Here is a 69,766-nt window from a genome sequence, read left to right on the forward strand (position 1 = left end):
GACTGCGATAATACAAACTCACAAATATTTATATTTGCTTGAAGCTAGAAATGTGGCAGGGTCCGCCACATGTAAACAAAGTAAAAGTAAAGATAAGTAAGAAAAAGTAAGAGTAAAGATATACATTTCGTCCCCTGAACTACACAGTGCATCTTTAAGTAAAAGTACTTATACTACGCTGTAAAAATACTCCATTACAAGTAGAAGTCCTGCATTGAAAGTGTTACTGTAGTAGAAGTATGTAAGTATAATCAGAGTATTGATTTAAGTACATTCACTCAAGTACTGTACTTGTAAAAGTACAATATTTGACACCAAAATGAAGTAGAGGGAAATACTCAAGTAAAGTACAAGTACCTCAAAATTATACTTGAGTAAATGTATTAGTATTAATTAGTTACTTCCCATCACTGCTCTGACATTAAATGCAGGACTTCTACTCGTAGTGGAGTATTTCCACAGTGTGGTATAAGTACTTTTACTCGAGTAAAGTATCTGAATACTTCCTGCTCCAGCTTTTATTTTGAAAGAGAGAAAAAAATAAACTAACCGGAAGTGGAGCCGGAAGTGGAGACGTCAGACTGTAGTTCCGCATTGAAGCAGCGTTAGCTTAGCTTCAGACAGCAGCAGCACCGACTCAGAGCGGGTCGGAACCGAACCCGCACGTCCAAAACACGTTAGTTCGTAGCGATGACGACTTAAGAACCCGCCGACAGACGGAACAAGTGTCGGAACACTCGGCGACGCCATCTTGACTGGACCCCGCAGGTCTGTGACGAGTTGTTTGGGCTGTTTTAAAGTTTCGGTTTCAGCTGAAGAGGATTGTTGTTTTCTGGGTTTAAACTTAAAGAAACGTCAGTAAAAGTGTTGTCTTCTCGTGTTTGAGGGTTTTTTGTTGATCCGGACGGTTGTTTGCTGCCGAACAGTCACTGACAGTGAAGCTGTGATGAGCCTGGACTTTACTAAAGTCATTACTTTACATTATTTTACACTTTAAACCAGTATTATAATGTGTGTGTCTGATAAATCTGTCATAAAACCCACTTTTGTAGACTTGCTTTCATGTAAAACTACTTTTTTAAGCTTAACTTTCTATTTCTTGTGTTTTTGTGACGTCCTTATTTCTTATTTCTGACATTTACTGGTGTTATTTGTCATCTTTAATCTATTTATTGACCTTTTATTCCTTTTACTGCTCATAATCTTTATCTGTACTTCATTCCTTTGCTGTGATGTGATTTATTTTTTAAATTATTTTTCTCTCTTTCTGTGTTTTTGCCTGTTTTATTGCTTTTATTCCTTTAACTTGTCAGGTGTCACGTTGGCTTTTTGTGTTTTTTACATTTTCTGCTCTGACTTCAGACCTCAGACGAGGTTTCTTTGTGTTTGTTGAGTGTTTATTCTGTAATATTGTCGTCCTGAGTTTCCTGCTTTTGCTTGATTATCACTTAAAACTCAGTTTTTTAAAGGTTTAAAGTTTATTTATATCTCTCTTCTTACCTCATGTGACTGATCAATGATAACCACCTGTGGAAAGAGGATAATTGAGCTTCCCAGCAGCAAATACATTTTAAATTAACCTATTTGTTATTTTTTCTGATGATTAATTTTGTTAGAAAACAGTGAAAAATATTTAAATTGTATGTTTTTGCCAACCAGAAATCTAAAACCTAAAGATTTCAATGATATAAAACATGTGAGAGTGACAGTGGTGCAGTGAGTTCAGCTATTAATTCATAATCAATACTGTCGACTCTTCCCTCTCTGACAGCGATGAGCGGCGGCCCCCCGTCGGTCCAGATGGACGAGGTGAGGAGGAGATGTCAGTCCCTCCTCACCGTCTCGGGCTCGGCCCAGGACGTGAAGGCCGACGTCCAGACGATGGCCAACATCCCGCTGCCTCTGTCGGAGAAGTACCGGCACTTTGGGGTGGAGGCCATGTTGAGGGAGAACACGGCCGGCCGCAACAAGCAGGAGGTAACGTTTGTTTTCTTCGTCTGAACCCGTTCTGGTGCTGCTCAGATAGATTTTACTGTTACTATCATCTTTTATTTTTATGTTTTAATTAATTGAAATGAACATAAAAAGATGTGAAAAGGAGAAACTTTCTTTTCTTTCCTTCCCTGTGACAGGAAACTGAATATATTTGGGTCGTGGATGAAACGAGACTTTTGAGGAAACATTAAAAGATTTTATATTTTAATCATTTTCTGACATTTTATTGATGAAACAACTAATAGATTAATCGAGAACATAATCATTAGTTGCAGCCTGTTATTCTGTGGACACATCTTTATTTAAAGCTGATATTTGACCACCAGGGGGCAGAAAAACTATATAAACACAACAAACATACAAACACACAAAGTAACTAGTAACTACAGTTATCAAGTAAACGTGGTGGATACAAAAGTATACAAAAATACCTCAAAATTGTACTTGTACCAGATAAATATTCCTTTATTTCTTCTTACTTCATATGAATTCCCTCTTTTGTTTCCCATAGAAACTATTTTCACTCACCCAAGAAGATTTTTTTGCTTTTTGTATTTATTGTTTCTTGTTTTTTAGATGTCTGCATGGAAAGTACTTGAGTAAATATACTTATTTACATTCCATCATTGAAAACAAGTGACAAAAAATATGTATATTGTTGTAAAATAAGATGTAAGAATGAAAAAATATCAAACCAGTGTTTGTTTTATTAAAAAAGCACTTTTCTTTTACACATAAACGTGTTTTTAGAAACTTAAATAAACGTAAATATCAGCTCATGAATGACAGACACTGACTCGGCGGTGGATCTTCATTTTATTGCTAATGATTTTAGTTTAACAACCCAAATGTCACAACTACTCGCAGGTTCTGGAGTCCTTGAGTAGACTGGTCAAGGCCTTGAGTATCCTGGAGAAGTACGGCTGTAACCTGACGAGTCCTGCGAGGCCTCGATACTGGAGGAGCGTCAAGCACAACAACCCCGTGTTCAGAACGACAGTGGACGCCATCAAGGTGAACAAAAACCTGACAAACTAACTCTGCAACTCTTTTTACATGTTTTTTAAATGTAAATTTGCCTTTACGTTGAATTTAATGAGGCCCTTGTCTTTTTTTTATATTTTACAAATGTAATGATTAACCTGCTGGATCATTTATCGCTAAGAGAAAGTCTGAAGGTCGTCATGGTCTTATATAACGATACAGCCTTCATTTTCATCCACAGGGAGGCCGGAGAGTCCTCTTTCTGTACGGTTACACCAACCAGCAGGTAGATGGCCTCAGTTTCCCCGACGAAGTCTCTGAACCAGACACTGAGAAAGTTGCTGCAGTGACGCTGGAGGTCATGACTTTACGCACGGAGGTGGACATGCTCGTCAAGGTTGGTATTTGTCTGTAAGAATAATGGTTGTTCAGCTGCATTTTGTGTGGGAGATTCACTGTAATCCATCTTTTCTGTTTGTTTAGGGAACACATCCTCACCCAGAACATTACAAAGATATCATCCCATCTGTCATCCAGCAGGTCGGTGCAGTCGTTTACACTGTCTGGTTACTCACGCGTCATCAAATCAAAAAATGTGGATACAAAACTCAAGAACAGGATGTGCAGTGTCAGCATCACGCTACAACTTTTTTACTGTTTGATACAAAGCAAAACTCTAAAAAAATTCAAACAAAGGAAGGTGTTTACTTTGGCTGTTTGATACACTGATGTGTGAAAAGTACCAGAAGTTAATCAATTTAAATTGTGTGTTTGTGTCTTCTAGGAAACATAAAAATGAAAATGAGTTAATAAAGAACAGTAGAAAAACTACATTAAACACATCTTTAAATACAATGATCTTGTCTTCATGCAGTTATTATTCCTGCATGTTTTAAAGTGTTGACTGTGATGCTGCTGGTTTCTTCAGGACAAACTGGTGAGTGACGCTGTGGTCATCCCGCCCGGAGAGGAGCAGCAGGGAGACAAACTCAAGGCTCCGACGCCTCCACCTAAACCAACTCAGAGCACCGTAGGACCCCTGAAACCATCGACAGGTGAGCTGCCTCCACACATCACTACCTGTCTGTTGTACACATCATATATTAAGTTTTTTTGAAGTTTACTCTTTTCCCTCTTTGTGTGCAGGCTCTCCTGCAGCAGGTGACTGTAATCTGTGCGGCGGCCCTTCGTCTGTTGTTTGTCCGTCTTGTAACAATCAGCCGTTCTGTGACGCGTGCGATGACCTCTATCACCGCCACCCCTCCAGAGCCAATCACAAGAGGGATAAAATACAGAAAACCAAAGAGGGTACGTCGGCTTTAAAACAGGAAACGGCAAAAAACCATGTGCGTTTTTGTCTCTTTAACTTGTGTCTTTGTGTTTGTTTCTGCAGAGACCTGCAGCATCTGTGGGATCTCCCCTGTTCACGCTCAGTGCTCCACATGTGTCCAGAGGTTGTGTCTGAAGTGTGACACGCTTTTCCACTCTCACCCCGACCGCAAAGGCCACAAGAGGACCATCATCACACCAGCGAAAACATCCAGGTGAGGAGAAAAAAAGGAGCTTTAAACCAAATCATGCTCAGCTTCACTTCTTCATTTGGCTGCGGTGTGGTCTGACGATCAGAGCTGCGGTGAGAGCACGACCTTTTGTCCTCTCTGAACCCTTCCTCTGCTCGTTCACTGGAAGTTGTGGGTGAGAAGTTCTGCAAATTTGACCAAAACGTGAACTTAAAATGTTACAAGAATTTAAATGATCTTCTCACTGAGTTTGATCAAATCTAAGATAAAAAGCTGCGTTCAGAGGCCTTTAAATGTTTAACTGCACTCAAACCCAGAGCAGGATTAAAGCTAAAACATCTGATTTCTTTACATTTTAAATGCTTAGATGTGAGTGAGAAGAAGATCTTTAAGCTTAACGTGTCGTTAGTGACATATTGTCGTGTTTCAGATTTTATTAGATGCTGGTTTGTAGCTCTTTTTTTGCCCTTTTATCAGTTTTATCCTAGATCAGCCGGTATAAATATAGGTTAAAGATACAAAATGGAAGAATTCTGCAGTGAAATGTCTAAAAACAATCCAACAATGTTAACCTGTGAAGGGTCGATGATTAAAAATGTTTTTTAAGACCTAAGGTGTCGTTTGAAAACACCTCTGAGGGTTTCCTGAAAAACTTTCACTGAAACCTTTATTTTTCCGACTCTGGAGCAGATAGAAACTTACAAACAAAACATTTAGGAGCTTGAGAGAGTTGATAGAGAGACCAAGAACAATCAGTGCTGTTAAAAAGAAAGTAAAGGGGCTTATAGACTGTGTTGTAAACGTAACTCTGTTGCTTTCTGTCGTCTTCCAGTCCCTCTCTGTCACCATGGGAGTGTGCTCACTGCACTACAGTGAACGAGATGCGAGCCGTCCTCTGCACGACCTGCGAACGACCTCGACTCGCTACGGCTGCATCCACTGCTCAGGAAAGCCCGATGTCAGTGCCGACATCCCCCAACACAGGTGAGACTAAGACACAGAAAAACAATAAATATATAATTGTTTCTACGGCAATATTAAAAAAAGGCAAATAAAAGTACAATAAAGGAACATACGACTGATAAAAATGGTGTTGCCACGAGGAAACGGTCTGAATGTGTGTGCTCGATCCCTCAGAGTGGCAGTGTAAGAGCTGTACAGTTGTGAATCAAGGCAGCAGCATCCTCTGTGAGGTGTGTGAGCGCCCTCGTCTGGCCACTCGCCCGCCTGTCGCACCGGTGCTGTCCAGCCCAGGATCTCTGCCTGACTGCGGAACAAAGGTTTGTCTCAGGGAGCCTAATGTTCTGATTTATAATCGGTTTCTGCACATGCCCAACGTCTTGACAAACATGCGTAGTGATGTACGTTTTAATGAATCTTCAGAGCTGCTGTTGAGGGATTTCTGCTCCCTTTCTTCCTCTGCTGTAGACTGTAATTAAGTATCTGTATGAAGCAATCTGCTGCAGATACGTGGATGATTTTTGTATTCATGCCGTCCCTCTTCTTTCTCTTTCTCAGTGGATGTGCCAGTTCTGCACCTTCGTAAACACCAAGCCTTCTCCGGTGTGTGAGATGTGCAACCTGTCAGGTAAAGACTCCTCTGGAGTTTCTCTGCCGCAGTCGCTCCAGCAGACTCCGTCCAGCGCTAAAGATCAACCTCAGCCGGGCGTGAAGCCCCAACCGAGGCCCAGAGTCAACCTGGAGCTGAAGAGACAGAAGACGATGCGAGAGGACGGCCTCAATCTCATCCACCAGATCAGAGTAGGTCAACGCTGAAGAATCTCTAGTTTTCTTTTCAAAGAAATAAGCAGGAAAATAAATCAGATGTGATGACGGTGGAGGATGCATCTGTTGCAGAGCTCGTTTGTCTGCTTCCCAAAGAAAAACAAAGAATTCTGCAGATTATTTTCTCAAATAATTGAAAAAATCAGCAACCAACAATCCACAGATATTTAGTTTATTCTATAATAGGACAGGGAAAGCAGAAAATACTCACACTTGAGAAGCTTTAAAAGCCAAAAAGCCAGAGGTGAAGTCTCCAAATGTCTTTCTTTGTCCCACCAACAATCCAAAACCTAAATATATTCAGTTAACTACATTATAAGATCCTCACGACTGTAAAGTAAAAGGAGGAAATGTTTGGGTTTTTTTGCCTAAAAACTTCTTCTTTGTTCTTCACAGGAAGCAGAAAAGTGTGGCGTCAGTCCTGAGGAGGTGTACGCGGCCATCTTGTGCAGCGGCAGCAACACCAAACCCTGTGATTGGCTGACGTCAGAGCTGCCTCACCTGCTGGATGAGATCTGCGCCATGGCGGCTTCGGTCCAGCTGAACTACAGAGCGGGGGATTCTGGGATACAAGCCGTGGTGGAGAGAGACGGAGGGGAGCCGGAGCAGAGCGTTGCTAATGACACGGGTGAAGGTGTGAAGCTGTCCAGAGCTGAAGCCAAGCGGGCCTGGTTATCAGCAGGAGGAGACACAGACAGAGCAGTGAGACAGCTGCTGAGAGACAGACAGTTCAAGGTAGGAAACACAAAGTCAATACGAAACACAGTTCATTCAACATTCATGCATAAAACCAATGAATGTTTTATTTTCAGAAAAATGTTTTCAGTCGGTTTCATACGTGAAAAAAATTATTTTATTCTCCTGAAAAAAAAAATCAGGTTTTTTTCTCCTTTCAAAAGTTCCTTCTTTATTTTTCCATCTTAGAAAAAACACCTGGAAAACAAAAATAATGTATTTCTTTTCAGGAGGGAAAAATGTTTTCACTCATTTTTCATGTTTTCATAGAAATTAAGGAAAAAACATTTTTTCACTCGGCTTCAGACACAAAAAAAATTCATCTGGAAAAAAAAAATTCTCCTGAATTTCTTTTTTTTTTACTCGGTTTCATACATGAAAAAAAAATTATTCTCCTGGAAAAAAAAGATCCCTCTGCATCACAGATGCAATTTTTTTTTCTAATCTTTCAAAGTTCCTTATTTATTTTTGCCATCTGTGAAAAATGTTTTCACTCATGTTCACACATGGAAAGGAAAAATAATCTCCTGAAATGTATTTTTTTCACAGGTGGAAGAAACAACTAAGAAACTGAGAAAGAGTATCCTCCAATGGGAAAAAAATCTTCTGAAATTTTTACTTCTTTTTTTGGTTTGTGGTTTTTTTTCCAGAAAAAAAAAATTCACTTGTTTTCACACATGAAAAAAACAAAAAAAGGAAATTCACCTTTTTTCACTCATGAGGAAAAAATCTCCTGGGAAAAAAAATATTGTGTTTTCATAGATGGAAGAAAAAATGAAGGAACGTCAGGAAAGATTATCCTCCAATGGATAAAAAAAATAATTTCTGCTGAATTGTTTTTCAGTTTTTTTCAGAAAAACAATCCTCCCAAAATAAGTTTTCACTTGGTTTCAGACATGAAAAAATCAATTCTCCGCTTCACACATGTAAATTTTCTTTAGGGGGGTCTCGGTTTCACACATTTATTTTTTTTCCATCTGTTAAAACACATGAAAAAAAAAATTCATGAATAAAACTGAGTGAACATTTTTTTTTAAATTTCTTTTCAGGAGGGAAACTTGTTTTCACTCAGTTTCATACATGAAAAAAAAAAGTAAAAAAGGTTTTGTTTTTTTTTTTTAAAAAAAAGTTTATTCTGCAATAGGAAGATTTTCTTGAGAAATTTTCTTTTCACGTGTTTTCACTGATGGAAAAAAAATCTTGAAATTTTATTTTTACTTCACACATGGAAAAGACATTCCTCTTAAATAAAAAATTTTGATGAGTTTTCACACATGGAAAAAAAAAATTAATCATAAAATAATAATAATCAAAAAAAAAGTGTGCACCTGCCCCTCAGGGCTTCTGTGTGAAGCTGATCAGATGTTACAAAATACTGGATCCATCCCAGTTTCCAGGTGTCTTATTACATTTTGTCAGTCCTTTAATACTTTGGTAGTTTATTTTTTCAGTACCGCCATTTTCCCTGAATTAGTTCATGGGGATACAAGCACTTAATGTGTTGTTGGGTCTTTATTCATGCGTGAACGGTGCAGAAGAGGGAGTGGAGCCTCAGCTGTGGCGAGGTTGATAAGCAGCTCTCCACAGATGAAACAGAGGTGTCGGGACATCTTTGGAGTATTTCCTGTCTTTGTGACCTTGACAGATAACTCAGAAGAAAGACAGTCTGTGGTGTGTTGGGAGTGACATGTAGGAGTGTTGTACCACCCTGCCGACCCGGTTAATGAGTATAATGTAGAAACTGCTCTGAGGAACACAAAGGAAACTTTAAAACTGAGGCTGGGAGATTAACAGTATGCCAGGCACACACATTCCTGTCTTACAGGCTTATAAAGAGTTACACTTAACTCCTAAAAGACCAAAATCAAGTTTAAATGTCAACTGGCCTCCGAGTTAACTTTTATGCTCGTTTTTTTTGAGTGTTTGGCTACAGCTGCTGGCATCACAGGTGGATATATCCCTCTTATTCAATGTCGCTCCCTGTTGTGTGCAGATGAAGGAGCTTCACTCTCTCGGCTTCAGAGATGCGTCTCAGTGTGAGGAGGCCCTGCGGCTCAGTGGAGGAGAGGTGAAGGGGGCTTTGTCTCTGCTGCAGCGCCCTCTCCTGGAGCCCTTCCACCAGCGTATCTGGACCGACCAACCCGAGCCGCCGATCGACCCCAAAAACCCGGACAAACAGGTCAGACTGCACGGAAAATCACCTGAGGGCTTATTGTGTGCACACCTGGCACCTGTGCCGACATGGGAATATGTTTTTTTATATAATTAAAAGACAACGCCCTGTGTGGTTACATCTTTGCTGCTACATTAACTCCTTGTTCGCCTCGTGTGCTCTCTGCAGAGGATGTGCAGGCGTCTGCTGGCGCTGTACGACCTGCCCAGCTGGGGGCGCTGCGAGCTCGTCATCGCGTTGCTTCAAGAGCCGGACGTCACCTACTCTCTGGACGACGTAGTGAACGCTGTAAAAATGTCGCCCGACAAAGATTTCATCCGCCGTCTCCTCAACAACGAGTGCCCCTGCTGTTATGGCGTCTTCCCTCACAGCAAGGTGGGTCGCCGACACATTTATACACAGATAAAAACTGACCCTCATTATTTGCTCTATTTGCAAGAGAAGCTTCAGAGTTCAGCATTCGTGACACAACTGTTCATTTCTTCTTCTTCTTCTCTCCGTGTTTCAGATGCAGTCTCTGACTTCCTGCCAGTGCTCCGTGTGTCACGAGTGCTTCAAGATGCACTTCACCATCGCCGTGAGGGACAAACACATCAGAGACATGGTGTGTCCCGGGTGCAGCGAGCCGGACATCAACGACCCCGAACAACTGGACAGCTACTTCTCCACGCTGGACATACAGGTACAGAGAAACATGGTGAAACACGAGTGTGAAATCCACAAGTTTACTGGTGTTTACTGGTCTTCGGGGAGTTTCTTACATACTTCACCAGCTCCCTCTGACCTTACCCTCGCGTCATGAAGCGCCTCTCTTCCTCCCCTAGCAGGCTTGATAGTATTGGGGTAAATAATTGTATCATTAGCTATTCGAGTGTCTTGAAAGCCCGTACTTACCTTACATACCCAAATAAAAGTGTATTCAGCTGCTATTTCGCTCCGTGTTTCCACATAGTTGTCTATTAAAAGGAGCCTTCGAAATGGGAAGGAGTTGTTGCGCCGCTGTGACGCATTCGCCAATCAAATGCAGCCTTTTGGAGGATGCAGCCCCCGAATTGTGACACAGCTTGTGTGTTTGAATTCAGGTCAACCTCTGACTAAACTCAGCAGAGACTCTGGCTCTGGTTCTGGTTCTCTCTCTCCTCTCTGTAACGTTACGTTCATGAAGTAAAGTACATTTCCCCTCCGGCTCCAGTCAGCAGTCGACATTACAGAACAGAACCACCTCCGGATCACTGCTGCAGTCAGGTTGATAAACAGGAGTGAAGACGAATCCACTTTTTAATCCCAGAAGTTACAAAGTAATCTCTGAGCTCTCCTCCCGTCCTCCAGAGCATCTGAAGATTATTTTTTATTTTGTGTCGATTAAGTGATCCCCAAGCGACATAAATTACACGTTGTGCGTCTAAAAGATGCAATAATAAGAATAATATGCTGGATTTTTCCCTTTATTTGTTTGCTTTTAGCAATAAACTTCTCCGTGTTTTGTTTTTCCAGCTGAGGAATTGTCTGGAGAAGGAAGTGTACGAGCTGTTTCATAAGAAACTGACGGAGCACGCTCTGATGAAAGACCCAAAGTTCCTGTGGTGTTGTCACGTGAGTTCATCTGCTGCTTTCTGTTGCTTTATCAGCATTCACAATCTGGTTTCCTTGTTCACCTGCAGTTTGCATACGCTGCTTTTCATACTCACTTCCCTGTAATTAGTTTTTGGTTATTTTTAGCTCTGCTGGGCCGCCTGGGTTCACTGTATTTTTTCCACACTGGGAGTAAACATGGAAGTGATGGAAAAACAAGATGCATGAAGTGACAATGAAACAGTTATTTACTGTTTAATGTTTGCTTCTTCCACTTTCAAAAAATATGAAAAATATATATCACTGTTTTTCAGGGCTCAACCTGACTTCCAACCAACATGAACCCAAAGATTTTACAGTAATATAAAACAGAAAAACTGCACACTAGCTCTTAAAAAAATGACTGGAATCATTTTTTAAAATAGTTGATGATATATTTCAGTTAATACCAGCTACGTTTATCGTTGTCCTGTTGACACGTTTCCTCTTTTTATTGACTTTTAAAGAGAATAAACAAATAAAATCAACAACACAGACACATCAAACCTGTTTAAACAGGAGGAGAAAAAATCCAAGGGGAAATGATAAAAAAAATCAGTAAAATGACATAAAACAACACTAAAATAGATGCATATTTACATGAAGTCTGGTCTAAAGGATGAACATGTCTTCCTCAGTGCACCTCCGGCTTTATCAACGATGGAGACCAGCTGAAGGTCACATGTCCGTCATGTCACAAGAGTTTCTGTGCTCAGTGTAAGAAACCTGTGAGTACGAGTACCCTGTGTTCCCATCAATCATCACAGTTGATAAGAATAATGAGATGCTTCATTCGGTTTAGAAATTCAGCCTTGAGATTTTGGCCGCTCACTCGTTCGTTAACTCCCTCTGTGGTCTTTCAGTGGGAGGCTCAGCACCAGGATCTGTCCTGCGAGCAGTTCCAGCAGTGGAAGAGGGAGAACGATCCCGAGTACCAGCGGCAGGGCCTGGCCGGCTACCTGAGGGACAACGGCATCAGTGAGGCCCCAAACTTTCACCACACACACGACTTTCATTTCGCTTTTTGTTGATTATTCTTTATTATCAGGCCGCCTCACACACCACAGTGTTTATTTATGTCCTTTTGTTGTCACAGCGGCTGAAAAGTTCAACCTTAAACTTCCTTTTTGAAGTTACATGATTTTAAAAAAGTTTTAAAACAATGATGTTATTCCGAGCTGTACTTCAAATACTTTCTCAGTTATGTATTTTTGAAGTTTTGCCCCTCGGCGCTAAAAGCCTCACCTCCAATATATGACCGACTAATTTCAAGTTTATGATGCACCGGCTGTCTTTTTCAAAAATATGTTTCCTCGTGCAGCTTTAAATCTGATCGAAGCACGCCACATACACATGACTCTTTCAGTTTAAATGTTCTGTACGAGTAGTTTACCTGTATGTGTTGTCCTCTCGCAGCCTGTCCTCACTGCAGGTTCCAGTACGCTCTCACAAAAGGCGGCTGCATGCACTTCAGCTGCTCCCAGTGCAGGTACCAGTTCTGCAGCGGCTGCAACAACCCCTACCACAAGGTGAGACCAAGCTGCATCATCAGGACTGAAGTCATCAAGTGTGAGCATCGATAAAAGCAACAGTTTTGTAAGTTCTTCCTCCTGTGATTCTTTGTTTTTGTTCTCTCTGGCAGACGGGATGTAAGACGCCTCAGTGCACTTACCCCGGTCTACATGCTCATCACCCCCGAGACTGTCTCTTCTATCTCAGAGACTGGGAGCCGCCCAGACTACAGGAGCTGCTGAAGGTACAGATGCTGCTGGTTTTATGTTTGCTGGTGGCAAAAATGTAAATTGTAGGAATGTAAATTTAATACTGAATTTTCCCTTTTCTCCTGTCAGAACAGCAATGTGGAGTTCAACACAGATCCTTCTACTGGAACGCAATCTGGTAAAACACTTTGTTTCCGTCTCGTCTAACACTTAGTGATCTCAAATTTAAGTCCAGGTTGTCTTGAGCCACTTTACTGGAATACTTTGATACTCAGTCTCAATAATTAATTTGTTTCGTCCTCTGTGAGACAGACGCTTGTTGTGTGATGGAGCAGAAAGATGAAGGAGGGCAGCAGATCGATTCACCGTGTGGCGTCAAAACACAGCCGGGACAAGCCGGACTCTGCGAGTGAGTTTCTGACCGCGTCATTCATTCATTCAGCCTGAACACAGATAGAAAAATAATAAATAATAATAATAAATCAGCTTGTTTCTGCTGCCCCCAAGTGGCCAACAAATCTGTTGTCTCTGAATGTCTCTCCCCACTGATAAAGATGTTTTCTGAGGTTGAAGCCCCGTCTCGTCCAGTTTATCCCGTCCTGTTAACAGAGCTCTGTGTTCCTGCAGGAAGCACTACAGGGAATACCTGGTGAGTCTGATCAACGGTCACTCTCTGGACCCGGCGCTGCTCTACGACGCCCAGGAGCTGACTCGGGCCTGCGAGCGATACCAGGTGGACAAGCAGAGAGCGGAGAACGAGGACGATAACGCTTACCACGCCCGGCTGCTCAAGGTGAGATACATGTGTTTAGCTTGAGCCAAAGACTGGAAGGTTTGACTCGTCATCATTTTTAAAGTTTCCTTGATGATTAAATGTGTTTCTTGTTTGTTTGTTTGTTTGTTTTTGTTGGTGAACATGAAAAATCCTGACCTGTTTGTTTTCCCGCTCACAGAAACTGATGGAGGTTCCTCTCGGAGAAAAAGTTCCTCGAAACAAATAAAAGTTCCTCATCAGAACGTCACCAGCTTCCAGAAGTCGTGTCTCGTCTTGTTTCTGTTCTCACAGCTGAAGTTAATCTTTTCTTTCCTTGTCGGTCGTCATGATGAACTGGTTATGAAGGAATGAATCTTCCTGCTTCTCTGAGATTCTCATCTCGGTTTTTTCAAATGTCAGAAATATATTTTAGTTTGTACGTAAAAGCTTTTAAAGGAACTTATTTGAGTTGGATCTTGTAAGAATGAAAGTTTAAAGATTTATATTTTGCACTGTTTGTTAAAACAACGTAGCAAAACTGAGAAATTATATACAAAGAAATGAATCATATTCACTGTCTGGAGGGTAAATGTTCACATTTTGTCAAAGACTGTTTAGATTTTCTGCCGTCGGGGCTTTTCTGTTTTCTTTCTTTGTAAATGATGATGAATCAAATTCAATAAATCAGTAATATGATTATTTTGAATGTGGATTTATTGATGTATATGAACAATAAATTAGAAGGTTTTGTGATCCTCACACCTAAAGGTTTAAAGAGAAACTTAAAATGCTCGTGGCAGGTGATACTCAAGTAAATAAAGTATTTGAGGACTTTTTAATTACACAAAACCACCACAATGTGATTATTTACTACACAGCCGACTAACATCCCAGAAAAAAAAGAGCTGAAACAAAAAAGTATTTCAGGAGGTTTTTATTACACAAAAATAGCCGACTAACATCCCAGAAAAAAAGAAAAAAAAAAAAAACTTGAGCAAAAAAAGTATTTCAAGACGTTTTTATTACACAAAAACAGCCGACTAACATCCTAGAAAAAAAAAAACTTAAGCAAAAAAAGTATTTCAGGAGGTTTTTATTACACGAAAACAGCCGACTAACATCCCAGAAAAAAAAAAAAAAAAAACTTAAGCAAAAAAGTATTTTTACACGAAAACAGCCGACTAACATCCTAGAAAAAAAAAAAAAAACTTAAGCAAAAAAGTATTATTACACAAAAACAGCCGACTAACATCGTAGAAAAAAGAAAAAAAAACAAAAACTTTTAAGGAAAAAAAGTATTTCAGGAGGTTTTTATTACACAAAAACAGCCGACTAACATCCCAGGAAAAAAAAAACTTAAACAAATGAAGTATTTCAGGAGGTTTTTTTTACAGGAAAACAGCCGCCGACTAACATCCTAGAAAAAAAGAAAAAAAAACTTAAGCAAAAAAGTATTTCAGGATGTTTTTATTACACGAAAACAGCCGACTAACATCTTAGAAAAAAAGAAGAAAAAACTTAAGCAAAAAAGTATTTCAGGATGTTTTTATTACACGAAAACAGCCGACTAACATCCTAGAAAAAAAGAAAAAAAAACTTAAGCAAAAAAGTATTTCAGGAGGTTTTTATTACACGAAAACAGCCGACTAACATCCTAGAAAAAAAAAAAAAAAAAAAAACTTAAGCAAAAAAGTATTTCAGGTGGTTTTTATTACACGAAAACAGCCGACTAACATCCTAGAAAAAAAATAAATTCTAAACAAACTTAAGCAAAAAAAGTTTCAGGATGTTTTTATTACACGAAAACAGCCGACTAACATCCTAAAAAATGTTTTTGTTTTTTTTTTAAACTTAAGCAAAAAAGTATTTCAGGATGTTTTTATTACACGAAAACAGCTGACTAACATCCTAAAAAAATTTTTTTTTTTTTTTTTAAACTTAAGCAAAAAGGTATTTCAAGACGTTTTTATTACACGAAAACAGCCGACTAACATCCTAGAAAAAAAAAAAAAACTTAAGCAAAAAAGTATTTCAGGAGGTTTTATTACACAAAAACAGCCGACTAACATCGTAGAAAAAAGAAAAAAAAACAAAAACTTTTAAGGAAAAAAAGTATTTCAGGAGGTTTTTATTACACAAAAACAGCCGACTAACATCCCAGGAAAAAAAAAACTTAAACAAATGAAGTATTTCAGGAGGTTTTTTTTACAGGAAAACAGCCGCCGACTAACATCCTAGAAAAAAAGAAAAAAAAACTTAAGCAAAAAAGTATTTCAGGATGTTTTTATTACACGAAAACAGCCGACTAACATCCTAGAAAAAAAGAAGAAAAAACTTAAGCAAAAAAGTATTTCAGGATGTTTTTATTACACGAAAACAGCCGACTAACATCCTAGAAAAAAAGAAAAAAAAACTTAAGCAAAAAAGTATTTCAGGAGGTTTTTATTACACGAAAACAGCCGACTAACATCCTAGAAAAAAAAAAAAAAAAAAAAACTTAAGCAAAAAAAGTATTTCAGGAAGTTTTTATTACACGAAAACAGCCGACTAACATCCTAGAAAAAAAATAAATTCTAAACAAACTTAAGCAAAAAAAGTTTCAGGATGTTTTTATTACACGAAAACAGCCGACTAACATCCTAAAAAATGTTTTTTTTTTTTTTTTAAACTTAAGCAAAAAAGTATTTCAGGATGTTTTTATTACACGAAAACAGCCGACTAACATCCTAAAAATTTTTTTTTTTTTTTTTTAAACTTAAGCAAAAAGGTATTTCAAGACGTTTTTATTACACGAAAACAGCCGACTAACATCCTAGAAAAAAAAAAAAAAAAAACTTAAGCAAAAAAGTATTTCAGGAGGTTTTATTACACGAAAACAGCCGACTAACATCCTAGAAAAAAAAAAAAGACTGAAGCAAAAAAGTATTTCAGGAAGTTTTTATTACACGAAAACAGCCGACTAACATCCTAGAAATTTTTTCTTTTTTTAAAAAAAAAATTTAAGCAAAAAAGTATTTCAGGAGGTTTTTATACACGAAAACAGCCGACTAACATCCTAGAAATTTTTTCTTTTTTTAAAAAAAAACTTAAGCAAAAAAGTATTTCAGGAGGTTTTTATACACGAAAACAGCCGACTAACATCCTAGGAAAAAAAAAACTTAAGCAAAAAAAGTATTTCAGGAGGTTTTTATTACACGAAAACAGCCGACTAACATCCTAGAAAAAAAGAAAAAAAACAAAAAAACTTTTAAGCAAAAAAAGTATTTCAGGAGGTTTTTATTACACGAAAACAGCCGACTAACATCCTAAAAAAAAAATTTTTTTTTTTTTTAAACTTAAGCAAAAAAGTATTTCAAGACGTTTTTATTACACGAAAACAGCCGACTAACATCCTAGAATAAAAGAAAAAAACCAAAAACTTTTAAGCAAAAAAAGTATTCCAGGAGGTTTTTATTACACGAAAACAGCCGACTAACATCCTAAAAAAAAAATTTTTTTTTTTTTTAAACTTAAGCAAAAAAGTATTTCAAGACGTTTTTATTACACGAAAACAGCCGACTAACATCCCAGAAAAAAAAAAAGACTGAAGCAAAAAAGTATTTCAGGAGGGTTTTATTACATGAAAACAGCCGACTAACATCCCAGAAAAAAAGAAAAAAAAAAACAAACTTTTAAGCAAAAAAAGTATTCCAGGAGGTTTTTATTACACGAAAACAGCCGACTAACATCCCAGAAAAAAAGAAAAAAAAAATTTAAGCAAAAAAAGTATTTCAGGAGGTTTTTATTACACGAAAACAGCCGACTAACATCCTAGAATAAAAGAAAAAAACCAAAAACTTTTAAGCAAAAAAAGTATTCCAGGAGGTTTTTATTACACGAAAACAGCCGACTAACATCCCAGGAAAAAAAAAACTTAAGCAAATGAAGTATTTCAGGAGGTTTTTATTACAGGAAAACAGCCGCCGACTAACATCCTAGAAAAAGAAAACTTAAGCAAATGAAGTATTTCAGGAGGTTTTTATTACACGAAAACAGCCGACTAACATCCTAGAAAAAAAAAAAAAACTTTTAAGCAAAAAAAGTATTTCAAGACGTTTTTATTACACAAAAACAGCCGACTAACATCCTAGAAAAAAAAGAGAGACTGAAGCAAAAAAGTATTTCAAGACATTTTTATTACACAAAAACAGCCGATTAACATCCCAGAAAAAAAGAAAAAAAAACAAAACTTTTAAGCAAAAAAAGTATTCCAGGAGGTTTTTATTACACGAAAACAGCCGACTAACATCCTAGAATAAAAGAAAAAAACCAAAAACTTTTAAGCAAAAAAAGTATTCCAGGAGGTTTTTATTACACGAAAACAGCCGACTAACATCCTAGAAATTTTTTCTTTTTTAAAAAAAAAACTTAAGCAAAAAAGTATTTCAGGAGGTTTTTATACACGAAAACAGCCGACTAACATCCTAGAAAAAAAAACAAAAAAAAAAAAACTTTTAAACAAAAAAAGTATTTCAGGAGGTTTTTATACACGAAAACAGCCGACTAACATCCTAGAAAAAAAAAAAAAAAACAAGCAAAAAAAGTATTTCAGGAGGTTTTTATTACACAAAAACAGCCGACTACCATCCCAGAAGAAAAGAAAAACCTTTAAGAGAAACTTTAAATGCTCGTGGCAGTTGATACTAAAGCAAAAAAGTATTTCAGGAGGTTTCAGCCGACTGACATCCTAGAAAAAAACAAAAAACTTGAGCAAAAAAAGTATTTCAGGAGGTTTTTATTACACGAAAACAGCCGACTAACATCCTAGAAAAAAAGAAAAAAAACAAAAAAACTTTTAAGCAAAAAAAGTATTTCAGGAGGTTTTTATTACACGAAAACAGCCGACTAACATCCTAGAAAAGAAAAAAAACTTAAGCAAAAAAAGTATTTCAGGAGGTTTTTATTACACGAAAACAGCCGACTAACATCCTAGAAATTTTTTCTTTTTTAAAAAAAAAACTTAAGCAAAAAAGTATTTCAGGAGGTTTTTATACACGAAAACAGCCGACTAACATCCTAGAAAAAAAGAAAAAAAACAAAAAAACTTTTAAGCAAAAAAAGTATTCCAGGAGGTTTTTATTACACAAAAACAGCCGACTAACATCCTAGAAAAAAAAAAAAATTTCTAAACAAACTTAAGCAAAAAAAGTATTTCAAGACGTTTTTATTACACAAAAACAGCCGACTAACATCCTAGAAAAAAAAGAGAGACTGAAGCAAAAAAGTATTTCAAGACATTTTTATTACACGAAAACAGCCGACTAACATCCTAGAAAAAAAGAAAAAAAACCCCAAACTTTTAAGCAAAAAAAGTATTTCAGGAGGTTTTTATTACATGAAAACAGCCGACTAACATCCCAGAAAAAAAGAAAAAAAAACCCAAACTTTTAAGCAAAAAAAGTATTTCAGGAGGTTTTTATTACACAAAAACAGCCGACTAACATCCTAGAAAAAAAAAAAATTTCTAAACAAACTTAAGCAAAAAAGTATTTCAGGAGGTTTTATTACACGAAAACAGCCGACTAACATCCTAAAAAAAATTTTTTTTTTTTTTTTAAACTTAAGCAAAAAAGTATTTCAGGAGGTTTTTATTACACAAAAACAACCGACTAAGATCCCAGAAAAAAAGAAAAAAAAACCCAAACTTTTAAGCAAAAAAAGTATTTCAGGAGGTTTTTATTACACAAAAACAGCCGACTAACATCCTAGAAAAAAATAAAATTTCTAAACAAACTTAAGCAAAAAAGTATTTCAGGAGGTTTTATTACACGAAAACAGCCGACTAACATCCTAGAAAAAAAAAAAAAAAAAAACTTAAGCAAAAAAGTATTTCAGGACGTTTTTATTAAACGAAAACAGCCGACTAACATCCCAGAAAAAAAGAAAAAAAAACCCAAACTTTTAAGCAAAAAAAGTATTCCAGGAGGTTTTTATTACACAAAAACAGCCGACTAACATCCTAGAAAAAAAAATAAATTTCTAAACAAACTTAAGCAAAAAAGTTTTTCAAGACATTTTTATTACACAAAAACAGCCGACTAACATCCTAGAAAAAAAAGAGAGACTGAAGCAAAAAAGTATTTCAAGACATTTTTATTACACGAAAACAGCCGACTAACATCCCAGAAAAAAAGAAAAAAAACCCCAAACTTTTAAGCAAAAAAAGTATTACAAGACGTTTTTATTACACAAAAACAGCCGACTAACATCCTAGAAAAAAAAGAGAGACTGAAGCAAAAAAGTATTTCAAGACATTTTTATTACACAAAAACAGCCGATTAACATCCCAGAAAAAAAGAAAAAAAAACAAAACTTTTAAGCAAAAAAAGTATTCCAGGAGGTTTTTATTACACGAAAACAGCCGACTAACATCCTAGAATAAAAGAAAAAAACCAAAAACTTTTAAGCAAAAAAAGTATTCCAGGAGGTTTTTATTACACGAAAACAGCCGACTAACATCCTAGAAATTTTTTCTTTTTTAAAAAAAAAACTTAAGCAAAAAAGTATTTCAGGAGGTTTTTATACACGAAAACAGCCGACTAACATCCTAGAAAAAAAAACAAAAAAAAAAAAACTTTTAAACAAAAAAAGTATTTCAGGAGGTTTTTATACACGAAAACAGCCGACTAACATCCTAGAAAAAAAAAAAAAAAACAAGCAAAAAAAGTATTTCAGGAGGTTTTTATTACACAAAAACAGCCGACTACCATCCCAGAAGAAAAGAAAAACCTTTAAGAGAAACTTTAAATGCTCGTGGCAGTTGATACTAAAGCAAAAAAGTATTTCAGGAGGTTTCAGCCGACTGACATCCTAGAAAAAAACAAAAAACTTGAGCAAAAAAAGTATTTCAGGAGGTTTTTATTACACGAAAACAGCCGACTAACATCCTAGAAAAAAAGAAAAAAAACAAAAAAACTTTTAAGCAAAAAAAGTATTTCAGGAGGTTTTTATTACACGAAAACAGCCGACTAACATCCTAGAAAAGAAAAAAAACTTAAGCAAAAAAAGTATTTCAGGAGGTTTTTATTACACGAAAACAGCCGACTAACATCCTAGAAATTTTTTCTTTTTTAAAAAAAAAACTTAAGCAAAAAAGTATTTCAGGAGGTTTTTATACACGAAAACAGCCGACTAACATCCTAGAAAAAAAGAAAAAAAACAAAAAAACTTTTAAGCAAAAAAAGTATTCCAGGAGGTTTTTATTACACAAAAACAGCCGACTAACATCCTAGAAAAAAAAAAAAATTTCTAAACAAACTTAAGCAAAAAAAGTATTTCAAGACGTTTTTATTACACAAAAACAGCCGACTAACATCCTAGAAAAAAAAGAGAGACTGAAGCAAAAAAGTATTTCAAGACATTTTTATTACACGAAAACAGCCGACTAACATCCTAGAAAAAAAGAAAAAAAACCCCAAACTTTTAAGCAAAAAAAGTATTTCAGGAGGTTTTTATTACATGAAAACAGCCGACTAACATCCCAGAAAAAAAGAAAAAAAAACCCAAACTTTTAAGCAAAAAAAGTATTTCAGGAGGTTTTTATTACACAAAAACAGCCGACTAACATCCTAGAAAAAAAAAAAATTTCTAAACAAACTTAAGCAAAAAAGTATTTCAGGAGGTTTTATTACACGAAAACAGCCGACTAACATCCTAAAAAAAATTTTTTTTTTTTTTTTAAACTTAAGCAAAAAAGTATTTCAGGAGGTTTTTATTACACAAAAACAACCGACTAAGATCCCAGAAAAAAAGAAAAAAAAACCCAAACTTTTAAGCAAAAAAAGTATTTCAGGAGGTTTTTATTACACAAAAACAGCCGACTAACATCCTAGAAAAAAATAAAATTTCTAAACAAACTTAAGCAAAAAAGTATTTCAGGAGGTTTTATTACACGAAAACAGCCGACTAACATCCTAGAAAAAAAAAAAAAAAAAAACTTAAGCAAAAAAGTATTTCAGGACGTTTTTATTAAACGAAAACAGCCGACTAACATCCCAGAAAAAAAGAAAAAAAAACCCAAACTTTTAAGCAAAAAAAGTATTCCAGGAGGTTTTTATTACACAAAAACAGCCGACTAACATCCTAGAAAAAAAAATAAATTTCTAAACAAACTTAAGCAAAAAAAGTATTTCAAGACGTTTTTATTACACAAAAACAGCCGACTAACATCCTAGAAAAAAAAGAGAGACTGAAGCAAAAAAGTTTTTCAAGACATTTTTATTACACAAAAACAGCCGACTAACATCCTAGAAAAAAAAGAGAGACTGAAGCAAAAAAGTATTTCAAGACATTTTTATTACACGAAAACAGCCGACTAACATCCCAGAAAAAAAGAAAAAAAACCCCAAACTTTTAAGCAAAAAAAGTATTCCAGGAGGTTTTTATTACACGAAAACAGCCGACTAACATCCTAGAAATTTTTTTTTTTTTAAAAAAAAAACTTAAGCAAAAAAGTATTTCAGGAGGTTTTTATACACGAAAACAGCCGACTAACATCCTAGAAAAAAAGAAAAAAAACAAAAAAACTTTTAAGCAAAAAAAGTATTCCAGGAGGTTTTTATTACACAAAAACAGCCGACTAACATCCTAGAAAAAAAAAAAATTTCTAAACAAACTTAAGCAAAAAAAGTATTACAAGACGTTTTTATTACACAAAAACAGCCGACTAACATCCTAGAAAAAAAAGAGAGACTGAAGCAAAAAAGTATTTCAAGACATTTTTATTACACGAAAACAGCCGACTAACATCCCAGAAAAAAAGAAAAAAAACCCCAAACTTTTAAGCAAAAAAAGTATTTCAGGAGGTTTTTATTACACAAAAACAGCCGACTAACATCCTAAAAAAAATTTTTTTTTTTTTTTTAAACTTAAGCAAAAAAAGTATTTCAGGAGGTTTTTATTACACAAAAACAGCCGACTAAGATCCCAGAAAAAAAGAAAAAAAAACCCCAAACTTTTAAGCAAAAAAAGTATTTCAGGAGGTTTTTATTACACAAAAACAGTCGACTAACATCCTAGAAAAAAAAGAGAGACTGAAGCAAAAAAGTATTTCAAGACATTTTTATTACACGAAAACAGCCGACTAACATCCTAGAAAAAAAAAAAAAAAACCCAAACTTTTAAGCAAAAAAAGTATTCCAGGAGGTTTTTATTACACAAAAACAGCCGACTAACATCCTAAAAATTTGTTTTATTTTTTTTTTAAACTTAAGCAAAAAAGTATTTCAGGAGGTTTTTATTACACAAAAACAGCCGACTAAGATCCTAGAAAAAAAAAAAATTCTAAACAAACTTAAGCAAAAAAGTATTTCAGGAGGTTTTTATTACACAAAAACAGCCGATTAACATCCCAGAAAAAAAGAAAAAAAACCCCAAACTTTTAAGCAAAAAAAGTATTCCAGGAGGTTTTTATTACACAAAAACAGCCGACTAACATCCTAAAAAATTTTTTTATTTTTTTTTTAAACTTAAGCAAAAAAGTATTTCAGGAGGTTTTTATTACACAAAAACAGCCGACTAACATCCTAGAAAAAAAAAAAATTTCTAAACAAACTTAAGCAAAAAAGTATTTCAGGAGGTTTTATTACACGAAAACAGCCGACTAACATCCTAAAAAAAATTATTTTTTTTTTTTTAAACTTAAGCAAAAAAGTATTTCAGGAGGTTTTTATTACACAAAAACAGCCGACTAAGATCCCAGAAAAAAAGAAAAAAAACCCCAAACTTTTAAGCAAAAAAAGTATTTCAGGAGGTTTTTATTACACAAAAACAGCCGACTAACATCCCAGAAAAAAAGAAAAAAAAACCCAAACTTTTAAGCAAAAAAAGTATTTCAGGAGGTTTTTATTACACAAAAACAGCCGACTAACATCCTAGAAAAAAATAAAATTTCTAAACAAACTTAAGCAAAAAAGTATTTCAGGAGGTTTTTATTACACGAAAACAGCCGACTAACATCCTAGAAAAAAAAAAAAAAAAAAACTTAAGCAAAAAAGTATTTCAGGAGGGTTTTATTACACGAAAACAGCCGACTAACATCCCAGAAAAAAAGAAAAAAAAACCCAAACTTTTAAGCAAAAAAAGTATTCCAGGAGGTTTTTATTACACGAAAACAGCCGACTAACATCCCAGAAAAAAAAAAAAATTTCTAAACAAACTTAAGCAAAAAAAGTATTTCAAGACGTTTTTATTACACAAAAACAGTCGACTAACATCCTAGAAAAAAAAGAGAGACTGAAGCAAAAAAGTTTTTCAAGACATTTTTATTACACAAAAACAGCCGACTAACATCCTAGAAAAAAAAGAGAGACTGAAGCAAAAAAGTATTTCAAGACATTTTTATTACACGAAAACAGCCGACTAACATCCTAGAAAAAAAGAAAAAAAAACCCAAACTTTTAAGCAAAAAAAGTATTTCAGGAGGTTTTTATTACACAAAAACAGCCGACTAACATCCTAAAAATTTTTTTTATTTTTTTTTAAAACTTAAGCAAAAAAGTATTTCAAGACATTTTTATTACACGAAAACAGCCGACTAAGATCCCAGAAAAAAAGAAAAAAAAACCCAAACTTTTAAGCAAAAAAAGTATTCCAGGAGGTTTTTTTTACACAAAAACAGCCGACTAACATCCTAAAAAATTTTTTTATTTTTTTTTAAAACTTAAGCAAAAAAGTATTTCAGGAGGTTTTTATTACACAAAAACAGCCGACTAACATCCCAGAAAAAAGAAAAAAAAAAACTTAAGCAAAAAAGTATTTCAGGAGGGTTTTATTACACAAAAACAGCCGACTAACATCCTAGAAAAAAAAAAAAATTTCTAAACAAACTTAAGCAAAAAAAGTATTTCAAGACGTTTTTATTACACGAAAACAGCCGACTAACATCCTAGAAGAAAAGAAAAACCTTTAAGAGAAACTTTAAATGCTCGTGGCAGTTGATACTAAAGCAAAAAAGTATTTCAGGAGGTTTTTATTACACAAAACAAGCACAATGTGATCATTTAATACACAGCCGAATAACATCCTTGAAAAAAAAAAAAACTTAAAGAGAAACTTAAAATGCTCATTGCAGTAGTGTTACCAAAAACACTACAAGAAACTTCCTTATTTTTATCGTCTTTTTTAACAACAAAAATAATACAAGACACGAGATATTCATTTGATAGACTGAATGTCAGTTTGGATTCATGTGTATGTATTTTTTCAGGTTAATAACTTTTGTGCAAGTGACTTTAAAATCCCTCAAATCTCAACGTTTATTTCAACATAACATCTCTTATGCAATGTCCTGAAAAGTTACAGCACAATAACATGAAACAGATGACTCAACATACATCAAGTTTAAATGTAACACTATAAATTGAAGAGTTAAAACTTTAACTACATTATTACGTAATAATTAATAATTTAAGGTGGATGAAGACACCTGAATGAGGAGGTAAAGAGGTGTTTTGTGTCTGTATATATGTATATATATATATTTATATTTGATGCGGGTCCGTTGTCGCCCCCTGGCGGCCCGCACACGCACCGGTTCTGTAAAGTCACGTGATTTCGGGGAAAAGGAGCGTCTGTGCGGAGGCAGCTGAGTCCCGCACCGCAGAGCCGGAGAGCAGACACCGTCAGTGTGCACGCACCGCGGAGGAAACGCAACCGAGGTAAACGAAACTTAAATCAACTTCCTTAATTCAACACCTTTGCGTCTATATTCGATATATCTATAAATGTCAGCGTAACAGGTGAGAGCAGGCGCCGCTTTAGGGTTCTGCTCCTCCACCAGACTCCGTTTAAAAAAGTGTCGATTTTAGAAGTGTAGTGGTTTTTTGAGCGTGTGAGCTGCGTTCAATGTCTCGGCTCGATCTCAAACTGCTCACACGAGTCTTACAGCGAAATCTGCATGAAAACAAGTCGATGTTTAAACATTTTCACGCGGATTTTCTTCTTAATATGTTTTTTTTTAATTTATTTTTTTTATTGTTTATAATGAGGATATTGTTGTTAAAGCGCCGGGGGGAGGGGCCTGTTTTGACATGGGTCTGATTTGTTTATTGTTTGTTTGTTTGTGTCTCTGTTTTGTTGTTGTTAGTTTTTTAAACAGCCATGGCAGGAGGGAAAATGCGCTCCACACGCAGACTGCGCTCCTGGATCGTCGAACAGGTGTGTGTGTGTGTGTGTGTGTGTGTGTGTGCGTGCTTAAAGTGTGTGTGTGAGGGTGAGGGAGGGGGTGAGGGAGGGAGGAAGGGAGGGGGAGAAGGAAAGGGAAACACAGAGAGAGGATGGCCTCAGGGGATGTTGGACAAACAAACCTTGCATCAGTGATAGAGGTCGATTCAGATCATCTGCTGAAGTAAAAGTACTCAGTTACAAGTAAAAGTACTGCGTTTGCAACATGTTTACAGTAAAGTTAACACCAAGAAATCTTTTTTTTACCCAAAGTTCATGTTCAAAAACTAGTATTTTCAAGGTTTTCTATCTTTGTGCGACACCTATTGAGCCTGTTTTTCACTGGGCTCAGGAAATTCTCAAGTTACATCTTGTAATAGATTACTCTGTTGCATACTAGATGATGCTAAACATCCCATAGGTTCAATGTGATGGTTTGAAATTAGGCATTGATACTTCGTTACTCACAAAGCTGCTCATTTGGTATCGATTCCGTGATGGGGTTTGATTCTGATCATTTGCTAGAGTAAAAGTACTCAGTTACAAGTAAAAGTACTGCATTTGAAACATGTTTACAGTAAAAAAATTACAAGAAATAATTTTTTACCAAAACAAAAAATCTTTAATGTTCAAAAACTAATATCTTCAAGGTTTTCTATCTTTGTGCGACACCTATTGAGCCTGTTTTTCATTGGGTTCAGGAAAGTTACACGTTACAGCTTGTAATGGATTACTCTGTTACATACTGGGTGATGTAAGCAGAAATGTTGCTCGGATGTGAGGGTTCGAAGTCGGGACGGGTGGATAGAAACTCAGCAAATCATCACATTTGTGAAGGTGGAACAATTAAATGTTTTTACACAAGAAAGACTTCAACAATCATCAAAATAGTCTTTTCACTGGTTCATTTCCAGCTTGTTTCAGCTTCACTCACAGCTGCTTCATATGCAAACATCAGAAAAAGTTATAAGATAAATGTAGTGAGGTAAAAAGCATTTTAAATCTCGGGGGTTAGTAGATCAATTTTCATTTTAGGCAATTAAACTGAGTTGTGTGTCTTTGGCTGTTGCAGGTCAGCAGTGGGAAGTACCCGGGTCTGGTCTGGGACGACGATGCCAAAACCATGTTCCGCATCCCGTGGAAACACGCCGGGAAACAGGACTTCCGTAAAGACGAAGACGCCGCCATTTTCAAGGTCGGTTCTGAACTAGCTCACGTACTCCTCGAAAGACAAACGTCCAAATTTTTCTCTAAAAATTGCACAGAACTGAACTGATCCTGGACCTTTTTCCTCTGCAGGCGTGGGCCGAGTTCAAAGGGAAGCTGACGGACGGCGGTCAGGACAACCCGGCGTCCTGGAAGACGCGTCTGCGCTGCGCCCTCAACAAGAGTCCAGAGTTTACGGAGGTGATGGAGCGAGCTCAGCTGGACATCTCCGAGCCCTACAAGGTGTACCGCCTGGTCCCCATCAACGAGCAAGGTGAGACGCATCTCACACACACTCTGGTTTCATTTAAAGATGTGTTTTGTGAGATTTCTGCATAAAAGCGTCTAGAAACGACTCGAACTTTGTTGTATATTTAGTCGACTCGTGTACTTGCATCATCCCGAGTCTTTCAACAGCGTTTAAACCAGAGAAATCCTAATTTTCCTCAAGGTAACGGTGCATTTAACTCAAAAATCATTCATTATAATTTATTTCTTCTTAATCCGACATGAATAACGAGCGGCAGTTGCTTTTTTTTTTAATATCACATCAGTCAGTGTGTCACCACAGGCGGGCTGAAATATTCTGATAAGGCTATCAGCAGCAGCAGGACGATTAAAACGTAACGTGTGGTTATAAAAACAGCCTCGATGTTGAGTTTGACAGACGCAGAGTTTAATAAAAATGATGTTGTTTCCTTTTCTACATAAAAAAGCTCTTTTAAATAAAACAACTGCCTAAATTCAGGTTGTGATATTTTTAGTTTAATATCAAAATATGAAACAATACAGCAAATAATCTCACTGATATTTTATTTTTATTTGTATATTCACCTTTAACTTTTATCATTAAGGATTTGTGTACAACTGACTCCAATCTCAATAAAATGTTTTAAAAAATTGATATTTAAAAGACATAAAATGGACAGTTTTGAATTTAGAGTTTGATTTTCGGTCCTCGGGGGGGAAAATGACTCATTAATATCTGCGGGCTCGGTATTTTTCAGCCTCACAGCCTGTCAGGTGACAAACATCGGCACAAAACACTGATTCAGATGTTACACAATGCGACTTCAGAAACGTCTCCTGTTTGTATTTGAATAAACTTTCCACCCCGACACTCCCCGTCTATTTTTGTACATTTAGGAAGAACTCATGCCGTCCACAGTATTGTGAAATAAACCGTGGCTTTTTACTCCTGCGTCCCGAGTGATTTCAGTACTTCAGATTCTGCTTTTTTTTTTTGCTCATTTTGAGTCATAAGAAACTTCAGCTGAAGCGTCTGCAGACGTGTCGTCGACCTGCTGGTATCAGCTGAACCGTATTTACGAGCTCTGCTGTTTGCTCTCTGATCTCCACATCTGATGACACGTTTCTGTTGTTGTCACATTGAAATGATCGATTCAGTTCCTTAACGAGATGTTATTTATTACCGGACTTTAACTCCTCTCTGCTGTGCTATTAAACCTGCTGTATTTGCGTGTTCAGGACTTACATAAGGTACTTTACATGTGTTTAAAGCCTCTATACAAACAACCAAGCCTTGCTGCATGACAATATGTACACAGTGACGTGGTGAGAAAAGATCAAAGTGCAGTTCTGACGGAGGCTGATGTTCATTTGATGCCGTTTTCTTCCTTCTTTAATTATTCTGGTATTAAATCTTAATCTCATTTTAGACAAGTCCAAGTAAAAACCCTCCCGCACAGCTGTTTTTCAGCGAGAGTTGAATTTTTGGTTGGAGTTTCACCGTCTGAACAAAAGATGATGAGTCAAAAAACCACAGGATGAAAAAAGACAAGCGCAGATCGAGTGACTTGTTGCTGTTTTTGCTGAGTCAGCGCGGCAGTGAGCAGATACCGACACCAGAAAGTTCAGCCAACATCAACCCAGGAACTGGGACGAGACAGCAGCTGCTTTTATCCGGCTCAAACAGTCAGAACGTGCAAAGAAGAATAATTAATCAGTGACATCCTCGTGACTCGCTGTGCATTATTACATATTTAAGGTGTGTCTGGTTTCATTACTGACTGACTGATTGATTGATTGATTGATCTGATGTGTAAACCGGTCCTTGTACTGATGGGGTGTGTTCAGGTGTGGTGGTTCCTGAGAAGAAATGCCGAGGAAAAGCCACCAAGAGGTCGAAAAGGAGGCGGAGCAGCGAATCAGACAGCGACGATGGCAGCCAGGTGAAGCAGATAAAGACAGAAGAGGTCACATCACAGCAGGTGAGTTAATTATTATGGGATGGAGAGGGGTTGAGGGGGGGGACGACAACATAATCGGTCTTTTTTGTTTTGTTTTCTCAAACATGAAGCTTAAACAGAGAAAAACTGCACGTTGCAGCGACGCAGGCCGCAAAACCTGTGGTTGATCCGCCTGGTAGAATCGTTTTCCCGCCTTCTCTTCCGGCGTTTAGCTCCGGTGCTTATAACGGGAATTGTGACTTGTAGTTTCCCCGGTAAACAAACCGCCCTCTTCGGCTGTTGCAGTCCCTCCTGACTGGTTGGCTGCTGCTCCTCTTGGATTATGTTACTCTCGGTCTCTGGTCACTGCGTCGCTCAGAGACACGAAGAGGTCGATGTGTTTAAAGGGGAAAGTTCAGCTTCAGCTTCAGTTCATTTTACTCACGCAGACACACCAGCGCACGTGTGAATCCTCACTACGGCAAAAGGCGTTTCCTCTGGTGTCTGAGAATACTTGAGCCGTGTCCTAGAGTAACTAAGTACATTTACTCAAGTATCTAAATAAATCTGGACTTTGCTCTTCATGTTTCAGGCAGATAAAAACCTCTGTGATGCTCAGAGTGTTGTCGGAGAGGTTCTGCTGCAGAGCGTCGTCCCCGCCCCGACAGGAGAGCTGGTTCAGTTCACCACCACCACCACTCAGGCAGACGGTGAGTTCAACGGGTTTATTCTACAGCTGACGACACCGGACACCGATTACCGAGTCGATCAATACAACTGAAACTGGACTCGACACTTCTGGCGTTTAATGACTTCAGATTTGTATCCTCTTAGTCATGGAAAAACAGAATGTTGTTGACGGATATTATTAGTCATAGTTTTCATGAAGAAGACTCACATTCGGAGGAACCGGCGCCGCCCTCCACGAAACGGGAAACCTTATTGCCTCGTAACTACGGACAAAATGAGTAATGCTTCCAAATTAGGAGGAGAAATCTGATTACTGAGCTGCTGCTGCACACGTGCTCAGATCAATAACCAGGTTACTACATGTAAACATGACCTCATTCCTCAGAGTAACCTGGTTTCTCCAGTGCACGATGTCATGTCAGTGATTAAAGACTAAACAGACAGCGCTGACTCTGGCTGCTCACATCTGATGCAACCAGCTGATCCATCATGATTTATTTTTCTCTCTGCAGTTGTCGATGAGATCACACTGGACGTTCGGATCGAGGAGAGCGTCCCGGCTCCCACAGGAGGTAATAAACTGAAAAACATCACAGCTCTGCAGGTTTTTGTACAAAAAGCTGTGATTATGTTTTAGATTTTTAAACCTGAGAGCGATTCTCTGGAAACATGTAGTCTGCATCGGCTTTTAACTACAATTTGCTTGAATTGAGCTTTTATTTTGAAAGTTAAAGCATCTATTAACAATCCTTCCCTTTGTGTTTCTTCAGTCCAGGACGCCTTCAGTGTGGTGGTTCATTATTTAGGACAGGAAGTCCTTCAACGTCAGATCCAGGGCGCTGACATCAGGATAACGTACCTGCCGTCCTCTGTCGCCCCGCCGACCTCAGCCACCCTGAAAGGCAGGTTTCCTCGCATCCCGCTGCCGGAGCCGCCCTCCACGCTGCCGGCCGGCCAGGAGCTGCAGGCCCTGTTCACCCTGCTGCCCTTCATGGAGAAAGGGGTGGCGCTGACCTCCACGCCGCAGGGAGTCTACGGCAGACGGTACTGCCAAGGGCGGGTGTTCTGGACGGGGCCGCACACGACGGCACCGGGGCTGCACAAGATGGAGAGGAACACGGAGCCGGTGCTGCTCTTCAGCAAAGAAGCCTTCAAACAACGTGAGTCAGGGAGGAGCTGACGGAGGAAGTTTGAGCTCCACCTCCAACTGGACAAGCATCATTCATTAATCTTATTGTAATTAAATGAGCTGAATGATCCTTTAATGGCTGAGGTTTTTGTCTTTGATGGACTCGAGTTATTTCAACCTTAAACCGCGTTATTTTATGAATTGAATTTGGTGTATGAACGATCATGGACCATTTTTTGGATATTAGAAGTGTTCATCTCCTTTTCTTTCCCTTCCTCATCAGAACTGGACTTCTTCCGTGCAAACGGCGGCGAGCCTCCTCAGTGCGGCGTCACTCTGTGTTTCGGAGAAGAGCTGAGCAACACTGAAGACCCGTCTGGAAAACTCATTATCGTTCAGGTGAGTGTGTTGACACGAATCAATCTGTTTGATAATCCGCTTTCAGCTGCAGTTTGCACTATTCTTTGTTATATAAAGAAACTAATGGAAGAATTAATGACATTTTGTTTACTTTTTTAACATTTCATAAACTTGGCTTGGCATAAACAGACATGATGTTTTCTGCACAAAGAAATAAAGAAGTTAATGCAGAACATTTGCCGAATTTACAAGAAGGCCCAAATAATTAAGAATTTGTCAGAGACAGTGTTTTACAAAGTTTATAAAGTCTCTCCTAACTCAACAACTCACTAAATCGAGTGATTTTTAAAGGGAGTCTGGTGGCTTTCTCTTTCCACGGCAAAGAGACAGTCTATATTGGTTACTCTTTACTGTGTTTGTAAAATTTCAGATGTTTACCATCAATAAAATGTTGCCTTGTTTCATGAATTTAGTGTAAATCAGTTGGAGTAGTGTGTAGAAGCAGACAGGCTGGTACAGCCATGTTGCAACAAGGAAAGGAACATTTTATGTTTTGTATTTAATGCCGAATTTTCAGGAAAGCACCAATGATTTTGAATTAGCCGTCGCTGTTTGGCAAAGTTTTTTAAGTTTCTCTTCACCTCAACAACTCTCAAAATTGTGCAATTTGTTAAGGGAGACTGGTGATATTGTGGTTACGAGTTTGAGCTGTTGAAACAGACAGCGTGTTCCCAAACATCGGCTAAAAAATGCGGCCCAGATACCAAGTCTGAACAAGGTTTAAAAAAACAAATGTGGACATAAAAACGAAACTTGAGCACCAAACCTGTGAGTGTGGATCCTCGACACAAACGTTTCCCAACGATAACACCGTTACCTCTTCTTGTCTTTTCTGTCCTCTGCAGATCACTTTACCGTGGGCGCAACAGCAGGTCCAGAACGCTCAGTCGCTCTTCGAGTCCATCTCCATCCTCCAGACTCTGGCCAGTCAGTCTCCACTGGGAGAAATCACTCTAAACCTGGTCCCCTGTGGGTCCGCCTGAGCGCCGTGTCCAACGTCGGGGGGGGGGGGGTTCATTTCAAAATAAGACACATCCCCACTTAAAAGCCATTCATACAAAGTAAAAGCATACAGGGCTGAGCGATAGGTCGACATGTTTGTCACATTTCACTGTAAAAGCGTCACTCAGAGGGAAGTTTCAGATCAAATTAAAACCCGACTGATTTGATTTTCTTGTATCGCTCGGCCCTCGTAGAATAGCACAAAACAAATCTTAAAGCGCCTACGAGAAAAGTATCAAAAAGAAAATTTTACTATTGGACTTTTTTTTGTTTTTGTCCCGTAAATGGACACAGAGCTTTTTGGGGACGGTGCTCGTAGAGATCAGTCGGTTTGTACTGGAAGCACTACATGTAAACAGAGAAGTCGACCTCAGAGCTGCAACGATATTTCAATCAGCAGAATTGATCTGTTCAACTTTTTTGATAATCAATAGTTTGTCATTTTCCTACATTTTTAAAAAAAAAAAAAAACTTTCTTAGCTTCGATTTGCACTTTTCTTTGTCACATATGATAGTAAATCAAATATCTTTAAGGTTTTGGACTGTTAGTCAGACTTTCTGTTTACTCTCACATCTCATAGACTTCACGATTAGCTGATGCTGTCAGTTGCAGCTCTCGTCGTCTTCCTTCCGTTCTTGAAATCTAGAAATGTGACACGAACTCAGTTGTCTGGTCACGGCTGCACGTCTGTTTTCCTCTAAGCCGGCGGTTCCCAACCTGCGAGTCGGACCCCTCAGAAAAGGGACACAAGGTGACGTCTGAGGTGGTCGAGAGAAGATTAACGAGAAGGGAAGCAGTCAAAAACATGTCTGCTCCACAAAGATGAACTTATCTTGTAAGTTACTGGATAGTTCGGTTTGTTTTTTCCCATAAATACTCTAATGAACCGAGGCTGACGGGTTGGGAACCGCCGCTCTGAGCAGCTCATCACTGTTGTGTTTATACTTGAGCGACATTTAAACCTCCTTCTTGAAGCTGCAACAAAAAGTAGTTCAGTAGAGCAGCTGTAGTAAGCAAAGACGTATCTCGCAGTTATTTGTTATCAGTTGTTTTTTTTAATGTAACGCCTGTGATCAGCTATTAGTTTCCATGTTAGCTTCCTGTTGTTAAACACAGACATCGATACAATTACAAACGTGTGTTAAAGGTCGTCTTCACACTCCTGAACGACCGTCATTCCTGGTCCAGGTAGAAATCATCTGTCAGGTTATTATGTGAGAAAATAATTTACAGTAGTGTACAGAGTGTAGCTCGACCTTCTGTGTCTAAGAGAGGATTAGTGTTTTTTACATTTACACTTGTTTAGACATTTTATAAGCTGTTAGGATGTGTAAGGGGAAAACAAACATACGAAACATTTCAATATAAAAGTCTTGCAGTAAATACAGTCTGCTGAAGCTCAGGATGTTTGTTTTTCTTGAGGCTGTCAGAGGCATTTTTATGACTTGTATGTATGTTTATATACTGCTCATAAATGCTAAATTATTACTGTTGTTTCACAGTTATTTCTGGTTTCTAGTATGACACCGAAACTGGATCAATTCAGCTTTCGATTTCAATCACGATTCATCATCCTTCAGCTTCAACTCGATGTATTCACCGCAGGACTTTCGTATTATAAAAAGGTGTTTCTGTTTTTTTGTCCACCCCTTGGAGCTTGTCATGTACATAGGAACAACAGTAATACAGCAACAAAAGGACACAACAGGACCAGATAAACCACAGGTGCTTGGCAGTAGTGTTAAAAGGTGTTTTTAAGGAGACTTTTCCATTTTAAGTCAGTGGGGGTGTTGGGCTGAACCAAAAGGCACACTGACGGGGGTGGGGGGGTGGAAGACTACAGAGAGAGATCTATCGGACTGTAAATATTTTGTTATTTATGCATGTTTTATGTCATGTCTGTGTTCAGTCACAACAAATAAAGCATTAAAAATAAAGCTAAACTCTGTGTGGTCGTGTACGTGGTGATGCAACAGAACACAAATAATCTGGACCCTGGTACAAACTGGTGCTACAGACTGGACTACATGCTGCCGTTGGCCGGCGAGGCGAGCTCTGCTATCTTGTTGTTAAGCTTCTGATTGGTCCAGTCCTTTGTAATGTCGTCCAAGTGGCTGTCGAAGTCCACCAGTAGCGAATGATCGCCGGAGTCCAGCATCTGACCGGCTATCGCCCGAGTCTCCTCCCACTGTCGCAGCATTATCCTGAACACAGCGAGGAAAAATGAAACAAGGGAGAGGTCAGCGTCGATGCAGGGAAGAGACTGTGATTTTTCTTGAGGTGCATAATGAAAACAAACGTCCTGCTCTCTACTCTTTTTTTGTAAATTCTGGCATACTCTCTGAATGAAAGATGGTGAAGTTAACTTTGTTTCAGTGCCGCACCACCCGACTACAGAGCAGCTTCATTCCTCAATTTATCCTCAGAACGCCACCATAAAAAATCTATTTTTTAATTTTCTTGTGGGAATCAACTGTGCTCGATTTTGACTGTTTTCTGAATGTTTTTTTTTTAACCAGTCAAAGTTTAAACTCCTGTTTCAGCATCAGGAAGCAACACTTGTCCACATGGCCCTTGTGGTGTCTCTATGATCCACTCTGGTGAAATAGAGGGGGGATTACAGGCAGGCAGCCGTACATAACTCTTCTTATTCTTTTATTTCTTGCCTCATTTTGGGCATTTCCACTCAGGGTTTTTTTTTATTTCGCAAACACTGAAAAGAGCTGGGTGGAAACACAGAGAAAGTCGTCTGTTATATAAGTTTGTGCCTGTGTGAAGGTCTGAATTATTATGACTCAAACTAACCAACACTGATGTGGTTTCACTTTGAATCACCATAGTGAGTTTTCACCGTAAAAACAACCTCAGAGCTCAACAGGAAACGTGTCAGCGTCTGGTAATGTGTGAAATGTGTAATTAATAATCCGCAAATTTCTACAAGACTCTTTAACACCTTTCTTTCTGAGAATGAGGCGTTGATCTGGGAGAAACACGACCCGCCGGCTGTCACTTACGTGTGTTTGTCTTTGAGCGTCCATCTTGAATCTTTGCGCTCGTACATGACGATGGGAGGAACCCGATAGTCTGGAGACATCTTACTGCCGTCGAGCTGTGACACAAAACAAAGAGACACACATTCAATAAATCAGACATCGTAATGATTTATAAAACATAAAATGAGAAAAAGAAATGTCTTTAAACTGATTGGTTTTGTTTCACCACTGGCTACAGACAGACAGGACAGGGTAAGAGGATGGTGTTGAAAACAAATGACAGCAGTTATTCTTACCATTAACAAAACTGCATTTTCAAACTGCTCAGAAATCTTATCGGCTATCTTCAGCGCGCACGGCGTCGGGCTGTCGAAGTCGAAAGATAAATCGATTAAACAGAAAGTTAGAAAAGTTGACATTTTTCTATAATTACAGCCGCGTTGTAACATTTCAGACAACATCTTCAACATCTCAAAGGTTAAATTAGCTGAAATCAAAGGGGGTGTTGAACTCACCTACTGTCCAACACGCAGGCGTTGGCCTGATAGTATCCCACTATCCTCTGCTGAGTCTGTGAACACCAAACATCAACCTGCAGCAACACAGCAGACCGTCACTTTACAACAGCATTTACATCAAATGCAAAAACTGCTCCGGTGAGAGCAAAGATTATCTCTGCTCATGGGGACAAATCACTCTCCTCATGACAGGAGAGCTTCCTCTGCAGCTGGACAAGCAGGAATATCAGTGAAGTAGTCAGTTTGAATTTAGGCTGATATTTATGTGAGTTTTCTGGACTGGAGAAAAACACAAACAGTTGAAATCTTAGAAAAAATAAAGTACAATGTGTAAAATCTTCCAGCTCTGTTTCCTTCACTGTGCTTCTCAACACAAGTTTATCTTCATAACCATCAAACCCTCTCAGTGTCTTGGTAGTTTTTCAGCTGTAAAATGCTTCAGCTAACTTACAATGAACGTCACATAAACCTGTTTCAAACTGGACCAGCAAGGTTACATGAAATGTTTGAGATTGACATTAAGGGTTCATTTCCTTCTCTTAAAAAACTAATCAACTTAGGTACAGGCGTTACTGTATTTCATTATATTATATGTAGAGCTGAGCTGATTTTCATTAAATTTCTCAGGGACTGATTCATGGATCTTGATGATAAAAATCAAATGTATTTATGGGTAATTAGTCATGTGTGGTTTAAAATTTAGAGAGATTCAGGGCTTTTGAGTTTGATACTGGATGAGGCTTGATTGAATTAAACTGGACTGTCGGGCCATGGCGGAGGTATGCGCTCGTCCGAGTGCCATTCTAGTTTGCTCTGAAAAATAGTTTTCATATTGGACAATATATACGCCGAACACCAATACATCTGTGAGAGGCCAATCAGCCAACCGATATATACTATTTTGACAATCAATTAAGTGGTTTAGTCATTTTTAAAGAAGAAAAAGTCCTGTAAAATGTAAAATGTTAATATTTTCTGTGTTTTTTTATTAAACTTCTCAATGACACAATCTGAATATCTCTTTGAGGACGTTATCCGGGGCTTTGGGAAACACTGATCGGCAATTTTCACTTTTCTGACATTTTATAGACCAAACAAGTCATAATTGTTGCAGCCTCAATTAAATGTGTGGTCAAGAGAGCACTAATAACACAGAAAAACATCCGTCAGTCAGTCTAATTTAACAGCCAGCTGTTGTCTCTTTGACTTGAAATCCCAGTTTCCTTTTCGTTGGTAAAAACATGTCTTAACTTGATTGCGTGGCACAAAGTAGAGGGACGAGCAAACATAACATCCACATGTGAGGGCTTAAAATCTGACGTTTTACTTAAGCTGTCTGCAGAAATGACATGTTATTTCCACCTGACTGCTCAACAAGACCAGCAGTAACTTACAGCTACAAACTCAGACTGTGCCTGTGAGGATACTGAACCATGCACCACACCTGTCAGAGGATACTGAACCATGCACCACACCTGTGAGGATACTGAACCATGCACCACACCTGTGAGGATACTGAACCATGCACCACACCTGTCAGGATACTGAACCATGCACCACACCTGTCAGAGGATACTGAACCATGCACCACACCTGTGAGGATACTGAACCATGCACCACACCTGTGAGGATACTGAACCATGCACCACACCTGTCAGAGGATACTGAACCATGCACCACACCTGTCAGGATACTGAACCATGCACCACACCTGTCAGAGGCTGTCCTACCTGTGTGAGGGCCAGCTGAGTGATGGGGGCCAGGGACAGGTGGGAGTGAAGCAGCGGGACGCAGTCGGTCACACACACCGTGTCTCCCGCGGTGCTGGACGACAGCAGCAGCCCGTTGATGCTGCAGCGCGGAAACAGGCAGCAGTGCAGGTACATCTTCACATAAGCCCGGCAGGACAGCTCCACCTCGCCCATGATGACCACTGAGAGGACACAGACACAAAGGCTCTGACAACCGGCTTCAACGCACCCCGGTGGAGGCTAAATGTACTCGAGCAACACAACAATGATTTCCAAACTACAGAAGAGCCAGCAGTCATCGCGTTCAGCACTTAATTTAACACAAACCAGGCAGAAATCATCCTCACGGTGGGATTTTAACTGGATGTAGCTAGCTAGCTTAGCTCAATCAGCTAGCTAGTTACTACATTAGCATGCCAGCAATCCGAGCAAAGTCTTACCGTGTAGAGGAATATAATATATTAAACGAAGCCTAAACAAACAAATGTGTTTTATTCCGGTTTTCTAACATATATATATGTTCATGTAGGTTTATAAATGATGTCAAAGGAGCTGTGACGGCTAACTGTTTCACTGAGCAGCTAGAAATACACGTCTGAATGGTTACTTCCGGTACCGCCCAGAAGCGTTAAATGTAATTATCTGATTGGCCGAGACGTAGATCGTGTGCAATCCAATTGGAGGAACAAGGTGCCAATCATTTCTTCTGTGTTTTTCAGCTGCCAATGCTCCACAGCAGTGCGCCCTCTAGCGGAGCGGAGGTATTCCGCAACCTCAGGACAGAATAAAGAGATAAAAAAATGGGAATTATATTTAATTCTCGTGATTTTATTAACCCTCATGCAGCTGCTGATACATTTTATGTTTTTTAAATGTTTTTTTTTCTTTTAAATTCCAACCTCAGCTCATATAATATGTCTATAACACACTGTATATACACACACAGACAGCTAAAACTGTCGTACATATTATGTAACATAAAAAAACATCACTTGTTATCAGGCTTTCATTCTGTGGTCCTGGATGAGTTTTTGTAATTTTTACTTTTTTCCACTAGATAGGGCAATATACCTGTATATACATACTATTTCCCTTGTGTCCTATAGGGAGCATTGCCTCATAATAAGATGATATCCAGTGTTACAAAATAAATATAAACACCCCTATCACAACCTTTACTCTTCCATATACCTGCTTTTTTGTAGTTTTTTTAAATTGATTTATATTTGTGCTTTGTTTCAACCCATACACCGACATACACACTCTTCTTGGTTGTGCAAACACATTGTTTTGTAAAATTAAATTCTCCCCGTGAATTATAACCCCCCTGCCCTGCCCTGTCACAGAACATTTTTTGAATGTGTAAAAAGTGAATCATTTGTTTTAAAACATGTTTATTGCAGTTTTAAATGAATTGATATTTGGTGGTTATCAGGGCTGATGTTGGTTGTAAAATGTAACCCAGTGAAAGTGTTTTTACTTTTATGGCAGTTTTTGACGTGGAACATTTGTACTAAATGTGGGCCGAGTAAAAACTTTTTATAAGTAGCATGAGGGTTAATATATACAGAGACAAACTGTCACCAATTTCAAACTTGCCTAAATGTGAAACAGGCCCCCTCTTTTGAAAGAAACTGCAATTCATTGGAATTGAAGGCCAAACATTTACATTATATACACCACTCAAGATTAGTTAAGGACATTGGTGCATATATGTATGTGAATGGATGTGCAGTAAGTGTCACATTAGACCAATATTTACAAAAGTGAAACATTAAAATATCCCTCACCAATTTTGAGTAGTGTAAATTTTAGCCCAGCAAACAGATTTTAACCACAGTGTCCAGCAGAGGGTGCTGTGAAGTTTACATCCCAATTTTGTCTCAAGTGACCACAAAGACTGAAAAATGTATAAACTTCTGGTGTGAAACTGGATACTGTACTTCCCCTCAGCCCATGATAGCAACTTTGGGTCAAATATGACTTTGAAAGAGGCACTGTGTAGTTAATAAATTCAGACTCAGAATTTGAAATTACAATGTCAAAAGGTAATAAACTCAAATTTCCCATAACTGAATAAAGCTGTTCTAAGTAAATAAGGTCCCTGAACACCAATGCTAGAAAGGTGGCAGGGTCCGCCACATAACAGTATGAAACTTTTGTCCTTTAAGGTCAGTTTATTCAGTGAAACTGTTTAGCAATAAAGTCAAAGATTGACTAAAATTCTTCACAGAACTACATACTGCACCGTTACAGAACATTTTGGACTCAAACTTTGATTAGTGCAATTAGTTATGACTAATCATGCAAGTAAAATGTCTGCAATAAGGCAGCACATGAAACTGAGCCCTGGACAGACTAGATTCTGCACTCGATACTTTCCAAAAAGAAACAGCTCTTCAGAAAAATCAAGACATGACAGAATGCAAGGTTGATTTGTTTTTATTTGACAAGTCATCACTATCAGTTGAAAGCAGTCTTCGAAGCATCTTCAGTGTTTTAGTGCCTGAAACAGAATACAGCTTTTGAAAACAAAGCAATTTTTAGAGTTTGAGACCATACCCCGCCCTTTGCTGCTCTGGAGGTCCATAGGGAATGTTTTCATAAGCATAAGGGGTTTACTCCACCACCAGTTTGCTCACTGAAAGTCAAACTTGTAAATGAAAATGTGCAAGTGATCACATCTTACCGTGGGGCCTGGTAGCGCGGCTGCTGGGGCGCCTGCCTCACAGGGTAGCGCGGCTGCTGGGGCGCCTGCCTCACAGGGTAGCGCGGCTGCTGGGGCGCCTGCCTCACAGGGTAGCGCGGCTGGAAGCGGAACTGCTGGGGCGCCTGCAGTCGTGGCAGCTTGTCGAAAGGCTTGGGTCGGTAGACCTGCTGCTGGGGCACCTGGGGCAGCTTGGCAGTGTAGCTAGGCTGCTGGGGCAGCTTCTGTTGAGGCTGCTTGGCAGGGTAGCTAGGCTGCTGGGGCAGCTTCTGTTGGGGCTGCTTGGCAGGGTAGCTAGGCTTCCGGGGCTGCTGGGGCTGCTTGGCAGGGTAGCTAGGCAGCCTCAATGGGTAGCTGGGTTGTTGGGGCTGCTTGGGCACCTGGGGTAGCTGCTGCTGGGGCTGCTTGGCAGGGTAGCTAGGCTGCTGGGGCAGCTGCTGTTGGGGCAGCTTGGCAGGGTAGCTAGGCAGCCTCAATGGGAAGCTAGGTTGTTGGGGCTGCTTGGCAGGGTAGCTAGGCTGCTGGGGCACCTGGGCTAGCTGCTGCTGTGGCTGCTTGGCAGGGTAGCTAGGCTGCTGCGCTGGGTAGCTGGGCAGCCACAATGGGTAGCTTGGCTGCTGGGGCTGCTTGGCAGGGTAGCTAGGCTGCTGGGGCAGCTGCTGTTGGGGCAGCTTGGCAGGGTAGCTAGGCAGCCTCAATGGGAAGCTAGGTTGTTGGGGCTGCTTGGCAGGGTAGCTAGGCTGCTGGGGCACCTGGGCTAGCTGCTGCTGTGGCTGCTTGGCAGGGTAGCTAGGCTGCTGCGCTGGGTAGCTGGGCAGCCACAATGGGTAGCTTGGCTGCTGGGGCTGCTTGGCAGGGTGACTAGGCTGCTGGGGCACCTGGGGTAGCTGCTGCTGGGGCTGCTTGGCAGGGTAGCTAGGCTGCTGGGGTACCTGCTGTTGGGGCTGCTGTGGCACCTGGGGTAGCTGCTGTTGGGGCTGCTTGGCAGGGTAGCTAGGCTGCTGGGGCACCTGCTGTTGGGGCTGCTGTGGCACCTGCTTTGCAGGGTAGCTAGGCTGCTGGGGCACCTGGGGTGGCTGCTGGGGCACCTGGGGTGGCTGCTGCTTGGCAGGGTAGCTAGGCTGCTGGGGCACCTGGGGTAGCGGCTGCTTGGCAGGGTAGCTAGGCTGCTGGGGCACCTGGGGTAGCGGCTGCTTGGCAGGGTAGCTAGGCTGCTGGGGCACCTGGGGTAGCGGCTGCTTGGCAGGGTAGCTAGGCTGCTGTGCTGGGTAGCTAGGCAGCCTCAATGGGTAGCTTGACTGCTGGGGCCGCTGGGCAGGGTAGCTAGGCTGCTGGGGCAGCGGCTGCCTGGCAGGGTAGCTAGGCTGCTGGGGTAGCAGCTGCCTGGCAGGGTAGCTAGGCTGCTGGGGTAGCAGCTGCCTGGCAGGGTAGCTAGGCTGCTGGGGTAGTGGCTGGGGCTGCTGGGGTAGCGGCTGCCTGGCAGGGTAGCTAGGCAGCCTCAATGGGTAGCTAGGCAGCCTCAATGGGTAGCTAGGCTGCTGGGGCAGCTTGGCAGGGTAGCTAGGCTGCTGGGGCACCTGCTGCTGGGGCTGCTTGGCAGGGTAGCTAGGCTGCTGGGGCACCTGCTGCTGGGGCTGCTTGGCAGGGTAGCTAGGCTGCTGGGGCACCTGCTGCTGGGGCTGCTTGGCAGGGTAGCTAGGCTGCTGGGGCTGCTTGGCAGGGTAGCTAGGCTGCTGGGGCACCTGCTGCTGGGGCTGCTTGGCAGGGTAGCTAGGCTGCTGGGGCTGCTTGGCAGGGTAGCTAGTCTGATGTGCTGGGTAGCTGGGCAGGCTCAATGGGTAGCTTGGCTGCTGGGGCACCTGGGATAGCTGTTGCTGGGGCTGCTTGGCAGGGTAACTAGGCTGCTGGGGAACCTGGGGCAGCTGCTGCTGGGGCTGCTTGGCAGGGTAGCTAGGCTGCTGGGGCAGCTGCTGCTGGGGCTGCTTGGCAGGGTAGCTAGGCTGCTGGGGCAGCTGCTGCTGGGGCTGCTTGGCAGGGTAGCTAGGCTGCTGGGGCAGCTGCTGCTGGGGCTGCTTGGCAGGGTAGCTAGGCTGCTGGGGCAGCTGCTGCTGGGGCTGCTTGGCAGGGTAGCTAGGCTGCTGGGGCAGCTGCTGCTGGGGCTGCTTGGCAGGGTAGCTAGGCTGATGCGCTGGGTAGTTGGGCAGGCTCAATGGGTAGCTTGGCTGCTGGGGCACCTGGGATAGCTGTTGCTGGGGCTGCTTGGCAGGGTAACTAGGCTGCTGGGGAACCTGGGGTAGCTGCTGTTGGGGCAGCTGCTGCTGGGGCTGCTTGGCAGGGTAGCTAGGCTGCTGGGGCACCTGCTGCTGGGGCTGCTTGGCAGGGTAGCTAGGCTGCTGGGGCACCTGCTGCTGGGGCTGCTTGGCAGGGTAGCTAGGCTGCTGGGGCACCTGCTGCTGGGGCTGCTTGGCAGGGTAGCTAGGCTGCTGGGGCTGCTTGGCAGGGTAGCTAGGCTCCTGGGGCAGCTGCTGTTGGGGCTGCTTGGCAGGGTAGCTAGGCTGATGCGCTGGGTAGCTGGGCAGGCTCAATGGGTAGCTTGGCTGCTGGGGCACCTGGGATAGCTGTTGCTGGGGCTGCTTGGCAGGGTAACTAGGCTGCTGGGGCACCTGGGGCAACTGCTGCTGGGGCAGCTGCTGCTGGGGCTGCTTGGCAGGGTAACTAGGCTGCTGGGGCGCCTGCTGCTGCTGGGGCTGCTTGGCAGGGTAGCTAGGCTGCTGGGGCGCCTGGGGTAGCTGCTGCTGCTGGGCAGGGTAGCTAGGCTGCTGGGGCACCTGCTGCTGCTGCTGGGCAGGGTAGCTAGGCTGCTGGGGCACCTGCTGCTGCTGCTGGGCAGGGTAGCTAGGCTGCTGGGGCACCTGGGATAGCTGCTGGGCAGGGTAGCTAGGCTGCTGGGGCACCTGGGATAGCTGCTGGGCAGGGTAGCTAGGCTGCTGGGGCACCTGGGATAGCTGCTGGGCAGGGTAGCTAGGCTGCTGGGGCACCTGGGATAGCTGCTGGGCAGGGTAGCTAGGCTGCTGGGGCACCTGGGATAGCTGCTGCTGCTGCTGGGGCTGTTGAGGTTGAGGCTGCTTTGGTGGGTCGCTAGGCTGCTGCGGCACTTGCTGAGGCTGGAGCACCAGAGGCTGCTCAGGCACCTGTGGAACCTGCTGCTGGGGCTGCTGGGGTATCTGTGGCTCCTGGTAACTAGGCACTTGAGGCTGATGGGGTCTACTAGAGTCTGGCACCTGTATGGGGTTAAGGGACACTGAATGAATGCTGCATTTCTGGCAGTGATTGGCAGTTTGGATCTTGCATTTCAGCTTCAGGCTGGTAACTGGGATTAAGTGCTGTGTTGTAGCTACTTGCCTCATTTGCACTTGAGGTTGAACCACCACCACCACCAAGTGGTCCAGTACTCCATGGCACAGCATTCTGTCCATACTTATCAGCAGATCCGCCACTGTAAGCTGTTGAGCAAATACTTTTAGTCTATGCATACAACCAATAATGTAATTTCACAACTTGACTAAAAACTTACCATTTGCTTGTAGTCGTCCAACAGCTAGTAATGATAACAGCAACAATCTAGACAGACATACCAAAGTTAGAACAGGCTTTAATGATGAATTGAACAAACAAAACAATCAAATATTTTCTTTAAAAATAAAAAAAATAACTTACCTTGAGAGAAACCCCATGGCTCCAGCCACAGTTGCAGGCCAATGATGAAGCAGCAAACTCAGTCACTTCTGTCAGCTCCTACCAAACCACACAACTGAACTAGTTTGAAATCAATGACCCTGAGGCGACACTGGAGCTCTTTATAGGCTGTCCCCTCTTACTTTGCTGATTAAATGGACACAGGTGTGAGTGGTTGAAGGCAGGTGGGGCTAATTATCATTAAGACGCTGGTTTAGAGGCTTTTGGAGGTGTTTTAGTTTTTAATTTGGGACTCTAATGACAGGCAAAGAGATTGTTTTAATTTGTTAGGTTTGTCCTCTTCACAGTCCAACAGCTCAACCGAGGGAATATTTTGTAAAAGTAGGAAGAGTGCCTGTTCAGGTTCATGATTATGTTTCTTAAAAATACATGAATCCTTTAAATGATCTTCCTAAATGAAAATACTTGCATAATTTTATGATTGCCTGAACATATAAAAATTGGGTAATAAAGTCTTTGTCAGCATTTCTAATTTGATTTTACAACTTTATTCAAACATTTCCGAATATACATGTCATACAATGAATAGCAGAGGTATGTTCCAGTATAAACACGTAAATAAAACAAAGATTATGTCAACAAATTGAAGCAACAAGGAAGGATAAACAAAGACAGAAAATAAACTTTTTTTTTCTACAAATGGCTTTTTTTTTAGTTTTATATTAAATATATTTAAATTTTGTATTTTTTTTGTCATCTTTCAAACCACTTCATTATTTGGAGCTAAAAATAATAATAAAATTATTTACATTTAATTTCTACTTGAGTATACTTTGATTTTATTGGCCTACAACTGTCAAAAGAACTACATTTCCCGTCAGCAATCGCATTACGCAATTAAAACACCACTTCCTCCAACGACGTTTCAAAATAAGAGCATTTCGCCTGTTGTTCGTCATCGCCGCTGCGCGATCGACCGCGCACCCTGAAATCCCGCTTTTATTTTGAAATCAAGGTCATTCCTCCGTGTTTCGTCGATCCCCTGTCGGAGCCGCTGATCGTCCGGGACCGGGGGGGGCGGGCAGCGCAGTCCCGCATGAACCGGTAGGTGTTTGGCAGGTACCAGTCCCGCCGCGATGAGGCTCCGTCTGGCCGGGGCCGTGCTGCTGTCGGCGGCCGCCTACTACGTGTACTTGCCGCTGCCGAGCGGCGTGAGCGAGCCGTGGAAGCTGATGCTGCTGGACGCGCTGTTCCGGAGCTTCATACGGGCGGTGAGAGCCGGGAGGTCCGGGGAGGACAGGTTGATGCGAGGGGGGCAGAAACATGGGGGTGATATCAGCACCGTGTAGGAAGGGAGAGGTGTGTAGGAGAGTATGACGTGATAAAGAGAGAAAGGGTGTTTCAGGTATGTGACACAGTGACAGAGCAACAGAGAAACAGACTCAGGTAGAGAAGATTGAAACACCTGAGGATAAAATAATGATGCAAGAGTAAATAATACAACAGGAGGGAAGAAGAGATGAGAGCACAGCAGCATGATGATGTACAGAAGTGTGAACAATCAATATCTACAATGTGCAATAATGTAAACTGTATGTTTTTCTATCAGTTATATAGCATATTGTTTATATATGTTGCTTTTTTAATGATTGCAACAACAACAACAACAACAATAGGGACGACAACAATACCAACAATACCAACAACCACAACAACATCAATAACAACAAGAACGACAACAGTAACAATACCAGCAATTAAACAACAACAATAACAACGGTGACAACAATACCGATGACAACAATAATAACAACAACAGCAACGACAACCTTAACAACCATAACAATAACATCAACAATAACAACGGTGACAACAATACCGATAACAACAACAATAACAACAACAGCAACGACAACCTTAACAACCATAACAATAACAACAACAAGAACTACAACAATAACAGCAATAATAACGACGACAACAATAACATCAACAACGAGGATTGCAACAACAATAACGATAACAACAATAAATACGACAACAATAACAGCAATAATAACATCAATAACAATAATATTTATAATAATAATAATAATTAAAATGTCTTTATATTAAACACCGTTAATAAATTGTACATTTACCGTGTGGGTGTTGCGATATGCCGATATTCATGATAACGTTGACATAAAGAGTTAAATATATTGATAAAGTGTTAAAATAATTATTATATAATAATTAAGTCTTGTGCATCTTTTGTTTGTGAGTTTATTGTTTTACAGTTTTTGTGTCAGACTCTGTATTTTGCGGGTTATTCATTTGACAAAAAGAGAGAAAACACAGTAAACAAAGTAAAAAAAAAAAAGTATTATATGTTATAAAGTCACACAACCAAACATTTATGAAGTGAAAACATTTTGTAGATATTTTGTTGAGATCCTGTGACCTTTGACCTGAGCTGCTGAACGCGCTGTGACCTGTTTAACGCATGTGGCATCGGCCTCGTTCACACGTGACGGAGCCGTGACTCCTATATAACATGTAGTTTTAACTTAAGCTGCTCTTAAGCTCTCGGGGGCCGTTCACACACCCGGCTCTGTAGTGTTCACGGCAGTGAAACAAGTTTTTAACGACACTCGGTGAGCGGGACAGGTTTTCACACCCAGCTCATTGTTTCCCTCCCGCAGCACTCTTTACACCTTATTCCACTGGTTTATTAATCAACACAGTGGCAGGAAGAGGCTTTACTAATAAATGGAGTAATAATAGTAGTGTTTATATTTTCTGCTACTTCATACTTCTACTCCGCTGCATCTCAGAGGCAAATATTTTAAACAATTACTCCACTTTTTACTATTTATTTGGTAGCTTTAGTTGTAGATTCAGGTTAATAATACCACAATTAAACACATTATGATGTGATATTACAGATTAAGATAAAACTTCATTGATTCCCGAGGAGACGTGCAGCGAGCAGTATGGACAGGGAGTGTTAGCGCTAGTCCAGGAGCTTTGATGGGCCAGGCTAGCTGGTTAGCATGCTATCTTCGGTATATATCTTTGCAACAATACATTTCTTCATATTCCATCGATCATTTTATTTACTTGATGCTTAAACTTTGGTGCTTTTAGTTAAAGGAGCGATATGTAAGAGTTGGCCACGTGTCGAGTTAATGCTCCAATCCAGTAGGCGGCGGCAGATCGGCAGAGTGACCGCTAACTGCTGCTAACTGTAGTTTAAAGTTTTGATTTCAGTGTGTTTTTCATCCGCACAGCTGCAGCAGTCACATCCGTCTCCTCTCGTGTAAAGAAAAGCTCCTTTAAAGTCGTAACTGACGTGTGTGTTTGTGTCTCCAGAGCGACGTGGCTCACGCGCTGGGCGTCTGCCATCGGGTCCACCTGTTGAACCAGGTGGTGTCCTGGGTGGAGGTGATCGAGGCTCGCTCCTGCGCCGCCGTGCACGTGACTGACTCCGCGCTGGGCGGCGTGCCCACCCGGGTCTTCCAGCCCAAAGAGGGGAAGCAGCTGAAGAGGGGAGTCCTGTATTTCCACGGTGGAGGATGGGCTCTGGGCAGCGGACGTGAGTGTTTTCACTCAATCGTAGACACATTTTACTCTTCAAAAGGAGAAAACAACAGTCAGATCATCACTTTGATATATGATACTTGCTTTATGTCTACGTGACATCACAATCACTTACCTGCGTCACAGGGATGCGATCGTACGACCGGCTCTGTCGGAAAATGGCGGAGGACCTGGACGCTGTCATCATGTCTGTCGAGTAAGTTCTGTCACACTACGAATGAATGAATTCAGAAGAAAGAAATGTTTGATTGAAGCTTCTAGTTGTTGATATTTTAACGATTCACTGATCTGAAAGAGATGTCTTTTTCACTGCTGTTCCTGTAACAAAGCTCCAACGTTCGTGTTACATAACAACTCCATCTTCCTATGATGTCCTGTTGCTATAGTTACCGTCTGGCTCCGGAGGCGGTCTTCCCAGATCAGTACCACGATGCGTTAGCGGCGTCGCGGGCTTTCCTGTCCTCTCAGGTGTTAGAGCGCTACAGCATCGACCCACACAGGGTGTGTGTGTCTGGAGACAGCGCCGGGGGAAACCTGGCTGCTGCTGTGGCACAGGAGGTAGAAACACACACACACACACACACACACACACACACACACACACACACACACACACACACACACACACACACACATCTCACTTGCTGCTGTTAGTCTCGAGTTGTTTGTATAGAAAATCCAGTGGTATCTAGATGAAAACAAATATTGTGTTTGTTAAAGTCACGTTCAGCCTTGTTTTAATCAGCCACATGTTGCAGTGCCGACAGGTTAGAGTCTGTCTCACAGCAGCTGGGGTCAGAAACTGTCCCAAGAATGACAATAATTTTAGTTTCAGTGAGGTGTTTTGGTGAAACGTGTCATCTGACACCCTGACAGCAACGCAGTTACAGGTTAAACACTCAATCATTGAAGAAAAGAATGTTTTAAAGGCACCTTGTGTCGAATTTTAAACATTTTGTACAGTGACTAAGAGGAGAAACAAGTTGTCTTCAAACATACGTAGTCGTCAGAACAATTTCAAAGACGCTGTGATCACAGATGGCTTTTAAGATATTGAAGATATTAAAAGGGAATTCTGGTGTTTGTAACCTGGACCCGACATGTATGTTTACATATTTTGTGTCAAAGTACGTCCACTTAAATGTATTTTTTTGCCACTGACAGGCTTTATTTTTTATTCTAGTGTCGGACAACATTATGGAAAGGAACCCTACAAAGAAAGAAGTTTTTTTTGAAGAATAAAATCCTTTTTTAAAAAAAAAAAAAACAGAAATTGCCGCCATCGCTCTCGCCAAATCCACCAGACTCCATTTACAAAACCACTAATTTAACATAGTAAAACACAGATGTTCAAACAAAACAAAATAAATCCCACCAAAATCATCTTGGTTTGTATTTCCAACAATCAGCGACTCTGAGTTTACACGTTAGATGTGTAAATATTGGGAGAGGAGCACGACATTAGAGAAGCAGCGGGAGGTAAACAGCGTGCAGACAAACAATATTTTCTCTTCCAACATCGTGAATTAGGGGTTTATTTCGACCAAACCAGAGTTGGTGATTGTTTGAACAGTGAAAAGACTAACCAAGATGATTTTGCTGAGATTTATTTAGTTTCTGGCAAGTTTGAATAAAGTCCTACGATTACAAAATTACTGGTTTTTTAAATGGAGTCTGGTGGATTTGACCGGAATCAAATTTGGTTAAATCAAGGATTTTACTCAATAACAAATAGGTCTTTCTGCTTCCTGTAATGTTGTCAGACGCAACAACAGCCTTCGTGGATGTAGCTTTGACGCTCCTAAGGACACTGCAGCATGTGTGGCGTCCTCAGATATCAGCTGAATCATGATGTAAATCCTGACTGTGTCCACAGCTCAGCTCAGACGACACTCTGACAGTGAAGTTCAAGGCCCAGGCGTTGATCTACCCGGTGCTGCAGGCGCTCGACTTCTACACCCCGTCCTACCAGCAGAACCAGGCCGTGCCCATCCTCTACAGGCCCATCATGGCTCGTTTCTGGCTGCAGTACCTCGGCGCCGACTCCTCTCTGGAGCCCCTACTGCTCGCTAACAACCACAGCTCCCTGGACCAGCCGGCCATCAGCGCCAGTGCGCGCTCCAAGCTGGACTGGACCGCTTTGCTTCAACCTAAACGCAGGAAGCACTTCAGGCCGGTTGTCAAAGAAACAGGATCGCTGGGGGTGATGGGCGAGGTACCGGAGCTGATGGACGTGAGGGCGGCACCTCTGCTGGCGGAGCAGGGGGTTCTGGGTAGGACGCCTAAAGCATACGTGATGACCTGCGAGTTTGACGTGCTGAGGGACGACGGGTTGATGTACGTGAGACGCCTGCAGGACGCCGGCGTCATGGTGACCAGTGATCACTACGAGGACGGTTTCCACGGCTGCATGGTGTTTGCGTTCCTGCCGATGATGTCGAGTGTCGGACAGAGGAGCATGAACAACTACATCCACTGGCTGGACCAGAATCTGTAGACAGTCAGGATCCGTGAGGTGGCACCAAAGATGTCCTGGAGCAGAAAGTCTTCCTTGTTGGATCTGATATACTGCCGCCATCGCTCATGTCCTTAATGTCGTCTTGTGGACGTGTGGCGATCATTTTCTGAGGATGTGTGGAAGCATCAACACAGTGTAGATGTAAGGGCAGAAACATGGTCCATGCAAGAACGCAAGCGCGGATGTGACACAGACGCTCGAAGACAAGATTGATTTACAAAGTTGATTGATTTACGAGTATGTTCGCTGACGAGCAGCGTCCCCGGTGTTAATGACACCTACTCCATGTTCACTGGGGACCAAGTTTGTGTCGGCGTCGTCTGTTGCGTGGACCATGTCTCCGCTCTTAACCTCTGCAGATCGAGAGCCAAACGGGCCACGACGCGTCCTCGCTGAACCCCCGAAAACCAAAACGTTTCCAACCAAATGAAACCAAAGAAAGTGACGCTTTCACACTTATGTCAAAGGCCATAAATCCGTGGACAGAAAACTCGAGGCTCAACAAAATCCTGGAGTTTATTTCAGGGCTGATGAGGCGTTCGCTCAATATGTCTCTGTATGACATAAACCTAAAACACTGGAGACAACATGTTAAACATACAAGTATTACTGATACGAAAACCACAAGATGCTCTCCAAGAAACACGATGGCTAATAATCAAAATACAAAAGTGATTTTTTAAAAAGGTGAGAGCATTGAGAGAACCAGATCAGCTGTCGTGTTTAAAACTCGCTCGATTTCACTTCTCTGAAATCTAATTTCTTTAATTTAGACTTAAATCCTAAATAGCAAGTTGTAAGAAATGTTTCCACGAGGAAGCTCGAGCTCAAATTCTCGTCAAGTTTCAACAAACTGCTCGAGACGGGAGATTATTTAACACCAGCCAACAAATCTGACTTTAAAACTCTCAGCCGCCATTTTGTAACGGTGTTTATTTGGAATATCATAAATAAGTCGGTCATTTTATTTAAAACATCCGTTATACAAAAGCCTGCGTGAAACTTTGAGCTCAAGACTTTATCAAGTCGTTTATCCTCGGATATTTTATTAATCACTCTGAGCCCGAGTCCTCGTTTACTACAAACTGAAGCAGCGAAGAAAACAACTTTCGAGGAAATATCCGGGGAAATAAAGTTAGATCGAAACCAGTTTGCTTCTTTAAAAAAAAGGCTCGAGTATTTTCCTGCAACGAAAACAGTAAAAAGTGTCAGTGAGGAGCCTTGAATGTGCTGCCTGACGAGCTCCTAATCTGAGGTCCAAAGTCACTCTTCAAGTCCAGCTTTTATTCTTTTATGATGCACTGAGACACTGAAACAGCCTGCTGACACACACCAAACAGGCCAGTCAAGGTTACAGAGTGTGTGTGTGTGTGTGTGTGTGTGTGTGTGCGTGTGTGTGTGTGTGTGGTAAAACTATGCCAGAGTTCACATCTGTGTATACTCACTGGATTGTGCAATATTGTATGTTTGAAAGTATCCGTCACCCTCCGTAACTCTCTGATGACCACTGGACTGCAGGGCCCTTTGCAATGATGATGATGATGATGATGATGATGATGATAGCTGTGAAACGTATGCGAGAATTACTGTATCACCTTCGAGAGACCAGATCCCAAACGGACTATCATGTTTCCCTCCCCCACCGCTGTTGGCCCAAAACTAATATAACGGGCCGACGACAGCGAGCGTCGGACTGACTCGGTTTTGGCTCTCGGCCCAAAAACGCAGCGAGCCAAGAGCGAAGCAGAAACACTGAGTGTGGTCATTACTGAAAAAAAAACAACATGCTGCCTATCAGGAGATTTTTCTTCTTCTCTTAAAGGGAAATGACTCCGGACAGTTTATTCCCTCACATGTGGAGCAATGCAAATTCCATACGCACACGTTTTGTACTCTTTCTAGTAAAAAGTGACGGCCATGTTTGATGTGCTCGTAGAGGAAAAGAAGTCATTTATAAATAAGAAATGTGGATTTTAAGATTAAAAGAAGGCGACTTTGGACTGTCGAGAAAGACTTTTGAATGTTTTTAATTTTTAATTTAAAGGAACAGTTCAACTAAAAATGAAAATTCAGTCATTATCTCCACCTAATTACACCTGATTTACACCTGGACCCGTCTTTTTATCCGGATCAGCACCAAAAGTTAATCGGGTCTATTCTGGGCTGAGACTCATCCTCCATCCAAGTTTCATGGGACTCTTTCAAGTAGTTTTTGTGTAATCCTGCTGACAAACCAACCAAACACGGACAGGGGCAAAAATATAACCTCGGTGGTGGAGGACAAAACAAAGTCCTGAGACCACAACAAGACAGAGACATTCACAACAACACTAATCTCAGGGCTTCTGCAGACTTGTGCAGAACTTGCCTGAGAAAAATCACGTTTTTATGTTTTCTTCGGTATCAAAGTAATCCAGCGATAGTCGTCTGTACATCCATGAGTGCACCGCAAACAGGAAGTGCTAACAGCTAATTCGGCAAAGTTTAAATTGAGTTTTGGAGTAAGTCTCCAGCTACTTCAGTTGTTTCGGAGAATGCTGCGACGCTGTTTTGCTGAAATGTTTTGTCAGCATGGAGGGAGGAGATGATGACTGAGTTTACATCTGTGGGTGAACTGTTCCTTTAAGTCGTTTCATATTGTATAAATAAGGTTTTAATATAAGTTGGGTGGAGTTTTATTGGAGATAAAACTGGAGCAAACCTGTCGCTTAGAGGTTTGCTCCTTTTTATCGTTTTAATATTGTACTGTATTTTATTATCACGTGGAGGGTTTTCATTCTGCGAAGGGGATTTTTCTGTCGGTGTTTCACTGTGATCATGAACACAAAGAGGGACTACAGGCGACGGAGAGGTCGAGCTCTGGTGGCCACGATGGAGAAGATCCTCAGCGTGTTTATTTAATTGTAATAAACTATATCTGTTTAAAAAAAAATAAAGTATCTCATCTGCTTTTTAGTGCCACAGCATGACTCTGAATCCATGAAACATCAAACGATTCAGAGAGATAAAACCGTAAAAATCTTATGTGTTAATGATATAATATGTGTAAGATGCTGATATGAGTCTTTGTAATGCCGGCGCTCACACGTTTCTCTTTCAGGAAATAAACTGAAGATAAAAAACTGTGAAAAACTGATTATCAGGTCGTCGTTTATTCACTCTTTCATTGACTCATTAGTTATTACAGATGTTAGAAGTTGTGTAATCCCTTCACATAGTTTATTATGTTGTTAATAGCCTGTACATTAGTAATAACAGGTTATCAGTTACAATCATGACGTATTAAAAGAATACAAACTACATTAAACTACATTTTGGAGGCAAATCTTTTGTACTTTTACTCCACTACATTTATTTGATAACTTTAGTTACTAGTTACTTTGCAGATTACATGCTGCATCAGAGCCAAAAAAACCCTACATTTTAAAAATAATTGATTTTATCGACTATCGAGTAAAACTAGCAAAAAACACACTGATAATAAGAATAATACTGAATATCTGGTCGACCCACAGTAAACATTATATTCACACGTTTACATGATTTACTTTTACTTGTACTTTTGATACTTGAGTACATTTAATATCAGAGACTTTAAGACTTTTACTGGAGGACTGTTCGTATGAGTTACCTTCACGTTAACTTTTAACTTTATAATGGCCATTATTACAAATATTACAGGTATAGTAATTCCATTTAAAAGCAGTCATTATTCATAAAATCAATAATAATAATTGATAAAATTATAGTTTATTGAGTCAGTATTTATAATTATTAGTTATATCAATTTTTGGTGACTTGATTAAAGTAGGTTATTTGTTTTTAGTTATATTAGTGATGTTTTCATTACAGATGAAGTTATCCCTTTAAAACGTTATTATTAATAATGAAGTTGTAGTTTAAAAGATGATTTTAACTATTAATAATGACACATGTAGAAATTCCATATAAAAAAATGTATTATTTATTTAATTTATGTCCATATTTATTATTTTTGGTAGAATTATTAGTTATTTAGTCATGTTTAAGTTATTAATTATGAGTATTAGTTACCATGGGGATCAAATATATAATATATTTAATTAAAAACACTGTTATTACACGTAAATCCTAGTCAGAAAGTTTAGTATAAAAGTTTATTTAATTCATTGTTACGAACACTTCAAGTGAAGCTAATCTATTTAAAAACATATATTATTGAGTTTATGTCACTCTATAATAATCAATTATCTTATCAATTAATAGTTATATGTATGTATATATATGTATATATATATATATATATATATATACATATAGTATATTATGTCTATTTATAATTATTAGTTATCAGATTGTAGTTTAGTGGGTTATTGACTATGATAATTAGTTACTAAGGGATCAAGTTAATTTAATTTTAAATCAAAAACACCTTTAAAAAGTCACTATTTATATTTATTAGTAATCATAGATGTTAAAAATAATGATAATCATTAGTTATTCAGTGCATAGTATTCACACTGGTATTAAAACACACATTAACTCTTTAAATATAAGCAGTTATAGATTATTAAGTGTTTAGTTTAATTTCAGAATAAAAGCCTGACACAGGAGATGGCGCCAAATCCTCCTCCTGGACAGCAGCAGCAGCCTCCCGTCAGTAAATCAGATGTTATAAATAAGTGTAAATACAATTCATCGCTCGAATCATAAGGGTTTTATTCCTTTTGTTCTCGGTTTGCATGTCAGATTTATGAGCATCATAAAACTTCATGGATTTCCACTGATGGATTTACACCTCAGTACTTTTTTAATCCCTGGATTTAGACGTTGTTTAAGATTTACAGCTGTTATCTGCCGTCCTGCGATATTGGAAAGTCGTAAAACCAGATCCACATTGTCTAGATCTCTGCCAGACTTTCTCCATCTGCCGTCCTGGTGAAAAACTGGTTTTACTTTCAGCTCAGTGTCCTCACCTCTCCCCGGATGTCAAAGAAACCCACTTCTGTTTCTGTTTTGTCCTCATCCTGAGCTTCTTTTTTCTCCTCCTCCTCCACATGAACACTGGTCCTTCAAGTTAAAGCCTGCAAAGAAACAGAAACCGAATCCATCAGGTGATTTGCATGACAGAATGTAACATGCCTGTCCGATCATGTGATCAGAGAGAGGTGAGCAGGAACATGCTTCTCCTGACGGACAGGTTTGTGTTTTGTGTGCATCACCAATCCAGCATCTGTAGAGCCCCAGGGCACGCTCACATCTTGATAAGTGTATGATCGTCCATCAGGACTTGATTACTCACAGACTGTGTGTGTGTGTGTGTGTGTGTGTGTGTGTGGGTGGGTGGTGGATGAGTGAAGCAACAGTCAGCTCTGAAGGTCTTCATGAATCCAAACTCAGCCATTGTTTTCTCATAACCACTTAATCATATTTGGAGAGAAGCTTATCCCAGCATGCACTGTGATCACGGATCAAAGGGTGGATCCCTTCAAAGCTCGTAACTCAAGACGGGATAAGTTATGAAAGGTCAACAAGTCACATATTAAACAAATACTATATTTGCTTTTGTCTGAATTTAGAAGAAACATCTGGTTTAGCCCTCAGTATCCCATAATCCACTGGGCTCTGCTCAAGTCTCTAACGGTGTGTTCAGGCGATATGATCAGAATCAGATTAAACAGATCCTGAAATGCAACAAACTGGCAACAGACAACGATTTTGCTGAATTTTGAAGTAAACACTGATGTCACTGAAGAAAAATGACACCATTCAAGTATAAATTGGTTCCCTAAAACCTCACTTTCAATACGCTACTTGGTCTACCGGTTTGGATTTTTCCTGCAAAAATGAAGGATGAACTACGGCACAAAGGGAGCGCGACCAGAACAGGAAGAGGCATTGTTTTCTCCAGACACCTTCCCCAGGTAACGGTGGAACGACTGGAATAACTGTAAAAGAAAAAGATGGAGGACGGACGGACGTTCACTCGATGGAGAGCGCTCCGGTGTTGTGTCAAAGTCTGTTCCCCCGTTGATGTGTGTCTCCTCTTACCGCCGGGACTTGAGACGCTTATTGAGACGACTTATTGATACAACCGGCTGTTTAACTCTGCCGTTAACAGCACTGGGATCAGGGTTTCTAGATCAAACTGGGATTCTTGAAGTTGTTTTGCTTTTCACTGCCGTTAGCAGTCGCCATGCTGCTGAAAAATCGTCTGTTTCTGGTTGAAGTAAAAGTACAAACACCAGACTCTGTCAAAAAGACTGTGCCGTCTACGCAGCAGAGAGACACGGATATTTTTTTAAATTGGTGCCACATGATGAGAGAAAACAGATAAAGAGGGCTGTGGTATTTCCTTTTGCTCAAAAGGTAGAAAACCTGTTAAAAAAACAAAATGCACTGCGTCACACCAGCCCAATAAACACTCCCGCTGATGGATGGCGTGTCTGGTTTGGACTTCACTAATGATTATTTTCTCCATTAATCGACTGATTGTTTGGTTTGTAAAAAGAACCTAAAGTGACACCTTCACAATGTTTGTTTAGTCCGACCAACAGTCCAAACATCGACATTATTACAAATACGGAAAAATTATTAGAGTATTCAATGAAAAATCACTTGAGAGGCTGGAACCATGACATGTTAATGCATTTAAAATCCTAAGTGATCATCAATAAAGTTGCCATTGTCATTTTTTTTGTCAATCGACCGACTGACTTATTGTTTCACTTCTACCATTTCATAAATTTTGAGTAAAAAAATGCTAACTTGTAAATAAAGCTGTGAGATTAATGCAGTGGAGTATAAAACTGCAAGGTTTCCCTCTGAATGATTGCGAAGTGGAGGTGTTCAATGTGGCACGAGAAGAAAATGTACATTCCACCGCTGACATCAAAGCACCGAAGATCTTCAGTATATCAAGAGTTCAAAGTGAAAGAAACGACAAACCAAATGCCCACCCAACATGCCGTTATGAAGACCGAAATATGATTTGTGCTCGTCAGCGTAGTTCAAGGAAATTGTGCTCGCAGCTGCAAAAAATTAAATTGCCGACGCTCGTGAGACAGCTACAGAAAGACCCGAGAAATCAAGAAGTCGTGTTAAATTGTTGGAAAAACATTTTCCCGTCTCTTCACGGAGGCAGTTTGATTGATGTGCTTTGGCGCACATGTTGTATCATTTACTGTTAGAATAAAATGGTATGTTGGGTTTTTTTTGTGTACTACAAACAAAAAGTGTACAGTACATACTAGATACTGCTACGTAGAATGATAATACAGTGTTTAAAGGAACAGATCACCCAAACATGTAAATTCAGTCATCATCAATAAAATCAAGCATCTTCTTTTGAGTTTGTCTTCGACGACTAAAACTCACTCAGAATTCAGAACTTTCAAGTCAAACATTGCAAAAATAATAAATAAAAATCTGTATTGAGCGAGTCCACAGTGAACAAGGTGACATCATCTAGTACGCAACACACCAGACAAGCTGCAACTTGCAAAATTCCTGAACCCAATGAAAAACAGGCTACATAGGTATCACACAAAGATAGTAAACCTTGAAGTATTGTAGATTGAAAAACTTTCGTACAAAAAATGGTTTATTTTGTCATTTTACAAGAACTATTTCTATCTTTTTGTGATACCTATTGAGCCCGTTTTTCATTTGCTTTTCATTGGTTTGTTGCATACTAGCTGGTATCACTTTGTTCCCTGTGCCTGACAAAATTTTAATGGACGTTGGGGAAAATTTCAACCCATTCAGCTAAAAAATAAGCAGTCGTTGAGGCCTAGAAATCACATACAAAGACTCAATAACAGGCTTATCACGACTTTTCAGAGCCGAAGGTGACGTCTTGATTTAATCGGAAAACCTCAAATATTCCATTTAAAATCTAATAAAACTGAGGAAAGTGCTAATTCCTCACACTAGACACACAAAAACAGTTTTACGAGTGTTTAACTTTTCATTTCTGTTGCTAGTACGCGACAAACAACCATTACAAGCTGTAACTTGAACATTTAGTGAACTCAATGAAAATTGGCTCAATAGGTATCACACAAAGATAGAAAACCTCGAAGTAGTGGAGAGAGACATTTTTAAATATTAAAGATTCTTTGTTTGAGCAAAAAAATGATCTTTCTGTGATACCTATTGAGCCTGTTTTTCATTGGGTTCAGAAATTCGCAAGTTAACAGCTTGTAATAGCCGGTTTGCTGTCTACTAGATGATGTCATCTTGTTCTCTGCGTCTGGACAAAATATTAATGGAACCGGATCTCGTGAACAATAAGCATTTGGTGAAGCTGAGAGCACAAATGTGAGGAAACACAAACAATGATAAAAATGTTGCTTTAACTTCAATAATCCAAAACTTAAAACAGTACTCAGAGTGCAGCTATAAGATTTAGCAAAGTCCCATGAATTTAACAGAAGTCTTCACATGATTTTTGTCAAGAAAATCCATTACATAAAGTTGGGGGGGGGGTTCCTGGGGGTCAATATCTCTTTTTTGTACCCTGGGGCCCCCTTTCAGCTCAACCCCTCCCTGCCTCTCGATCTCATTTTCAGACATTTCCACTCAGCCCAGAAGGGGATTAAAACATAAACCTGCAGCCCTTTACAAACAGTGATGAGACTCTTAGTCGGAGTGTCTGTCTGTGCGCGACCCCGTGGAGGCCCGACTTCCTCCCTGCCCCCCGGTGCTGCTCGTTAATCACCGGGTGCCGAGATGATCATTTCTTAGAAAAACAGAGGCGCCGGGAGCGAAAAACAAACCGGTGAGAATGTGAAAGGAAAGCCGGAGCGGCGGGGAATTCATGAGGGAGAATGTTATCGCTGCGACTAAAGGTCATATTGTTCACTTCTTCCTGACAGGCAGAGAGAGAGAGAGAGAGAGAGAGAGAGAGAGAGAGAAGGGAGTGTAAGGCAATTTGGAAGGAGGTGGAGGGCAGGGAGGGGGCGAGCGAGGGAGGGTGAGACTGCAAAAAGTGGAGAGAGAGAGAGAGAGAGAGAGAGAGAGGGGGAGGACAGAGAAAGATTGGTGGGGAGGAAGAGAAAACCACAATGTGGGCCTCAAACTGCACAAGGACACATTCTGTATGTTACACACACACAAAGACATGCTCAGAAAACCACACACACCTAATCTGCACGGCCAAAAGTTTGTGGACACCCGAACCGCGGCTCCAACAGCCTCGACTCACCGACACCAGAACATTTATAAGTTCTGACACTTTGTGCTTTGTTCTTTGTGCAAGAACATGTTGAACCTGTGTTTCAAATCTGGTTTGATTTAGGTACAAAAACTGTGTTTTGGCTTAAAATACTTGGATTTTGTTGCTAAAAACACAGCTGGAACACGTCCTGATGACTCGTAAACAGTGTTGCCAGATGAGAAACAAGCACAAAGGAAGTGACCTGGCTTCGAAACAAGAAAAAAGCCCAAAACAGGTGACTTTACCTAATGTGAGACAGAGAGAGAGGTGAATTTATTTTGCATTTCATAAGAAACCAATTTAAAAATACTGGACCTTGCAATTACATTTTTCGTTTTAACTCTCAGCAACTCGTGTAGTTAACTGTCCGTTATTACTTTTCATCTTTAGTTTTGATTATTTTTCTCACTTTCTCACTTTGTCAGATTAACAGTGTAATATTCTTCGTATTCACCTGCTTGATTTTCCGTAAATGAAATTGTAGACTGCGTTCTCATGTCCTACATCTTGAGTCTTTTCTTTACAGCCGAAGGAACTTGAACAAAACTGGCCAACAAGAAAGGAATAAATAAATGTTAACGTTTCTGCAAACCACAGACATGTCCAAGGTCGAAATTTGTACCAGACGTGGCGTATCACCTTCGAGTTATATGCTTATTAGCTGACTTTCACATCAGGAGGTGGAGGGGATGTTGGTGGCGTTATTACAAGCCAACAATGATGCCAAATGACAAATGACACATGCAGTTTGAGTCACATTAGTGGATATTTTTAAGGACACCCGGGGACATTTCACAGTAAGTCAGACAATCTAAGTCTGTGATCATGGCGGCCAAATCAGGTATTTTAAGCCAAACCATGATGTTTTCCTAACCAAGCGGTTTTTGTGCATAAACCTAACCAGAGCAGAAGCACAACGTTGTGACAAGAGAAAGATAGAAAATTCAACCTGAACGAACGTAAAGTTGCAATATAAAGAAACGGTTTTGTGGAAACAGCCCCAGAAAAAAAGAAAAAACGCAGTAGAAGTGCCCTCTTGGATGCCCTTCCAGTGGACAAAATACAGTATTTACTATAAATGTGTCGCAGCTTTCTGCGGCCCCATTTCTACATATGGTGCCCTTTTTATTGTTTTCGCCCCTGCCCCTCAAACATCCTGAGTCCGCCCCTGTTGTAGAGAGATCCTACAACATGACTAACTCTGAGTTTTTACTTTATTTGACGGGTGAGACTGGAGACATGGGAGCGACCCCAAAGAAGCAATTAAACAAGCACAAAAAGTCACAGCCAACTACTCCCAACTCCAATATTTGTAGAGACATGACGGGAAAAACAAGCCCAAAGTTGCTTAAAATGTTCGGACTTGGCAACGCACTCACACAGTCGTGTTTCCATCATTTCAGAGGAATTTAATGCGCGCTGACTTGCATTTATTTGCTGTAGACTTACGCTAGCCTCTACTTGTCTAAACCTAACCTGAAAGCCTTTCCAGCATCTATTAAGATTATTATTTTGTACATATTATGTTGAGTTTATTGTGATTTTTATGTGATTTCACCTGCCCGAGCGCCACAAGCTACACCCTCAAGAAAGCGTTCAATCAAAAGTTTAATCATCTACGTTATTGATACTTGTGTTTTCTTCCCCAAAGAAAGGCGAGTCCCCACAATGAGAACGTGTGAACAGATTTATGTCCCCGCAGCGTGAGTAATACACATGTGCATTTCAGTAACTGTATCTGGAGGGGGTCTCTCTCTTGGGAGTGACAGCCTCCTCGATCGCCCTCTTCCCTCTGAACTCTTGATTCCTGAAATGAAATGAAGCAGTGAGCGAACACACACACACACACACACACACACACGCGTCAGAAAAGAGAGTACTGACAAGCCAAGGCGGCCAAAGGCAAAGCCTGGAAATCTGGAAGCAGACCAATGGCAAACAGGATCCCCAAAAGTTTCCTGTTTGCCCATTGGTCTGCTCTCCAGATTTCCGGCGTGCCCATTGGCCGCCTTGGTTGTCCTACCTCTCCCTTCCTGAGGTGTGTGTGTGTGTGTGTGTGTGGGAGTGTGTGTCTGTGCCAAATATCAGTGATATTGTTCAGCTCTGGATACTGTGTTCTTTCTAATGGGAGGGACAACATTACTACAGTGTGTGTGTGTGTGTGTGTGTGTGTGTGTGTGTGTGTGTGTGTGTGTGTGTGTGTGTGAGTGTGTGAGTGTGTTAGCAGGGTGTTTACCTTGGCACACACTCAGACAGAGAGAGAGACTCAGATTTAGGGCTTGTTAGTTTTCACAGTTAGTGTTTTAATAGATAATGTCTGTGTTTGTATTAATAATCGTCCATTTCCACAAACATCAGGATCAGTCAGCCTGTACCCACCTTAAAGGGGAACGCCACCAACTTTGAGTGTGTTTACAGGTCAAATGTGAAAAGAGTAATACTATAAAACCCTTTGTGGCTCCAGAGGAAGCTGCATGTAATCTGACAAATTGCCTCCAGTGATGTCACACAGTGGCTAAGTTGCATTGTGGGTAATGTAGGCCCAATCAGTTCAAGGTAATTTATTCATCATTATACAACACAGGGTTGTATAACCAAATTAAAGTGTGTAAACTCATTCATGCTACAAAATTTACACAACATTTATACAGTTGTTTATATACAAGCATACATAAACACGTAGCGCAGTTTTGAATTTGTGTCGGGACAGGTCTCTTTAAGGATGTGGTGGAGACAGATCTCTGTAAAGACATGGTGGAAACAGGTCTCTGTAAAGACGTGGTGGAGACAGGTCTCTGTAAAGATGTGGTGGAGACAGGTCTCTGTAAAGACCTGGTGGAGACAGGTCTCTGTAAAGACACGGTGGAGACAGGTCTGTGTAAAGACGTGGTGGAGACAGGTCTGTAAAGATGTGGTGGAGACAGGTCTCTTTAAGGATGTGGTGGAGACAGGTCTGTGTAACGATGTGGTGGAGACAGGTCTGTGTAAAGACGTGGTGGAGACAGGTCTCTGTAAAGACGTGGTAGAGACAGGTCTCTGTAAAGACGTGGTGGAGACAGGTCTGTGTAAAGACGTGTTGGAGACAGGTCTCTGTAAAGATGTGGTAGAGACAGGTCTCTGTAAAGACGTGGTGGAGACAGGTCTCTGTAAAGATGTGGTGGAGATGGGTCTCTGTAAAGATGTGGTGGAGACAGGTCTGTGTAAAGACGTGGTGGAGACAGGTCTGTGTAAAGACGTGGTGGAGACAGGTCTGTAAAGATGTGGTGGAGACAGGTCTCTGTAAAGATGTGGTGGAGACAGGTCTCTGTAAAGATGTGGTGGAGACAGGTCTCTGTAAAGATGTGGTGGAGACAGGTCTGTGTAACGATGAGGTGGAGACAGGTCTCTGTAAAGACGTGGTGGAGACAGGTCTCTGTAAAGACGTGGTGGAGACAGGTCTCTGTAAAGACGTGGTGGAGACAAGTCTCTGTAAAGACGTGGTGGAGACAGGTCTGTATAAAGATGAGGTGGAGACAGGTCTTCCAGCAGTTTTCAGCTGATTATTTGAGTGTCTGTGTAGACGAAGGACTGGCAGCACACCTGGGATCCAGATGAGATACCAGTTTGTAGCCAGAGATCATAAAAAATTTACTATCTTTACATTCTGACTTTAATATACGTACAATACTCCAGTTTCCAGCCAAACGTAATGCACATTTTTCAGAGAAATTGAAAAGAGTTTCCATCCTCGACTCTAATGTGAATATTGGGAGAGTGATTGTTCATGGTTCATCAAGATAAGCAGATCGTGGTACTATTTCACCACTTAGGGGCCATTATTGAAGAATAATGTGAGCGAAAATGTAGAAAACATTGTTGTTTTCTTTAAATATGGCATTTCCTTTCTTAATGAGAGGAAAGCTACAGTCTCCTTTTCCCCCAGTTTGTGAAATGCTGCTGAAATTTGGACACAAATTTTTCCAAACTCTCGCTGAGTGTCAAGAAAATTCACGGCCGTCATCACTTCACAAACCGCCGTGACGCTGGGTTGAACTTTTCCACCTCGGCCAACCGTATTTAGAATTTTCTCCTTAGATATTTTTACGCACTACAAACAGGTGGATGGAAAAGCAGCAGTTGTCAACCTCGTGCTTTAGCGAGACTCATTACCTGCGACAGATTTGATTTGAGGGGAAGCGATGGGGGGAGAGACTGAACAGGAGACAAAGAGATGTTGAGAGAGAGGAAAAAGAAAACAAAGAGTCGGACAGACACAAAGAGAGCGAGGGAGAGGAGGAACGAGGGCAGAGGGGAGTGGAAGACAAAGTTTGGAAGGCGACCGAGGAGGGAGGGAGGGAGGGAGTCGACTTTGCGGGGGAGTCGGTCAGCTCTCCTCTTCGTATCCCTATCAAAACTTGGCCGCCGTTCAGAAATACACTCAGGAGTGTGTGTTCGAGGCAGAATTAATCACAATGTAGGGACTGAAATCTGTTCACGTTACAGCGGTTTTTAGATCCCGATTCTGGACCAAGAGAAGGTTTATTCAAAGGTTTAAGACTTGTTTTTTGTTTAACGTTGGGACGAAACCTTTCGTGGTCTTCAGGGAATTAAAGAAAAGTCAAAGAAGAGTCGTCACGAGTAACTAAATCTGATCTGTGAGTGTGTGAAAGGGAATATTTAGGATGCTCTCATGCAACAATCTTGACCTCACATATTCTCTGTGCTCTTTATCTCACACACACACACACACACAGTTTACAGTATGTGTTACCCCCAGCAGACCCATGCAGGCGTAGCGGTGGAGCACAGTGAAACCTAAGTGGAGAGCGTCTCCCTCGGGGGGGGCGGCGAGGCGTAGGAGCCCAGATTGAGGCCAGATGTTGCAGACGCAGGAACGAGCACACGGGACCGCGATCCATTTATAGGCTCAGCTTGCCTCGCTGCACAGAAACACACTGATAACAGCGCGACCGAGGCTGTTCGTAGTGCTGACCGCTGTGTTTAACGTCAGGGGAAAGAAAAAAAGAGATTACTGCTCACACTGTGCAGACCCTCTAATTCAAGCCTTTGTTTTCTGTGTGGGTCTGATTGTCCTGAACTTTGGCTTGAGGATTATTTTAGGAATTGCTCTAAAATGCCTGTAAGGTCAAACTAAAAATAAGACTTCTCTTTCAATGTTTTAAAAGGCTGACATTTGTTGAGTTTGACTGGAAAAGAACAACAAATTCAGTGTTCAGAAGAGCTCAAAATGTTTTTTAAAAAATGCAAAAATGTGTAAATAAGTGGTATGACAGATATTCAGAAAAAGATGCGTTGAGCTTTTTAGTGTTAGGAGTCAACATGTGATGGTACGGCTGATCTTTGAAGTGAAAGATTTACAACTTCTCAGACGTTTTCCTGCTTTTTTTTTACTTGAAGTTACTGTATTACTTTATTCCGTCCGTCTTGAATCGTCATCATTCATGTAATTCTTTATTTCAGAGACTTGCAGGAGAAATCACGAGAGACTGAGAGGCTGCTGATGGATAAAATAACCAGATAATCATGCTTCTTTTTGGTTAAGTTAAAAGTTAAAATAGCAAACAAATAACATCGTTTCATCTCATTCATACAAAATTTTAAAAAGACAATAATACCATAATTTAGTCCTGCTCAAACTTTGGATTTCACTCTTTAAAATCTCTATTTGTAGACAGATTTATATCGTCTATAACCGTGTATATTTCTGTATATTCTGTCATATAGCTGAACCTTATCTTTGACATATGACCTCACGTCTGATTGATCCGTCTGAACCTCCTGTTTTTAAAGCTTTCTAACCGGGTGGCATTTATTTTAAATTAGATAAAATAAGAGAACGGTGAAACAGCTGCAGGTCACCGAGTTAATTTACCGATCTCAACCTCCAAACTTTTTCTCATTACGACAGTATTTTCTGACACAAAGCTTGAATCTCACACCTTGTTTTGACAGCTAAAGATCAACACTGTGAGACCGACCTCATCATCTCACCTCGCCGCTCTCTCTCCGGCGTCCTTCAGCGAAAATGAACATCATGTTTTTGTTACACTGTGTGAAAAAGACTGGAAGCTTCCACGAATCTCCTGGGAGAAAATATATTTCCAATACCGGTTAACAGGATTCTTACGTCCGAACGCTCGTATGAACGCAAAGATTATTAGATTTTGTGTTGTTTAAAACTTCTCCTCGCATACCTCACATCAGACAGAAGCACGACGGGGCGGACAATGAAAAATAAAATGTGGAGAGATCTGAAACTAAAGCAGATAAAATGGGGGAATGAAATGCCAGGAACACATACTATAGGTTTTTTTTTAAAACAGCGGACATCTTGGTTTCATGTGGTCTGAATCAGCACACAGTGGCAGTTAAATCAGGTTTGCCAAAGAATTTCAAGAAAAAGACCCCTGAATTATATCTGCTACGTCAGCGTGCTGCAGAGTATTGTGATTTTATGTCATGGATATTTAATGAAAGATATTAAAAGTTTAGTTTCCGTAAGTTTAAATGCACAATATGTGATTTCTGGCGCTACAGGTGCAGATCCAGACCTTCTGGAGGAACAAACACCTGGAGTAACATCAGGTTCTGCTCTGATCCGGAGCCGTTTACCAACAGGACGAGAGCTTAGAGATTACGTTGTAACTTCTGGGAATAAAAAGTGGATTTATCTTCACTCCTGTTTATCAACCTGACTCCAGCAGTGATCCGGAGGTGACCTCCATTGTTCTGTAATGTTGACTGCTGACTGGAGCTGGAGGGGAAATGGACTTTACTTCATGAACGTAACGTTACAGAGAGGAGAGAGAGAACCAGAACCAGAACCAGAGTCTCTGCCGAGTGAGTCAGAGGTTGACTAATGTTCAGAAAAAGTCATCAAGCAGTCAAACTGGCTTTGTTGGTGGAGAACAGGCACTTCAACAACCAGCACTGCTGATGGAAATCTATCCGACGTGACTCAGGCACAGATGTTCACAGACGAGGTGATGTTTAAAGTTGTATTCACGTTCTGTTTAGTCTCATTAAGTTAAGCTCACAAAGGTCGAGTTGTTTTTCAAAATTTGGATGCAGATTTCATACGTATACTTGCCAACCATCCCGTTTTTGTCATCGCCCTCTCCTTCCTTCCTCCCAGGGTCACAATTCTCCCATAATTTATCCTGATTTCTTCAAACCTTTTCCCTTTTAGTTACCACGACCTTTATCTGACTCTGTACGCCGTGAGGCCTGCTGCACCGTTTCTCCTCGTCCTCCTCAGTGAGCGAGAGACGGACAGAAATGAAGAGGAGAAAAAATATTCAAACAAATTTCCGACGTTTTTCCAAATTTTTTACGTAAAAATAAAAATCTGCCTTGTCGGTTCAATCCCCATCGAGAGGCTGACGAACAGGGCAGCGTTGTGCACAGACGCTCTGAAAGGCAGGGCATGCTGTTTTACTTTGTTTATGTGGCGGACCCTGCCACCTTTCTAGCTTCAAACAGTGTTCTGGGACCTTATTTTCCTCTGAATTCTGAGTTTTAATTTCTTTAAAACTACACTTTAAGCCCCTTTAAGCAGGAAACAGTCGTTGAATCATAAATTTCTCACGCGTCGGAGCCCCAGAAACCCACTATGAGATCTCAGATATGTTTCTTACATGTTATATCTTTAAACTCCACAACAATAAAAAGTCATGTACGTGCCAGGTTTCAGCTGCTGTGCCGGTGTTTAGAGAACATAATCTCTGATCATATTCTGATGTAAAGAGCTCAGCGTGCAGATCTACAGCGCAGATATGGAGGCTCACAATAAACTCCGAGGCTATCTGTGTTTTTACAGCGCAGAAAAGAAACAATCATCTCTCCAGGAGAAATTCATAGAGGGAAAAGCTCTTGTTCTGCAGGCCGGCCCCGCCTCCTCCTCCTCCTCCTCCTGCTGCTGCTTGCAGGGGAGGGTAGAAGTGAAGAAGTCAGCTCTCTGCCATTGTTCTTGTTCTGGAGGGACGGGACGGGACGGGACGACTGCTGGTCGGGTACCGGACGGCCGGTCTGTCGTTATGACGGGCTCCGGTCCGAAGCTCGGGGTGCTGCTGCTGCTGGCGGTTCTGCTGCAGACTGTGGTCGTCACCATCACCGTGCTCCACTTCACCACCGCTCTCAACTCGGTAAGGACAAAAGTAAAAGGTCCGGACGCGCGGCGGCTTTTACGCATCGCCAAGCAGCGCGCACCGCGGAGCTGAACGCAGCTTTGAGAAAACCAGACTTCTTGTTGACTTTGAACGCCTGACTGTAGTTTATATAAACTTTAAAGTGCAGATTAGTGTTGATCATATTGAGGGGAAACTCTCTGAACTCGGTTTTGCGCGCTCTGGTTCTGCTGCTGCGCTCCACAGAGCGCAAATAGTCCAGGACGTGTCTAATTTCCTTCTATTTGTGTTTCTTACAATGCAGGCCACACACTGTATGATGCATTCACTGTAAAAAAAAAAAAAAAAGAAGAGTTTTTCACAACAGCTTCATGCAGTGACACACTTTCCTTTTCTAGTAAAAAAAAGTAGGACAAGGAAGTAACGAGCTCAGACTGCAGCTATGTTTGTGATTAGCTGTGATTATCAGGAAGAGCCATTACAGCGCGTGTGTGTGTGCGTGCGTGTGCTGGACTCTTGCTTGTTTTGGTGAAGCCAGAGTCCTTTGGCTACCTGGATTCGGTCCAGTCCAACTCTCAGTCAGTGTTTACAGGAGTGGATCATTAACTCAGAGGAGATGTGTGCAGAAATGAAACCCAAACAGATATAAAAACAAAAGACGAGGGACACATGCCAGGAAATGATGTTGACTCAGGAGAAACTTAATGACAGGAGAATAAACACTTTATTGTTTCTCGTAATAAATCGTCTCATTACACCATAAATGTATGACCTATTTTATATGATCCTGAAAATGTGGTAAAAACCTTTTATAGTTTTAGTTTTTACCGACAGGACGAAACTTTCACCAGGAGGGTTTGGCGAGAAAAAAACTGTTGGCAGGTTAAACTTTCTGCAAACATTTGTAAGTGTGAAAACCACTTTATATTTTTAATGAGGGAACTCAAAGTTTTAGGATTTCTTGAGGACAAGTTGCGGTCGTGTTTGTGGCGTCGAAACCAGGTAATTCACGCCGAAATCCACGATCTCTTCCTAAACCTAACTAGAGCATCAGCAGAGCGTCGTCAGGAGATAACTTTAAAGTTAGCAGAAACATGCGTTGTCGGAGAGATGTTTGCTCTAATTGTTCGATGCTCTTCTCGACAGATGAAGGAGACGTTTGCCAGGAGCAGCGTTTCCTGCCTGACCGGCACCGACCTGCAGAGCATCACGGCGGTACGAGGAGATCCGTGCTGGCAGGTCACTCAGCAGCTTCACCTGCTCATCGAGAAGGTAAAACAACCCCCAAACACTGAACTTTGAGTGAAATCTCCTTTTCAAGCTGTGTCAAGTATGATTTCACTTCATTACATCACAAAATGACCTTCACATATCAGTATGTGTTGATCGGCACTAATGACTCGATGATTTGTTGGCCAGCTGCTCAGATTTTTGGCGTTCAAAGCTCAGTTTTTTTTCTCTGGCCTGCTCCGAATCAAAAAAAAAAAGCCCCCACCCACTGGAGTTTGGAGACGTGACTAATCTCCCCACACTTCAGCTGCAAACGGCCAAGAAAGCAAACGTTATAGCAGCTTTATTACTGTTATATATCATCATACTTTTTTTTTATAACTGGGAGTTTATCGTTGAGGAATTCACATGCAGGTTTCATCAGTGTCCAGCCAGTACGACAAATGTTCAGTCACGAGTACAGTAAAGTCCAGATTTAACCCATTTTACAGCTGAAGCGATGGTCTGGGTGAATACTTTGTACTTTTACTTTAATATTATTTTAATTACAGTAGTTTCACTGTAATGTAACTGTACAGGTCAAACCCTCAGCTGTAACAATGTCAGATTTTTTTTACTCGATCATCAAGGCCAAACAAATTCACGATAATATTATCACGATATCTTAAGAAGAAAAAATGCTTGCCATCAAATCGATCTTTAACTTTGTTCACTGTGTGTTTTGTCTCTTTTTTTGGCAGATAAATGACCTCAAACAATAAAAACTACTCAGTTACTACTGAAAAGGCAACCAGATGAGCTCATAAACAAAAGATGCACAAGGCCGAACATCTGCGCTGAGTCACTCAGACGATGCTACCGTGTGTGTACGATTAACACAATATCAAGATTTCTTTTTTTTAATATCGCGGCCACAGAGTGTGTGAAAAACGTTAACAGTCTGATTGGAAAACACAAAAATGATAAATTAAAGGTCTTCATTAGTTTCTAAGTGACCCTGGTGTAAGGAGTTAATGTTCGACACTTCATCCATTCATTTGTGTTTTTTATATAAATCACACAACATGAGCAGGAAGTCGCAGCGTATCGTTTCTTGTTGCATCTTATAAAACTGCAAAAAAAAAAGGGGGAAAATCATTTTTCACTCTCTGTGAGCGTCTTCTTCATGTGAACCTCAGTACACACTACTTGTTTTCGGTCTTTTCCAGGTGTTTGTTGACAGCAGCAGCGGCGCTACTTTTTAAATTAAATGAAGAGAGGAGAAACGAAGTGTCTTGTGAGGAAATCAAGTTATGATTATTGATATTATCGTGCCGCTCTGAACGTTAGC

At 40.6% G+C, this 69,766-nt stretch overlaps 6 protein-coding genes and 1 long non-coding RNA gene across 7 annotated transcripts in view; 4 read left to right on the plus strand and 3 right to left on the minus strand.

Annotated features, from left to right (window-relative positions):
* The first annotated feature begins 553 nt into the window (after positions 1-553).
* On the plus strand, positions 554-13,974 carry LOC141014679 (E3 ubiquitin-protein ligase RNF31-like). Its single transcript, XM_073488568.1, has 24 exons — positions 554-768; positions 1,772-1,977; positions 2,863-3,009; positions 3,221-3,376; positions 3,463-3,519; positions 3,908-4,034; positions 4,126-4,287; positions 4,373-4,523; positions 5,332-5,483; positions 5,637-5,779; positions 6,018-6,260; positions 6,681-7,019; positions 9,013-9,198; positions 9,361-9,567; positions 9,701-9,874; positions 10,687-10,785; positions 11,442-11,531; positions 11,667-11,781; positions 12,220-12,332; positions 12,446-12,559; positions 12,654-12,702; positions 12,837-12,933; positions 13,152-13,317; positions 13,478-13,974. Exons 2-24 carry the CDS (start codon positions 1,774-1,776, stop codon positions 13,523-13,525), a joined length of 3,339 nt encoding a protein of 1,112 aa, XP_073344669.1. The 5' UTR covers positions 554-768; positions 1,772-1,773; the 3' UTR covers positions 13,526-13,974.
* Positions 13,975-24,866: 10,892 nt separating this feature from the next.
* irf9 (interferon regulatory factor 9) lies at positions 24,867-34,053 on the plus strand. Its single transcript, XM_073488569.1, has 10 exons — positions 24,867-24,974; positions 25,403-25,473; positions 26,552-26,674; positions 26,779-26,959; positions 28,783-28,916; positions 29,467-29,584; positions 30,077-30,136; positions 30,335-30,724; positions 30,977-31,092; positions 31,959-34,053. The coding sequence occupies exons 2-10, from the start codon at positions 25,417-25,419 to the stop codon at positions 32,094-32,096; spliced, it is 1,317 nt and encodes a 438-aa protein (XP_073344670.1). The 5' UTR covers positions 24,867-24,974; positions 25,403-25,416; the 3' UTR covers positions 32,097-34,053.
* emc9 (ER membrane protein complex subunit 9) lies at positions 33,985-37,975 on the minus strand. The gene is made up of 6 exons (XM_073488570.1): positions 37,819-37,975; positions 37,358-37,560; positions 35,625-35,701; positions 35,406-35,475; positions 35,131-35,225; positions 33,985-34,320 (listed from the first exon to the last, which is right to left on the minus strand). Exons 2-6 carry the CDS (start codon positions 37,550-37,552, stop codon positions 34,140-34,142), a joined length of 618 nt encoding a protein of 205 aa, XP_073344671.1. The 5' UTR covers positions 37,553-37,560; positions 37,819-37,975; the 3' UTR covers positions 33,985-34,139.
* Positions 37,976-39,804: 1,829 nt separating this feature from the next.
* On the minus strand, positions 39,805-43,920 carry LOC141014344 (uncharacterized). Its single transcript, XM_073488083.1, has 6 exons — positions 43,803-43,920; positions 43,660-43,706; positions 43,488-43,588; positions 43,183-43,366; positions 40,068-42,564; positions 39,805-39,884 (listed from the first exon to the last, which is right to left on the minus strand). Exons 1-6 carry the CDS (start codon positions 43,817-43,819, stop codon positions 39,878-39,880), a joined length of 2,853 nt encoding a protein of 950 aa, XP_073344184.1. The 5' UTR covers positions 43,820-43,920; the 3' UTR covers positions 39,805-39,877.
* An 852-nt stretch (positions 43,921-44,772) lies between these two features.
* Positions 44,773-53,017, plus strand: LOC141014151 (neutral cholesterol ester hydrolase 1-like). Its single transcript, XM_073487831.1, has 5 exons — positions 44,773-45,052; positions 47,136-47,358; positions 47,490-47,559; positions 47,750-47,921; positions 49,240-53,017. The coding sequence occupies exons 1-5, from the start codon at positions 44,918-44,920 to the stop codon at positions 49,858-49,860; spliced, it is 1,221 nt and encodes a 406-aa protein (XP_073343932.1). The 5' UTR covers positions 44,773-44,917; the 3' UTR covers positions 49,861-53,017.
* Positions 44,930-47,843, minus strand: LOC141014152 (uncharacterized). Its single transcript, XR_012180468.1, has 3 exons — positions 47,754-47,843; positions 47,479-47,574; positions 44,930-47,394 (listed from the first exon to the last, which is right to left on the minus strand). It is a non-coding gene; the product is annotated as an uncharacterized lncRNA (long non-coding RNA).
* A 13,978-nt stretch (positions 53,018-66,995) lies between the features above and the next one.
* tnfsf10 (TNF superfamily member 10) overlaps positions 66,996-69,766 on the plus strand; it is a 12,848-nt gene continuing 10,077 nt past the window's right edge. Inside the window, exons 1-2 of the mRNA XM_073488176.1 lie at positions 66,996-67,224; positions 68,353-68,478. Of these exons, the coding sequence (XP_073344277.1) occupies positions 67,117-67,224; positions 68,353-68,478 (234 nt within the window). The 5' untranslated portion in view covers positions 66,996-67,116. The remainder of the gene's footprint in view (positions 67,225-68,352; positions 68,479-69,766) is intronic.

This window comes from Pagrus major, chromosome 19 (assembly GCF_040436345.1).
Source record: "Pagrus major chromosome 19, Pma_NU_1.0".
Taxonomy (NCBI): Eukaryota; Metazoa; Chordata; class Actinopteri; order Spariformes; family Sparidae; genus Pagrus; species Pagrus major.

Coding starts and splice junctions, on each gene's coding strand:
- emc9 (XM_073488570.1), bottom strand. CDS start 37,552: ATGGGCGAGGTGGAGCTGTCCTGCCGGGCTTATGTGAAGATGTACCTG. Junction 35,702..37,357: donor CTCAGCTGGCCCTCACACAG/GTAGGACAGCCT, acceptor GTGTTGCTGCAG/GTTGATGTTTGGTGTTCACA. Junction 35,476..35,624: donor GCCTGCGTGTTGGACAGTAG/GTGAGTTCAACA, acceptor CGACTTCGACAG/CCCGACGCCGTGCGCGCTGA.
- irf9 (XM_073488569.1), top strand. CDS start 25,417: ATGGCAGGAGGGAAAATGCGCTCCACACGCAGACTGCGCTCCTGGATC. Junction 25,474..26,551: donor GCTCCTGGATCGTCGAACAG/GTGTGTGTGTGT, acceptor TGGCTGTTGCAG/GTCAGCAGTGGGAAGTACCC. Junction 30,137..30,334: donor CGTCCCGGCTCCCACAGGAG/GTAATAAACTGA, acceptor GTGTTTCTTCAG/TCCAGGACGCCTTCAGTGTG.
- LOC141014151 (XM_073487831.1), top strand. CDS start 44,918: ATGAGGCTCCGTCTGGCCGGGGCCGTGCTGCTGTCGGCGGCCGCCTAC. Junction 47,359..47,489: donor ATGGGCTCTGGGCAGCGGAC/GTGAGTGTTTTC, acceptor CCTGCGTCACAG/GGATGCGATCGTACGACCGG. Junction 47,560..47,749: donor GCTGTCATCATGTCTGTCGA/GTAAGTTCTGTC, acceptor CTGTTGCTATAG/TTACCGTCTGGCTCCGGAGG.
- LOC141014344 (XM_073488083.1), bottom strand. Junction 43,367..43,487: donor CAACCTCAAGTGCAAATGAG/GCAAGTAGCTAC, acceptor AACCCCATACAG/GTGCCAGACTCTAGTAGACC. Junction 42,565..43,182: donor ACCTCAACAGCCCCAGCAGC/AGCAGCAGCTAT, acceptor AGCCCCAGCAGC/CTAGCTACCCTGCCAAGCAG.
- LOC141014679 (XM_073488568.1), top strand. CDS start 1,774: ATGAGCGGCGGCCCCCCGTCGGTCCAGATGGACGAGGTGAGGAGGAGA. Junction 1,978..2,862: donor CCGGCCGCAACAAGCAGGAG/GTAACGTTTGTT, acceptor AACTACTCGCAG/GTTCTGGAGTCCTTGAGTAG. Junction 11,532..11,666: donor GTGCTCAGTGTAAGAAACCT/GTGAGTACGAGT, acceptor GTGGTCTTTCAG/TGGGAGGCTCAGCACCAGGA.